The sequence below is a fragment of the Rana temporaria genome, chromosome 1, assembly GCF_905171775.1.
Source record: "Rana temporaria chromosome 1, aRanTem1.1, whole genome shotgun sequence".
In the NCBI taxonomy this organism is placed as follows: Eukaryota; Metazoa; Chordata; class Amphibia; order Anura; family Ranidae; genus Rana; species Rana temporaria.
This window is the reverse complement of record NC_053489.1, coordinates 351,281,041-351,353,129: the sequence shown is the minus strand read 5'-3', so window position 1 is coordinate 351,353,129 and position 72,089 is coordinate 351,281,041. Positions and strand designations below refer to the sequence as shown.

Genomic DNA, 72,089 nt, shown 5'->3' with positions numbered 1-72,089 from the left:
GGTTATCTTAGGTCTCTGTGCTGCCTCTCCGATTAATGCCCTTTTTGCCTGGTCCATGAGTTTTGATGTGCGGCCGGTTTGGCAGGTTTGCTGTTGTGCCATATTCTTTCCATTTGGTTATGATAGATTTGATGGTGCTCCCAGGGATCATCAAAGATTTGGATATTTTTTTTTATAACTTAACCCTGACTTTTACTTCTCAACATTGAAAAATGCCTTGGCCTTCATGGCAGTGTTTGGTTAGTGGTGCCTCTTGCTTAGATGTTGCAGCCTCTGGGGCCTTTCAAAAAGGAGTATATATGCAATGACAGATCATGTGACACTAAGATTGCACATTGGACATTGGACATCATTTTACAAATTATGTGACTTCTGAAAGGTAATTGGTTGCACCAGATCTTTTCATGGGCTTCATAACAAAGGGGATGAATACATAAGCACATTCCAATTATCAGTTTATTCCTGAAAAATAGTTTTATGTATATATTTTTCAAATATTACTTCACCAACTTAGACTATTGTGTTCTGATCCATCACATATAATTGAGATAAAAAAAAAACATTGAACTAAAGGCTTTAATTTAACAAAATGGGTAAATAGCCACGGGGGTTAATATTTTTGCAAGGCACTGTATCCTGTGGAACCTAGAAATAAAGGAGACCTATAAAAAAGACCCATGGTTTGGGGTCGTCGTCCTGTTTAAAAACATTTTGTTTCTTTGGGTGCTCAATAGGGAGTATATCATAAAACAGGTGTTTCTCATTTTTTTGGTGATTTTTATGACAGCAGATTAATATAAAATCTGCATAATCATCAAAAGGACTTCATACATTGATCAAATAAATTAGAAGACAATTGGCCTGTCAATCAACATAAATTAACAGATTATTTAACCTGAAACCCTAACCTTTTTCTTGTATTTTAAAATCTAAATTAATTAAAATGCTAACCTATCAATTTACTTGCAATCCATAACCTTAACACTGTCTTGCCTTTTTAACATTTGAAAGATTGATCGACATGTGAGATTTTAAAATTGTTACCGAGATATTAACCACAGTCATCTTATTAGCGGCAATTCAGTGTACCTGTTGCTATAGGCAAGATTTCGGTCTAGCTAGGCCTAGCCTTGGCAGTACACGATACAAATAAAAAAAAAAATGAAACAATCTTACTTTTGTTTAACCACTTGACCACTGGGCACTTAAACCCCCTTCCTGACCAGACCAATTTTCAGCTTTCGGTGCTCTCACAATTTGAATGACAATTACTCAGTCATACAACATTGTACCCATTTGAAATTTTTGTCCTTTTTTTTCACACACATAGAGCTTTCTTTTGGTGGTATTTGATCACCTCTGGGTTTTTTATTTTTTGCACTATAAAAGAAAAACGACTGAAAATTCTGTAAAAAAAAATAAAAATAAACTTGTTTCTGTCATATTAGCAGGTTATTTCTCACACACAGCATATGCATACCACAAATTACACCCCAAAACACATTCTGCTATTCCTCCCGAGTATGGCGATACCCCATGTGTGCGACTTTTACACAGCGCGGCCACATACAGAGGCCCAACATGCAGGGAGCACCATCAGGCGTTCTGGAGCACCCAGACCAATTCTGACATTTCTCTCCTACATGTAAAAATCATCATTTATTTGCTAGAAAATTACATAGAACCCCAAAACATTATATATGCTTCTTTAGCAAAGACCCTAGAGAATACAATGGCGGCCGTTACAACTTTTTATCTCGCATGGTATTTTCGCAGAAATTTTTTGAACGCGTGTTTTTAAAAAAAAAACTGTTTTGTGCTTAAAAAAAAAACAAAACAGTAAAGTTAGCCCAATTTTTTTTCATAATGTGAAAGATGAAGTTACGCCAAGTAAATAGATACCTAACATGTCACCCTTCAAAATTGCGCACACTCATGGAATGGCGCCAAACTTCGCTACTTAAAAATCCCCATAGGCGACGCTTTAATTACTTTTATTGGTTACATGTTTTTAGTTACAGAGGAGGTCTAGGGCCAAAATGATTGCTCTCGCGCTAACGTTCGCAGAGATACCTCACATGTGTAGCTTGAACACCGTTTTCATATGTGGGCGGGACTTACGTATGCGTTCGCTTCTGCATGCGAGCACACGGGGACAGGGGCGCTTTAAAAAAATAAATAAAAATTATTGTTCATTTTACTTGATTTTGACACTTTTTTCCCCAAAAACATTTTTTATCACTTTTATTCCTATTATAAGGAATGTAAACATCCCTTGTAATAGGAATATAGCATGACAGGTCCTCTTTACAGTGAGATACGGGGTCAATAAGACCCCACATCTCACCTCTAGGCTGGGAAGACTGCAGAGTATCGCGCAAGGTATTGGGGTATTGCAGAGTATCGCACAGGGTATTGGGGTATTGCAGAGTATCGCGCAGGGTATTGCAGAGTATTGGGGTATTGCAGAGTATGGGGGTATTGCAGAGTATTGCGCAGGGTATTGGGGTATTGCAGAGTATCGCGCAGGGTATTGGGGTATTGCAGAGTATCACGCAGAGTATTGGGGTATTGCAGTGTATTGCGCAGGGTATTGCAGAGTATTGGGGTATTGCAGAGTATTGCGCAGGGTATTGCAGATTATTGGGGTATTGCAGAGTATTGCGCAGGGTATTGCAGAGTATTGGGGTATTGCAGAGTATTGGGGTATTGCAGAGTATCGCGCAGAGTATTGGGGTATTGCAGAGTATTGCGCAGGGTATTGCAGAGTATTGCGCAGGGTATTGCAGAGTATTGCGCAGGGTATTGCAGAATATTGGGGTATTGCAGAGTATTGCGCAGGGTATTGCAGATTATAGGGGTATTGCAGAGTATTGCGCAGGGTATTGCAGAATATTGGGGTATTGCGCAGGGTATTACAGATTATAAGGGTATTGCAGAGTATTGCGCAGGGTATTGCAGATTATAGGGGTATTGCAGAGTATTGCGCAGGGTATTGCAGATTATAGGGGTATTGCAGATTATAGGGGTATTGCAGAGTATTGCACAGGGATAGCTGAGCTGGGATGGATGGATGGAAGGCTGGATCTGTGACTGCAATAGTCACAGATCCAGCCACAGCGCTGCTGCTGACACCCGCCCCCTCCCCCCTCCTCTCACACTGTACCGAACGGTACAGAGAGGAGAGGGAGGAACCGGCGTCATCAAATGACGCCGGTTTGTTTACAAGTGATCGCTCCGTCATTTGACGGAGCGATCACGTGGTAAACGGCCGCTATCAGCGGCAATTTACCGCGATCCGTGATGCGCCGGGTCTTCTAGACCCGGCGCTCACGGATGATTCCAGGAGCGCGCCAGCATTCTGGGAGGACGTCCGAGGGACGTCCTGTCAGAACAACTCGACCGCGCCGTAGCAGTAAAATGCCTATGGCGCGGTCGGCAAGTGGTTAAAGTGGTTGTAAACCCTTATTTTTCACTTTTACCTACAGGTAAGCCTATAATAAGGCTTACCTGTAGGTATAAAGAATATCTCCTAAACTTGTACGGTTTAGGAGATATTCCCCTCGCAATGGGCCGCTGATTGCAGCGGCGCATGTGCAGGGGGAATCCACGGCGAAAGGACCGGCAGCCGCTGGACCTTGCCGATTTTAAATCGCGCGCGGGAGTGACGTCATCGCCGCTCCAGCCAATCACAGCGCTGGAGCGGCGATACCCGGAAGACACGCCGGAGCAAGATGACATCTCGCTCGGCGTGGACCAGGTAAGTGTTCTTCACCTCGTTCCGAGGTAAGTATTTCATAATCAGCTATTATGCGGTGCATACTAGCTGATTATGCCTTTTGCCTTGCAGGTTTAAAAAAAAAAAAAAAAAAATTATATATGCGGTTTACAACCGCTTTAAGTAACCACTATTATCAGTAAGACACCTGCCAATCTATGGGACACTAATTTGCTTACATTTGATTTTCCCATTATTTTCTGCTTAGACTGATCTATTGAAGTACTTGTTCGTAAAAGGAGACAGGAGTCACATGCAAATATGAAGGCTGCTACAGTAAGACCCCTTTCACACTGAGGAGTTTTTCAAGCGGTGCAGCGCTAAAAATAGCGCTGCTATACCGCCTGAAAAACTCCTGCCCAGCAACCTCAATGTGAAAGCGGGAGGGCTTTCACACTGAGGCGATGCGCTGGCAGCAGAGAAAAAAGATCTCCTGCAAGCAGCATCTTTGGAGCGGTGATGTATACCGCTCCTTCCCATTTAATACAATGGGAAACCGCGGCAATACCACCCGCAATGCGCCTCTGCAGAGGCGCATTGCGGGCAGCATTAACCCTTTATCGGCCGCTAGCGGGGGTGAATACCGCACTGCTAGCGGCCGAATCCCGCAGCAAATCCGACGGTATAGCGCTGCTATTTTTAGCAGCGCTATACCGCGGCTCCCGCCCCAGTGTGAAAGGGGCCTAATACAAGTTTTACCCTTGAACACCAATACAATTAGGAAGAATAGACTGGGTTGTTTCTTCTCTCCAGGACCTGTAGCTGAAGCTTCAAATCTAGAGATTAGGAATGAACTATGGCACAAAGCATAAATGAAAACAATAAACATCCCTGGTTATCTTTGAGGCCACTCATGATAGGCTGGCAGAGGTGAAGTGAGGAATAATAAGTACTAGGGCTGCCACTTTTCCTGCTTTGGGGACCCCACAAGATTTTATTTTAATTATTTTACCGAAATACAGTCGTGTTAGACGTTTTTCTATTTTGTAGACACATGCAGGTGGCATCTATAGTTCATTAGCTTCATGGTTGTCTGTGTCAACTGAGGAATATTTGATGCTAGGACTGTCATATTTTGCCTGTAGCTTGTGACCACCTTTTTCATAAATTTAATTTTGTTTTTGCATGTACAGTTGTGCTCATAAGTTAACATTCCCTGGCAGAATTTATGATTTCTTGCCCATTTTTCTGAGAATATGAATGATAACACGAAAACTTTTTTCACTCATGGTTAGTGTTTGGCTGAAGCCATTTGTTATCAATCAACTGTATTTACTCTTTTTAAATCATAATCACAACAGAAACTACCTAAATGACACTGATCAAAAGTTTACATACCCTGATGATTTTGGCACACAAGTTGACACAAAGGGGTTTGCATGGCTATTAAAAAAGCCAACCATCCTCACCTGGGATCTGTTTTCTTGTAATTAGTGTGTATAAAATGTCAACGAGTTGCTGGACTCCTGACAGACCCTTGCATCTTTCATCCAGTGCTGCACGGACGTTTCTGGATTTTAAGTCATGGGGAAAGCAAAAGAATTGTCAAAGGATCTGCGGGAAAAGGTAGTTGAACTGTATAAAACAGGAAAGTGATATAAAAAGATATCCAAGGAATTGAGAATGCCAATCAGCAGTGTTCAAACTAATCAAGAAGTGGAAAATGTGGGGATCTGTTGAAAGCAAACCACGGTGAGGTAGATTAACTAAAATTTCAGCCACAACTGCCAGGAAAATTGTTTGGGATGCAAAGAAAAACCCACAAATAACTTCAGGTGAAATACAGGACTCTCTGAAAACATGTGGTGTGGCTGTTTCAAGATGCACAATAAGGAGGCACTTGAAGAAATATGGGCTGCATGGCCGAGTCACCATTACTAAGCAAATGCCTCAAAGTATCCCACTTACAAAAAAAAAAAAAAAAAGCCGCGCCAAAAATTTAAAAAAAAAAAAACCTTAGAGTGTGGAAAAAATATTAAACTGGAATAAACCTGGAAGTCCACATAAACCATATATTAGCAATAGGTGGTATGCAAAGCTGAAATAAAAGTTCTTTAAACAGCAAGGTGTAGCTCCATAGAAGTTGGTAAACTTAGATGACAGATCTGACTCTCCAAATCACCAGGTGACATGTATGCATTTAGTGTGAACCCTCCACCTTAATAGTAAGCCACTTACAAGATGGCAAGCAATGCGGGGATGATGGATGGAGCAATAGCGTCCCAAATAGCCGATAAGGTCACTCCTAGGATCAGATAGCGAGCAATGCAAGCAGTTAGCTATAGCCCAGCCATGGACTATGGCTCCACAGGGATGGTGAATTGAGCACTAGCGTCTCAAATAACCGATAAGCCACTCCGGGGATCGGAAATCGATCGGTATGGCTAACGTGGGATAGAACTCAGCAGACATGCGCTTGCTTCCAAGGAGAAAATGGAAAGCTACAATACGCCAAACAGCACAGCGACAAGCCTTAAACATTCTGGCACAAAGTCATTTGGAGTGATGAGACCAAAATTTAGCTTTTTGTCCGCAACCATAAAAGCTTCATTTGGAGAGGAGTCAACAAGGCCTATGATGAAAGGTACACCATTCCTACTGTGAAACACGGAGGTGGATCGCTGATGTTTTGGGGATGTGCAAGATACAAAAAAAGGGCACAGGACATTTGGTCAAAATTGATGGCAAGATGAATACAGTATGTTATCAAAAAATACTGGAGGAACATTTGCATTGATCAGCCAGGAAGCTGCGCATGGGACGTACTTGGACATTCCAACATGACAATGATCCAAAACACGAGGCCAATTTGATCCGTCATTGGCTACAGCAAAATAAAGTGACCATCTCCTGACCTCAATATCATTCAGCTACTGGGGAGATCTCAAAATGTGCAGTTCATGCAAGACAGCCCAAGAATTTCCAGGAACTGGAGGCATTTTGCCAAGAGGAATGGGCAGCTTTACCATCTGAGAAGATAAGGAGCATCATCCACAAAATACTTCAAGCTGTCATTGATGTTAAAAAGGGGGCAATACACAGTATTAAGTATTAAGAACTGGGGTATGTAAACTTTTGATCAGGGACATTTGGGTAGTTTCTGTTGTCATTATGATTTAAAAAGAGTTGATTGTTATCATAAATATTCTCAGAAAAATGGCCACAAAATCATAAATTGACAGGTTGAACTTATGAGCACAACTGTACATCCTAACAATGGACTATAAAAAGGTATGTGTTGCATGTTTTTACATTACCATCTTGACACGTTCCCTTCAACTTTAAATCTGGACTTAAAAAATTATATATATATATATATATATATATATATATATATATATATATATATATATATATATATATATATATAAATAATATTATATGTTTTAGCAAAAAAAGTTTTATATGCCTTAGATCAGGGGTCTTCAAACTACGGCCCTCCAGGTGTTCAGGAACTACAATTCCCATAATGTTTAGTCATGTCTGTGAATGTCAGAATTTTGCAATGCCTCGTGGGATTTGTAGTTCAGCAAAAGCTGGAGGGCCGTAGTTTGAGGATCCCTGCCTTAGATTGTAGCATCACTTTCAGAAATCCCTGGTTTTGACAGCCGATACCACTGTTAGCACTATACCAAAACCCACCATCCCCCTATGCAGCCTCTGCCTGTCTGTTCGTGAATCGTTGCGGGACTCAGATCTAGCCTTTACACTGGGGCAGCGACTATTTTTTTTTAGCAACTATAAAAGTTGGTTATTAGATTTTCTATATTTTCCCAGTCTAAACATTCAATACAGTGGGGATCGAAAGTTTAGGCACCCCAGGTAAAAACTTGTATTAATGTGCATAACGAAGCCAAGGAAAGATGGAAACATCTCCAAAAGGCATCAAATTACAGATTAGACATTCTTATAATATGCGAAAAAAGTTAGATTTTATTTCCATCATTTACACTTTCAAAATTACAGAAAACAAAAAAATGGCGTCTGCAAAAGTTTGGGCACCCTGCAGAGTTAATATCTTGTACTGTCCCCTTTGGCAAGTATCACAGCTTGTAAACGCTTTTTGTAGCCAGCCAAGAGTCTTTCAATTCTTGTTTGAGGTATATTTGCCCATTCTTCCTTACAACAGTCTTCCAGTTCTTTGAGATTTCTGGGCCGTCTGTCACGCACTGCTCTTTTAAGGTCTATCCATAGATTTTCAATTATGTTGAGGTCAGGAGATTGTGAAGGCCATGGCAAAACCTTCAGTGAACGCCTCTTGATGTAATCCCCCGTGGATTTTGAGGTGTGTTTAGGATCATTATTCATTTGTAGAAGCCATCCTCTCTTTAACTTCAGCTTTTTCACAGATGGCATCAAGTTACCATCCAAAATGTGCTGAAATTTTATTGAATCCATTTTTCCTTCTACTCGTGAAATGTTCCCTGTGCCACTGGCTGCAATACAACCCCAAAGCATTAATTGATCCACCCCCATGCTTAACAGTTGGACAGAGGTTCTTTTCATTAAATTCTGTGCCCTTTCTTCTCCAAATGTACCTTTGCTCATTCCAGCCAAAAAGTTCTATTTTAACCTCATCGGTCCACAGAACTTGTTTCCAAAATGCATCAGGCTTGTCTATATGTTCATTTGCAAAGTTCAAACGCTGATTTTTGTGGTAAGGACGTAGAAGAGGTTTTCTTCTGATGATTCTTCCATGAAGACCATATTTGTACAAGTATCTCTTTATAGTGGAATAGTGTACCACAACTCCAGTGTCTGCCAGATCTTTCTGGAGGGATCGTGCAGTGAAACGTGAATTGCTTTTCTCACAATCCTGCGAGCTGTTCTGTCTGATATTTTTCTTGGTCTTCCAGATCTTGTTTTTAACTTCCACTGTTCCTGATGACTGCCATTTCTGAATTACATTCCGAACAGAGGATATTGACATCTGAAACCGCTTTGTTATCTTCTTTATAGCCTTCTCCAGCTTTGTGAGCGTCAATTATTTTCAGTTTCAGTTTTCTAGACAACTTCTTAGAAGAACCCATGGTGCTGATTGTTGGGGCAAGGTCAGATGAGTCTGGGCATTTAAAACCTTTGAGATTGACATCACCTGGTCTTCCCAGACGATGATTGAGAACAATCCATGACACTGGCAGGTCTCAGCTTTGCAAAGGGGGCAGTGCATGCTATAAATTCTGCAGGGTGCCCAAACTTTTGCAGACGCCATTTTTCGTTTTCTGTAATTTTGAAAGTGTAAATAAAATCTTTTTTTGACATATTATAAGAATGTCTAATCTGCAATTTGATGCCTTGCAGATTTTTCCATCTTTCCTTGGCTTTGTTATGCACATTAATACACATTTTTACCTGGGGTGCCTAAACTTTTGATCCCCACTGTGTGTGTGTGTGTGTGTGTGTGTGTGTGTGATGTGATATATATATATATATATATATATATATATATATCTCAAAATTAAAAATAAAAAGGCTAAAAAGTCCTATGCCTGTGCCAAATGGACAAAGAAATTGTGAATATAATATACATATACATACATACATACACACACACACACCTTAATTGCAGGAAGTGCGAGTGAATATTTAGGAATTAGTAGCACTCAAACACAGCAGACTTTGTTTTATAAAAACAAAAAAAAAAACTTTATTTCAGTATATTCAATCCATTTATTACATACGTAGCATGTTCAAACACAGGGGCCTTTTTAAACATAGTTTAAAGGCAAATGAAGTGCTACAACCTGTAGCAACCAATCAGCCTTTAGTAGCAAATTATGCAGAGTAAAACCCATGTGTAATTGGCTGGAAATTGCTACTACACAGCACTGCTGTTTGCACCACATTACTAAAAAATGAAAATATACTGTATTTTAGTTTACCCATGTGTAAACACTTACTAGTAAGGCTAAATGGGTTAAGAGAAACTTATCAGGACTGAAATATGGTATATGCCATTGCTGACTTTGCTAAGAAGAGCATGTACTGGGGCAAACATACTTTTCAGTTTTTCGTACTCTGCAAGTCATGCAACTGAAAGAAGTACTGTATGTGCATCTGGTATTAAGACGCTCAATAGCTTGCTAAGGGTCAAAGTCTCAGTAAGTAGAGAAGCCAGGATTAGGAGGACAGCCTTGAAGCATGCACCTTCATACATAAATCAGCAATAGTAGCTCCCATATTCCTATTCTGATATTTCCTTAGGAAGTGTTTTGTCCAAAATCTGCATTTATTTATACAGTAGAATAGTAGGATTGTAGCAGTATTCACACATTACCTAATATAATTAGACTAAACTGGTCGTGAGTCTGCCTGTTATGGCAATCACAACTTTTATTTCAAGTCATCTTACTGTGAACTTGTCCATTAAGTACCGTGGAGAATTTTTATAGAAGAAAACAATTGTGTACAATCTAATGGTAAATAAAATTTAGATGTTTAAAGCGGAAGTAAACCCAATCATTTAACAGTTTCAAAAAACAGTTACATTTCCGGCACTTGCCGGGAATGTAACACTCCCATTGGTTGCGCTCTCAACCAAACTGTTAAATCATCCAATGGCTGGTGTCAGAACTGATCACATGTGCAGCATGATGGCAGTTGTAGATCAAACCGAGGCCAAGATGGCCGCTTCCTTGGCAGTAAATGATGGGAGGGTTTACTTCCACTTTAAGAAAGATTAGCTGAAAATTATTTTTGTTCAGCAGAAATGCTAATAAATAGTGTTCTGACCCTGAATTCATCTGCGGTGATGACCTAAATAAATCTGGAAGATATGGCTATATATTTTACACACACACTGTATATATAGAAAAACACCTCATATTACAGTAAGGAAGAGGAGTAGCATAGATATGCTGGACAAAACCGTATTAAAATCCCCACAAGAATCGATTGTCCAAAGCATCGTTCTAATAAATTACCATTTTGCAGCTGGATCTGAAGCCTGCCAGACAACCATTTGCTGCAACAAAAATGCTAGCTCATTAAACAAACCATAAGCTAGGTGCAAAATATAATAATCAATGGCATGCAGTCAGAAATATAAAGGAGTCAAGATCTTTTGATTAAGGAGACTTTTATTATTGCATTTAACATGTGTGTCAAAAATATAAGATACATTTAATATCCCATTTCCCTTACATGGCTTCCTATACACTTGGCATGATGGGACAGGGGACAGAGTTTCTATTTAAATAAAAGCTCCAGGAAATAACTTTGGAAAAGACAGCAGGAGGTAAGTGTAATGTGTTACTTACCTTCATACTATCCTTTGCAGCTTTTCAAAAACCTACCATTACCTTACAGATCAGGCACCTCCTGGATTTCAGTGGAATTACTTTACACAAAGGCATCCCCACTGAGCTCCTCTGCAGCAGCTAATATCTTAAATAACAGCAGGAACTATAAGCTGAATGCACAGGGACCAGAAGCAATGAGTCAAAAGGTACTGTTGCGCCTCCATCAGGGTGTTCAGAGATCAAATCTTGGGAAGGTCAGCACACTATATTAAGAAAGCTTACCTTCTGCAGTCCTTTCCAAAAAAATATTCCTGGAATTTTTCTTTAAAGCTTTTCTAAACCCGAAAAACAATAATTTAGGTTTATACCAGCCCTTAGATGTGGTGGCTGCTTTATTTATTTTTTGCAGGCCAAGAACATTTTCAGCAAGTACAGAAAATACTGGTCCCCATAGACAGAATGGGAAAATGTGTGTAACCACAAAGGGACAAGAAATGTATTCTTCACAGCCTAGTATAAACAGTGAACTAACAAAAACAGCTGGAGGGCCACAGGTTGAGCACCCATGCCCTATGGGAAACACTGCGGTGGAGCAAACACATGGCCGGAATTCCCAGCCAAAGCTATTACCACCAATCATGTGTATGGGGCATAATAGTATATAAAAGTAAATGGTGAAACAATCCTCTACAAATTTTTTTTATTGGATTGTTAAATGTCAGTTTTTTGTAGAGGATTGTTTCACCGTTTACTTTTTTATACCATTAGGCACCTTGCTAGCGCGGTTTTGTTTGTAAAAAGGTAACAAAGCCTGAAATAACAACAACAACATCTAGGGTCTGGTAAGCTGCAACATATTAAAATTTTGGTTTTGGGATTAAATAAGCTTTAACTGCAAGGTTGCATGAACTCCTAGCTCAGCTGTGAAATCAGCACTGCCAACACTACGGTTGCTTTCTCACGGAGGCACTTTACAGGCACTATTTTTAGCGCTATAGCGCCTGTAAAGAGCCTCTCCTCTCACTCCAGTGTGACAGCCCGAATGCTGTCACACTGGAGCAATGCGCTGCAATCCACATCTGTGAGGCGCTGTAGGAGCGGTGTATACACCGCTCCTACAGCGCCCCTGCCCATTGAAATTAATATGCAGCGCTGCCCAAGTGCCAGCAAAGCGCAGCCGCAGCGGCACTTTTGACCCTTTTTCGTCTGTTAGTGGGGGTTAAAAACTATGGTAAAGCACCGCTAAAAATAGCAGAATTTTACCACAAACGCCCCAGTGTGAAAGTAGCCTACATGTTAGGGAACAGAACAGATGTCACAGAGTCCTCTGTCCTCCTATGGAAGGTAATGGGCTGAAAGATTTAGGGCCGGTTCACACCAGATATTTTCTAGTGTTTTTTTTTACTGCATCCAAGTCTTTGACATGTATTCCAATGGCCCTACTTTGCACCAATGCAGTCCATTCCAGTGACTTCAACAAAAGTACAACCTGTAGCATTTTTTCCCCACATGTGGAATGCATCAAAATGCTCGAAATCACACCAGACTGCACATTGTCCTAATGAAAATTAAAGATTTTAAGTGCCAATAAAAAAAACACAAAAAACACACAAACACAGGGGTAAAAATGCACTGGGATGCAAAAAAAAAAAAAAAAAAGCGTGCAAATGCATATGTAAAAACGCATCTGAAATAAAAAAATGTGTGTGTGTGTGAGAGAAACTTAAACTGGACAGTCCTTTGTGAGTAATGCCACGTACACACGATCGGTTCATCCGATGAAAACGGGCCGATGGATTTTTTCATCAGATATCCGATGAAGCTGACTCATCAGTCTTGCCTACACACCATCAGTTAAAAATCAGTTTGTGTCAGAACGCGGTGACGTAAAACACTACGACGTGCTGAGAAAAATGAAGTTCAATGCTTCCGAGCATGCGTCGACTTGATTCTGAGAATGCGTGGATTTTTAACCGATGGACTTGCCCACAGACGATCGTTTTTTTCTATCGTTTTTTTTAACCATCAGGTCATTTTAAAACAGGTTCTAAGTTTTTTCACCGATAGGAAAAAAAACGATGGGGCCCACACACGATCGGTTCGTCGGATGAAAATGGTCCATCGGACCGTTTTCATCCGACGAACCGATCGTGTGTACAGGGCATAAAAGGGAAAGAATTTAGATCTTCCTGGAGTACTCCTTCAATCAAATAAAAGTTGAAATATGATTATAATTTGTATTATTTATTAAGAAAAAAGGTTAGCATGCTTTGAAATGTTCCCTGATAGAAATGTACCTTTCCAATTAGCATACATCAGTAGAAGGAGATTTATAATCCAATTCAGCAAAAAAAAGGTTTATTACATTTATTGTTTTACCATCAAGAAACTCATCACCACTCGTGTCATTAAAATATCCATTGCAATTCTTGTCTTCTTCGTTACGTTTCCTTTTAAAATTAATTAAAATAATTTCCATTGAAGAGTACTAGTACCCCACATCGAAGTATCTCCATTGGTGAAGGAAGATCCCAAGTTTGTTTCTCACTACAAAAGTCTGTCTTATCAGTAATTTTATTTAGGAAGAAGCCCCCAGGTACTGGTGAAAATACAGACCAAACAGGCTGGTGACAATTTGGCAAACAGAGACCCACCAGGCCAAAAAACTGAAGAGGCCACGAAAGAAAATGGAAGAGAAGATATCTCGAAAAGCACTGAGCGCTCCTATTATGTGCTCCACAGCAATCTGAACTTCCTCTGTGTCGTCTTCTTCTTCTTCAGAGGATACCGTGGAAGGTGGAGGAGAGGAATCTACAACAGGTGTAAACCCAGCATCCTCTGGGTATAGTCCCCAGGAATAGCCACCTGAAAAATTGATATTTTAACTTATTAGATAAGACTCAGTTTGACAAGTCAACATGTTGGAGAACAAAATGGTATTGAAACACAGTATTCGGTTTGAGCCCAAAAGTTGTGTATCCAAAATGGTCTTTCACTACAATCCAGAAACCAAGACCAACACCCCAAGAAAACATAATTCTCTCATTTATGCTGGCAAGCAGGTAAATAAAGCAAGACTTGCACAGGGCTTCCCCTTTGTCTTGGCCTTTGAGAAAAGAAAAAAAAGTAACTGCCTCTTTCAGGAATTGCGCATTATGACACTCTATTGAGGCAGGAAGCCCTTCACAGTACTTTCTAAGTCCAGATTAAGATAGATAGAGATATCTCCATCTATCAAAAAAAAAATAATAATAAAATCGTATAGTAATAAATTATAGAGGAAAATGTACACTGCAAATGGTTACAGATAATAGCAAAAGGATAGATACACACATTTTGTTCTACTCAAAAATGAGCTAGGTCAATAGGTTGACCACCCAGAACAGTGGCAGGAAATCAAACTTTCTCTTTCAGGTTTAAAGGGTCAAGTTTTTGGAAAGAAGAGAATGAAAAAATTAAAGATAACTGTGCGCATATTCTAAGGCCTCGTACACACGACCGAACATGTCTGCTGAAACTGGTCCGCGGACCAGTTTCCGCGGACATGTCCGACCGGATTCCTGGCCCAGTGGACAGATTTCCAGGGGACAAAAGTTTCTTAGCATGCTAAGAAACTTGTCCGCTGGAAAGCTGTCCGTCGGACATGTCCAATGGTTAGTATGACTCATCGGACGTGTCCACTGGTTATGAGGTATAACCAGCGGCCCGAAATCCCACGCATGCGTCAAATTCATTTGACGCATGCGTGGAAGCATTGAACTTCCGTGTCAGAGAACGTCGGTGTCGTATACGTCACCGCGTTCTCTGTCCGCGGGGATTTCGGTCTGATGGTGTGTACAGACATCAGACCAAAACCTCCCAGCAGACATGTCCGATGAAAACGGTCCACGGACCGTTTTCATCGGACATGTCTGGTCGTGTGTACAAGGCCTAAGGCCCTTCACACATGGGGCAGACTCCATTGAAGTCTGCTTGCTCAGCATGCAATCTGTCCGCTCTCCTCTGGCCAGTTGGATGTAAATGGACTGCCCGTCTGTTTGCACCCGACTGCCATTCGATCCACATCTGTTTTTAGTAGACAGGATTGGATTGGAATGGATGTTGTCGTGTGCCAACAGACACATGTTGTGTAACATCTGCCGCTCCATAGGGTCCTTCGGAAAACTGAAAAGCAGACCCGATCGGTCCACCAGTGTAAAAAGACCAATACTGTTTAGTGATACTTACCCATTGTTTTCATTAAGAGAATGCAGTGAAGGGTAAGAATAATAGGAGCCAAATACTGAAGTGCTACAACAGTAAGGTAGCAGAAGATACGAGAAATCTGCGTAAGAAAAAAAAAAATGTTGGTGTAAATCAATAGACTGGAAAGAACATGACACATTTTCATGGGCTATTGTGTCGTTTTTTTTATAAAAGCTAGTGCAGAGAATGTGTATGCAAAACTGTTCATAAACAAGTTTGGTGGTTGGGCATGCATTTGCTAACCAAATTCGGTCACCTATGTAAACCAATAAGAATGTGGAGACACATGTAGCCCTCTCTATTAACTGGAAAACACAGCTAAAAGCCCCCAAAAAAATTATACAAAAAAAAAACACAACACAGCCACAGAAATAATGGAACACTGACATGTTTGGCACAATCTAACAGCTACCAGGTATCTATCTGATCTTTTTGGAGCAAATCCCTCCACAAGCATGGACACATCAGGTAAACCATTTGTGTTTAGTCTGTGGAGAGAGGTCAGGAATATACACTTTCCTGACAGAACACAAAAGGCACAGCAGGGAAGATTGCTGCTGCTGCTGCAAAAAAAAAAAGGTGTCCCCATTGGAGGATTTCCGTTCTATTACGGGTCTGGGAACAAACCATAATTTTGTATTTTCCTTTAATTTTCACTGATAACAAGAAACAGGACAAGTTAATCCTCCTGATGGGGGGGGGGGGGGGGGGGGGGGGGGCACGGACAGCAATAAAGATCTGACAAGCGGTCTAATCTCTCTACTCCATCCAAAATAAATAAAAAATAAAACAGTTTTGACCTTAGTTATACTTTAAATCTACTTCAGCTCTAATAACCAATTTCTCTACTCACCCAAAAAAAAAAAAAAAAATCTAAAGCGCCCAGAGGCGATTAAGTTCGCATGTGCTGCGCTATATAAGTTTTCATTCATTCATTCATAAATTGATTTCCTTAATTTGTTTTTTTTTTTTTTCAGTATAAAAAAAATAAGAATATTCCAAATGAATAACCAATTTAAAAAATTGGACAAATTATAGAAAAAAATTAAAGGTTTTTATTTACAGTAAAACCACGTAAATACACACACAAAAAAAGAAAACTGAGGAAAAAAAACAAAAAAAAAAAAAACAAATTAATGAAATCAATTTTTTTTTTTTTTTTCAGTATAAAAAAAATAAGAATATTCCAAATGAATAACCAATTTAAAAAATTGGACAAATTATAGAAAAAAATTAAAGGTTTTTATTTACAGTAAAACCACGTAAATACACACACAAAAAAAGAAAACTGAGGAAAAAAAACAAAAAAAAAAAAAAACAAATAGGAATTGCAGGCACGGTATATTTTTACATAGTTACACTGGTCATACCTGGCCTATGTGCCTGTAAACTGGACTGAAGTAGACACCGCTTCTTCAGTAATCTCCACTTGCTTCCAGGTCCCATGCTGAGCAGCCGGCCTGATGCATTGTGAACACAGGAGGTTGGCCACTCAGCATGAGTGCCATTCAGAGAATGCTTTGCATTTTTTTGAATGAATGCAAAGCATTCTCTGATTGGATAAGGTGGGGAGGCAGCGTTTTATACATTCATTCAAAACATATTAGAAAAAATAAATAAAAAATAAATTTTGTGTTATCTAAAAAGACTATTAAATGCACATATCTTCAAAGTAACCATCAAATTATTTAGTGCTTCCTACTTACTTTACGCTGGATCTCCAACATAGATATACGACCCGCTTCCCTCTTCATTTGCTCCACCCAACAATCAGCCAGTCCCAGGTAGGCCTGCAAATGGTAGCGGGTCAAGGAGAGACGGAGGACGCAAAAAAACACGATGATCCACAGGCGGAAAGTGTTGTACATGGAGTCAGACATACTGGGAATAAGGCATAACAATCAGACTCTGCAATAATGCAAACATGCATTACCCTATCAGGACTAGGATAATGAATCAATAACCAACTATACAAGAAAATATGATAAACTATATTACAATATGCATCTGTTAATAGGGAGATTTTTTCAGGCAACAGAAGAGAGACCACATAAGTAAATAAACATGATATGCATGTTTATTGTATACAGAAGTAAAAAAAAAAATTATATTATAATATATATATATATATATATATATATATATATATATATATATATATATATATATATATATATATATATATATATATATATATATATATATATATATATATTATACACACACACAGGTGGTTCTCAAAAAATTAGCATATTGTGATAAAGTTCACTATTTTCTGTAATGTACTGATAAACATTAGACGTTCATATATTTTAGATTCATTACACACAACTGAAGTAGTTCAAGCCTTTTTATTGTTTTAATATTGATGATTTTGGCATACAGCTCATGAAAACCCAAAATTCCTATCTCAAAAAATTTGCATATCATGAAAAGGTTCTCTAAACGAGCTCTTAACCTAATCATCTGAATCAACTAATTAACTCTAAACACCTGCAAAAGATTCCTGAGGCTTTTAAAAACTCCCAGCCTGGTTCATTACTCCAAACCGCAATCATGGGTAAGACTGCCGACCTGACTGCTGTCCAGAAGGCCATCATTGACACCCTCAAGCAAGAGGGTAAGACACAGAAAGAAATTTCTGAACGAATAGGCTGTTCCCAGAGTGCTGTATCAAGGCACCTCAGTGGGAAGTCTGTGGGAAGGAAAAAGTGTGGCAGAAAACGCTGCACAACTAAAAGAGGTGACCGGACCCTGAGGAAGATTGAGAAGGACCGATTCCAGACCTTGGGGGACCGGTGGAAGCAGTGGACGGAGTCTGGAGTAGAAACATCCAGAGCCACCGTGTACAGGCGTGTGCAGGAAATGGGCTACAGGTGCCGCATTCCCCAGGTCAAGCCACTTTTGAACCAGAAACAGCGGCAGAAGCGCCTGACCTGGGCTACAGAGAAGCAACACTGGACTGTTGCTCAGTGGTCCAAAGTACTTTTTTCGGATGAAAGCAAATTTTGCATATCATTCGGTAATCAAGGTGCCAGAGTCTGGAGGAAGACTGGGGAGAGGGAAATGCCAAAATGCCTGAAGTCCAGTGTCAAGTACCCACAGTCAGTGATGGTCTGGGGTGCCATGTCAGCTGCTGGTGTTGGTCCACTGTGTTTTATCAAGGGCAGGGTGAATGCAGCTAGCTATCAGGAGATTTTGGAGCACTTCATGCTTCCATCTGCTGAAAAGCTTTATGGAGATGAAGATTTCATTTTTCAGCATGACCTGGAACCTGCTCACAGTGCCAAAACCACTGGTAAATGGTTTACTGACCATGGTATTACTGTGCTCAATTGGCCTGCCAACTCTTCTGACCTGAACCCCATAGAGAATCTGTGGGATATTGGGAAGAGAAAGTTGAGAGACGCAAGACCCAACACAAAACACTCTGGATGAGCTTAAGGCCGCTACCGAAGCATCCTGGGCCTCCATAACACCTCAGCAGTGCCACAGGCTGATTGCCTCAATGCCACGCCGCATTGAAGCAGTCATTTCTGCAAAAGGACTCCCGACCAAGTATTGAGTGCATAACTGAACATAATTATTTGAAGGTTGACTTTTCTTTTATTAAAAACACTTTTCTTTTATTGGTCAGATGAAATATGCTAATTTTTTGAGATAGGAATTTTGGGTTTTCATGAGCTGTATGCCAAAATCATCAATATTAAAACAATAAAAAGGCTTGAACTACTTCAGTTGTGTGTAATGAATCTAACATATATGAAAGTCTAATGTTTATCAGTACATTACAGAAAATAATTAACTTTATCACAATATGCTAATTTTTTGAGAACCACATATATATATATATATATATATATATATATATATATAATTGGTACATATGATTACATACATACAGTATGTGCATTACATTAACTACAATATTAATGACATCTTATAACACTATGCTATTTAAAAAAGATCTACTTGTCACATTTCATGGTATACCAGCTTCATAAGCCTAGGGTAGGTATTTAAGGTCATAGACAGGCATTCAGTTACTGGTCTAACCCTGTGAAAATGAATGTGGTTCTAAAGGCTCAAGTTTTTTTTAACTCCATGCATTCTACGCATTGAGGTAAAAAACCTACAGTATGCAGCTCCCCTTCCACTTACTTGAGTACCATATTAATCTAGAAATGTGCAAGAGAGCAGTCTCTCTCTCTCTCTCAAAGAATTACCGGTATGTATCACAGTATTTTAATAACCTTCAAAACGTATTAAAACACCCAATAAACATATGCATAAAATACACTTCTAAGTAAATGTTCTTGTTGCAACTCACAGCTGAACAGACTCTTTTCCCATTGGTGCATTTAAGAGGAAGTCTCTGGTGATTGGTCGAATCCACAAAACCACAACAAAGACGGGAGGCAAAAAACTGGCATGAAGTAAAATCCTGAATGGAATACAAAATGGTGATCAATTATGCAATCAGAACACAAGAAAATAGAACACCGCCATTGATTATATATATATATATATATATATATATATATATATATATATATATATATATATATATATATATATATATATATATATATATATATATATATATATATATATATATATTTTTCAAAGTCTGCTGCTTCAGTTTTTATGATGGCAATTTGCATATACTCCAGAATGTTATGAAGAATGATCAGATGAATTGCAATTGATTGCAAAGGCCTTCTTTGCCATGAAAATGAACCTAATCTCATAAAGAATTTTTTTTTTACTGCATTTGTGAAGGCTTCAGGGCACACAGGAAAGTCCAGCAAGCGACAGGACCGTCTCCTAGAGTTGATTCAGTTGTGGGATTGGGGCACCACCAGTATAGAGCTTGCTGAGGAATGGCAGCAGGCAGGTGTGAGTGCATCTGCAGTGAGGTGAAGACTTTTGGAGGATGGCCTGGTGTCAAGAAGAGCAACAAAGAAGCCACTGCTCTCCAGGAAAAACATCAGGGACAGACTGATATTTTGCAAAAGGTACAGGAATCAGAGGCGGGGGTAAAGTCATATTCTCTGATGATGCCTCCGATTGTTCACAGAATCCAGGAAAAACCTTGTCTGGAGATAAAAAATACTGCTACCTCCAGTCCTGTGTCATGCCAACAATAAAGTATCCTGAGACCATTCATCTGTGGGGTTGCTTCTCAGCCAAGGGAGTGGGCTCACTCACAGTTTTGCCTAAGAACACAGTCATAAATAATGGTGCAAAAACATCCTCAAAGAGCAACTTCTCCTAACCATTCAAGAACAGTTTGGTGACGAACAATGCCTTTTCCAGCATGGAGCACCTTACCATAAGGCAAAAGTGATAACTAGATGGCTTGGGGAACAAAACATGGACATTTTGGGGGTTCATGGCCAGGAAACTCCCTAGACCTTAATGCCATTGAGAACTTGTGGTTAATCCTCAAGAGGGGGGTGAATACCCCCCCCCCCCCCACACACACACACACACACACAAGTTCTGCCAAACTCCAAGCAGTGATTATGCAAGAATGGGCTGCCAGCAGAGGTCTTGAAAAAGAAGGATCAATGCTGCAAATATTGACTCTTTGCATAAACCTAATGTAATTGTCAATAAAAGCCTTGACACTTATGAAATGCTTGCAATTATACTTCAGTACCTGTGTATTGTATTGTTGAGTACCTGTGTATTGTTGAGTGTTGAGTATTAGTGTCAGGATGCTAGTTGTTAATTTGGATAGGGTATAATCACCAATCCTCATTAAATTAGTAGGTACGATGCCCGGCGGGTGTGGAGATGCGACTCGGTGTACATCTTGCGGCATGTATGCGTTCCTTGATTATCTGATCGAGGGCGAATACGGCTGTGCAAAAATAGGATTTTTATAACAGCTTACCTGTAAAATCCTTTTCTTGGAGTACATCACGGGGACACAGAGAAGCATAGTAATTACTATGTGGGTTATAGAGTCTACCTTCAGGTGATGGACACTGTTACGCCCTTAAGGCAGAAGTTCCCTCCCCTATATAACCCCTCCCATACCGGGAGTACCTCAGTTTTGTAGCAAAGCAAAAGGTATCCCAATATCCCCATCAAGAGGGGTGGGAGCTCTGTGTCCGTGATTTACTCCAAGAAAAGGATTTTACAGGTAAGCGGTTATAAAAATCCTATTTTCTTTCTCTTACATCACGGGACACAGAGAGGCATAGTAATTACTATGTGGGATGGCCTAAAGCATCGCTAATGAGGGGAGGGAGACAAAAATAAGCCGGGCGCCATCAGACGTGAGGAATCAAACTGCAGCCTGCAGCACACTGCGCCCAAAGGCGACTTCGTTTTTCCTTATATCCAATTGGTAAAACTTAGTGAAAGTATGGACTGACGACCAAGTCGCAGCCTTGCAGACCTGAGCCATGGAGGCTCGATGATGCACTGCCCAGGAAGTACCCACCCCTCTAGTGGAATGTGCTTTTACCTTAAATGGAGGAAACTTTCCCTTCAAGCCATAGGCTTGAGTAATGACTTGTCGAATCCATTTGGAGATAGTGGACTTAGACGCTGCCTGTCCACATCTGGGACCTTCTGGCAGAATAAATAATATCCGAATCTAAGCAGTAGCCCTAAGATAGATCTTAACTGCTCTTAGTACAACCAGAGTATGCAATGACTTCTTTTTTGCAGAACTAGGCTCTGGGAAAAAAGAAGGGAGAACCAGATTCTGGTTCAAATGAAAGTTTGAAAACAACCTTAGGAAGAAAGGCTGGATAAGGCCGTAGGACTACTCTGTCCTTGTGAATAATTAGGTATGGCTCCTTACATAAGGCCGCCAACTCCGATACCCTCCTAGCAGAGGTTATGGCCATCAAAAAAAAAAAAAAAACACCTTCCTGGTCAGGAGGACCAAGGGAATGTGAGCCAGAGTCTCAAAGGGTTGCTTCTGCAAAGCAGAAAGGACCAGATTCAGATCCCACGGACGCAAGGGGGTCTTGATTGGAGGATTAACACGGATCACCCCTTGTAAGAAGGTCTTAACCAGAGAATGTGTAGCCAGTGGCCTTTGAAAAAATATTGATAAGGCCGAGATCTGGCCTTTGATGGTGCTTAAGGCTAACTTCATGTCTGCCCCCAACTGCAGAAAATCCAGAATTCTGCCAATGACATACATTCAGGGATGCCACCCTTTGGCTTTGCACCAGGCCACATAAGACTTCCAAACTCTGTAATAACTAAGCCTGGATGCTGGCTTTCTGGCATTAAAGTAGACACTACTGAATTAGAAAGTCCCCTCCTCTTTAGGATATGGGATTCAACAGCCAGACCGTTAAATTTAGAGACCGTAAGGAAGGGTGGAATATTGGCCCCTGAGAAAGCAGGTCTGGACGAAGCGGAAGGGTCCATGGATGTCCCACTGACATCCTTAAAATCTCTGCGTACCAGGCCCTTCTGGGCCAAGCTGGAGCGAACAGAATCACTGGTTTCTCTTCCGACTTTATCCTGCGAAGGAGGCGGGGTAATAATTGCAGCGGAGGAAACGCATAGATTAGGAAAAATTTATCCCACGGAAACACCAGCGCATCCGTTCCGCAAGCGAGTGGATCCCTCGTCCGGGACAGAAAGTTGCCCACCTTTGCATTGAATCTCGATGCCAAGAGATCCACATCTGGTGTTCCCCACCTCTGACAAATGCCCTGGAAGATGTCAGGGTGAAGAGTCCACTCTCCTGGGAGCAACTGTTGGCGACTTAGAAAGTCTGCCTGCCAATTGTCTATCCCGGAATGAAAATCGCAGATATGCACAGGACATGCTTTTCCGCCCAGATCAGGATCTGATCCACTTCTATTTGGGCTGAACGACTCCTTGTGCCCCCCTGGTGATTTATGTATGCCACAGCTGTGGCATTGTCGGACTGAATCCTGACTGGGTGACCCTGCATTCTGTCCATCCATAGTGATAGGGCTAGACGAGCTGCCCGAATCTCTAGCAGGTTGATGGGTAGAGATTTCTCGGTGACCGACCACTTTCCCTGGGAGGGACAGCCCCTCCAGAACTGCACCCCATCCCAGAAGACTGGCATCTGTGGTCACAACCCACCAAGATATGGGAACAAAAAACTTCCCTCTTAGTAAATTCTGGGGAACTAGCCACCAGCAAAGGCTCTGCCGGACTGTTCGGGAGAGGGACATAGGGAGGTCTAAGGCTTGGGTTTTCTTGTTCCAAGTGTATAGAATGGCATGTTGTAGTCTCCTTGAGTGGAACTGAGCAAATGGAACGGCCTCGAAAGAGGCCACCATTTTCCCCAACAGCCGCATACAAAGGCGAATGGAGGGCTGATGCTTTGAATTGACCAACTGGACTAGCTCCCTTAAAGAATCGATCTTTATCTGGGGCAGAAAGATCTTTCTCTGATCTGTGTCTATGAGTAGACCTAAATACTCAAGACTTTTCACAGGAACCAAGGCAGACTTGTCCAGGTTGAGAAACCAACCCATGGACTCCAGGTATCTTACGGTTCTGTGTACCGCTGAGTTTAGATCGGCAACTGAACGATCTACCAACAGATCGTCCAGATAGGCTACTATAGATATGCCCTGAGATCTTAGATTGACCAACAGGGGGGCCAGTACCTTTGTGAATTCACGAGGTGCGGTGGCTAGACCGAAAGGCAATGGCGTTGATTTATTGCAAAGCGTAACAGCTTCTGATGGTTGAGGAAGATAGGTATGTGTCCTTTATATCGATGGACGCTAATAGTTCCCCTCCTTGTAAGGAGGCGACCACCGACCGGATCGACTCCATCCAGGAAAGAACGGACCTTTAGGAACTGGTTTAAGGCCTTGAGATCCAGAATGGGTCTTACGTCTCCGTTTGGCTTGGGAACGGTGAAAAGATTTAAATAAAAACCCAAACCTTGTTCTTCCAGCGGCAGTTCCCTGAAGACCCCTTGGGATAACAGATGATCCAAGGCCAATGCTAGAGCTTTTCTTTTTCCCAGGTCTTTTGGGACGCTTGAGGCCAGGAGGCGGGGTGGAGGAAATTCGCGCAACTCCAGCCTGTAGCCCTTGGAGACTGTAGAGAGGACCCAATTGTCTTGGATCCTCCCTTGCCAAGCCCCTGCAAACAGCTGAAGTTATCCCCCCACCCGGCCGAGTGGGGGTGAACCTTCATAATGCCGACTTAGATGCAGGCTTGGCCGGCTTACAGTTCCAAGGTTTTTTGGAGGCCTGAGGCTGGCCCTGCAGTTTTCCTGCCGCATTAAACCGTCCGGGAGGCCGTCGGATCTGCCTGGCAGTGGAAGTGCTAGGAACAGGAGAGGAAGATTTTTTAAAGGAGGGGGTACCCCTAAACCTTTTCTTCACTGGTAACAGTGTGCTTTTGCCACTGGAAATTTTCTGGATATATCTATCCAGATCTTCCCCAAATAAATGCTCCCCGTGGAAAGGAAACCCTGCCAGAAGTTTCTTGCAAGGGGTTTCAGCTGACCAGTTCTTCAACCGGAGTAGTCTGCGCATATGAACTAAAAGGAGCGTGAGACGGGAGGACTGTTGTATGGAGCCCTTGATAGCATCTACCGCAAAGCATAATGCCTTGGGAAAGTCAGCCAATTCCCGAGCCTGTTGAGCCGGAATATCCTTCAAGACCACCTTTAACTGGTCTTTTAAGGCTTGGCAAATACCAATAGCCGCTACTGCAGGTTGGGCTACCCCTCTGGCTGTAGCGAACAAGGTTTTCAACAGCGTCTCTAGTCTGTCGGGTCTTTGAACATTTGAACGTTGTCCACCGGACAGGTCAAAGTCTTGTTTAGATCAAGATATAGCTGCGTCCACCGTGGGGACACCCCACTTTTTTGTGAACTTCTCCTCCATGGGGTATAAGACCGAAAACTTTTTAGGAGGAAGAAATAGTCTATCTGGATGTTCCCAATTCTTATAGATAAGACCTTCCAGTAGAGGATGAACTGGGAAGGAATAGTTAGCTTGAGGGGCTTTTAACCACTTAAGCCCCGGACCATATTGCTGCCTAAAGACCCAAGGGGTTTTTACAGTTCGGGACTGCGTCGCTTTAACAGACAATTGCGTGGTCGTGCAACGTGGCTCCCAAACAAAATTGGCGTCCTTTTTTCCCCACAAATAGAGCTTTCTTTTGGTGGTATTTGATCACCTCTGCGGTTTTAATTTTTTGCGCTATAAACAAAAATAGAGCGACAATTTTGAAAAAAATGCAATATTTTTTACCTTTTGCTGTAATAAATATCCCCCAAAAACATATATAATTTTTTTTTTTCCTCAGTTTAGGCCGATACGTATTCTTCTACCTATTTTTGTAAAAAAAAAAAACGCAATAATCGTTTATCGGTTGGTTTGCGCAAAATTTATAGCGTTTACAAAATAGGGGATAGTTTTTTTTCATTTTTATTTTTTTTTATTTTTCTTTACTACTAATGGCGGCGATCAGCGATTTTTTCCGTGACTGCGACATTATGGCGGACACTTCGGACAATTTTGACACATTTTTGGGACCATTGTCATTTTCACAGCAAAAAATGCATTTAAATTGCATTCTTTATTGTGAAAATGACAGTTGCAGTTTGGGAGTTAAACACAGGGGGCGCTGTAACATTTAGGGATCACTGTGTGTGTGTGTTTACTAGTGTAGGGGGGTGTGGCTGTAGGAATGACATCATCGATCGGATCTCCCCTATAAAGGGGATCACCCGATCGATGCGCCACCACAGTGAAGCACGGGGAAGCCGTGTTTACACACGGCTCTCCCCGTTCTTCAGCTCCGGGGAGCGATCGCGACGGAGCGGCTAAAAACAAATAGCCGCGCCGTCGTCCCGGATCGCTCCCCGAGCGGACCCGACCTCCGCATGTACCAGGGGGGGTCCCGATCGGACCCCCCACCCACGTCTAGCAGAGGACGTACAGGTATGTACATGTGCCTGTCCGTGCCATTCTGCTGACGTATATGTACATGAGGAGGTCGGGAAGTGGTTAAAGAGCCCAAGGAAGAGACTGAACTCGATGCTGGCTCTAAAAGCCATCTCAGTAAGGGACTGCACCAACAATCTTTCGGACTGAGAAGCCGAAAATGGTTCCCCCAGAGTAGAATCCTCAGAGTCTGAGACCTCTGACTGACCCTCTGCCTGGTCCCCTGAGGGTAAATCAACTTCTTCTGAGGATAGTTGTTCCGCCATGAGGAACTCTCCAGAGGGAGAGGGGATGCAATCAAGGTCACCAGTCTTTGCTCCAGTCCACCCATAGCTGAGGCCAGAGCCTCCTCTGTTACAAAAACTGGAGCAGGCGGGACAAGGGCAGATGAGGCACCTGGCAGCCCTGATGGTTCACCCTGGGCCTCCTCCAATTTATCAGGAGAGGAAATAGCCACAGGAGCATGCCCGAGATCCTCCGAGCCTGATGGCGATCCCTTAGATTTTTTTGCACTTCTAGTCCCTGAGCCTTTAGCCATAGTAAAGCCCAGGTACTCACAAAAATTGCATCCACTTGCAGACCTATAGAGCAGCACTGACGCTGCTATTTGATGGTCAGCAAATTGCGGAGCCCACTATGCGCCTTAAGCAAATGTCACTGTCCACTATCCAGTAGAAATACTGAAAACTTGTGCACAAATACTCTCTGTGTCCACCATCAGCCAGGATGGGTGAGGTGGACTGAGCTTTGGTGGACTAGGTGCAAGTCACCTGACCTGCTCTGTCCTGCAATCTCTAGCCTCATAGAGGCTGAGATAGACCTCTTGCGTGCGCCGCTGCTGCGCGCCCATCATCTGAAGCCCCGTGCATGCCATGCATATGCGTGTGCACTAGACGAGGCGCCTATGACATGTACTATGCATGCACACAAGACGCTGACACGCCCGTGCACGGGGTCTGGAGCCACCGCAGCTACCAGGTAAAACACCTTGTAGCCAAAACAGTTTGTTCAGCGCCAGTTGACATTCCTTTTTGCCTATTTTTGTTTATGTACAAAGTATTCAAACGCTTTGCACATTAAACTTTGTTTTTAACGGATTTACACTATGGGCATCCTTTCTTCTCCCGTATAAAACACCTAGGAGGATCGCAAGCAGCGCCCGGAGCCAGCCCCAGTTATCCCCAGGCTGCTACACAGTGGCACTTATACTGTGACTGCGTCATACCCCAGGAGAGGGAGAAGTATCTGGCGAGTGCAACTTTGTACAGAGCACGGTGTGTCACTTTAAGCACAAAGTCACCATCACTTCTTTTGTTTTCACAAATCTTATTTGATTCACTGGACTGATTTTTTCTGGACTCTATTTATGCATTCTAAAAGGATTTATTTTTGCATTTTTTCACTCAATTTTTAATTCAAATACTCGGCCGAGGGTTAAACACCCGGCAGGGGGTATATCCATTTATTGTATTTGATGTTATACTTTGCTCCCATTCACAAGCAGCATCAGTCTAGCACCTACTAACACCCGGCCGAGGGTACATTGCATCAGTAAACACCCGGCCGAGGGTCTAACACACATATATACACATTTATTTTTAATTTGTGTGTCATATTTTTTCCACGCTTTATTATTATTACACATTTCTCATAGCCAGCTGGGGGTAACACCACATTTATTTTGAATCCATTTGGATTCCCCTGTCTTTCATCAAAACAGCGCAATACCTACACCCCCCCCCCCCCTTTTTCTCTTGTGTCTTTTTTCAACCTTACCTACTATGTAACAAAGTAACATCCGACAAAAAGATTTAAAAACACTGAAGCAGAAGACTTTGTGAAAAATATGTGTGTCATTCTCAAAACTTTTGGCCACGGCTGTACATGCTGTATGGGAATTTTAGATTTTCAATTTTTTTTAACTTGGAAATCATAACTTACTTTAGTATTGGTCTATCTGCAGCCATTTTAAGAGCATCAATGTGAGTCTGAGCCAACCGAAGGCCAGGAAATGTCAGACAGGCACCAAGGAAAGAGCAAAGTGCCACCAAGGCAATTTTGAAGCCAAGTCTAATGAAAGGAGTCCTGAGGAAAAAAAAAAAAAAACAACAGATTATAATCATTTTTTTTACTACCGGTAGTTTACAATCACTGAAGCAGTGCAACCATTGTGGATGAAAGGTGCTCAAAGTGGATGTATACCCTTAACCTGGATGACTTGCTAGAGAGCACCGTGCATCATAAAGAAATGCCATGTTTTATTCCATAAAATACTTATTTTCATCTCGTATTTGCCTCTTAGGCCTCATGCACACTGGGGGCCACATCCACAAAGAAGTTACGTTGGCGTATCTATTGATACGCCGTGTAACTTCTAGGATGCTCCGGCGTATCTTTGTTTTGTATCCACAAAACAAGATACGCCTGAATGGGGGCTAGATCCGACTGGCGTACGTCTTAGTATGCCGTCGGATCTAAGGTGCATATTTACGCTGGCCGCTAGGTGGCGCTTCTGTTGATTTCCCCGTAGAGTATGCAAATTAGCTAGATACGCCAATCCTCAAACGTACGTCCGCCCGGCGCATTTTTTTACGTAGTTTCCGTAAGGCTTTTTTCGGCGTAACGTTACCCCTGCTATATGAGGCGTAGCCAGCGTCAAATTTTCCGTTGTTTGCGTAAAACGTTTGCGAATAGGGCTTTGCGTAAATTACGTTCACGTCGCAAGCATTGACTATTTGCGACGTGATTTCGAGCATGCGCACTGGGATACCCCCACGGACGGCGCATGCGCCGTCAAAAAAAAAAAAAAAAAAACGTCATTTACGTGGGGTCAAGTTGAATTAACATAAAACACGCCCACATCTTTGTCATTTGAATTCCGCGCCTTTACGCTACGCCGCCGTAACTTTAGACGCAAGTGCTTTGAGAATACAGCACTTGCCTCTCAAAGTAGCGGCGGCGTAGTGTAACTACGATACGCTACGCCTGCTTAAAAATACACCGATCTACGTGGATCTGGCCCTGGATGTTTGACGTTTTTACAGCAGCTGTTTTTGGCTGTAGATGTTTTTTCCGACAGTCATTAAACTCTCCATCATGTTATCCTATGTGTCCATACACACATAGGCTGTTATCAGCAGTTTTGAGAAGTGGCGTATTTGAGCAGTAAAAGAAAAACAAAACTAGTGGGTTCTGAGGTGTTTTTCAGCTGTAAAAACGCTCCAACGCTGATAAACACTCAAAAACATCACTCACCAGGGTTTTTAATCCATTTAAAAAAAAAAAAAATTATTATATATATATATATTTTTTCCTTCCATAAAAATACGCCAAAAAAAAACACCATTGCAAAAATGTTGAAAAAAAAAAGCTGAAAAACTCACTGCCGTTTTTATAACGTTATTTTAAAGTCCAGTGTGCATGAGGCCTTAGGCTCCGACGGACCAGTTTCAGCGGATAGATCCGGTCGTGTGTAGGCCCGACCAGACAATTGTCCGGCGGATCGGCCAGTTTCCAGCGGATCAAAATTTCTTAGCATGCTAAGTAATCTGTCCGCTGGAAACCTGTCCGTCGGACGTGTTCGGTCGTCTGTACAGACTCACCTGACACGTCCGACCGACCGCCATCCCTCGCATGCGTCGTACTGATTCGACGCATGCGTGGAAGCTTTGAACTTCAAGGCCGCCCACGTCGCTGCGGCGACGCCCCGCGTATTGTTTACGCGCGGATTTCTGTCTGATGGTGTGTACAACCAGACAGAAATCTCCGGGCGAACATGTCTGCTGAAAACGGTCCGGCGGACCGTTTTCAGCGGATTATCCGTCCGTGTGTACGGGGCCTTAGTGTTGTTCATCTCCTCCAGTCTCTTTCAGTAACTTTTTTTTTTTAAACACACAGATTTACGAAAACTGGTGTATACACACACACACACACACACACACACACACACACACACACACACAATCTGGTTAGTATGGACAGCTGCACCAATCAGCCCAACTTCAGCTTGTTTGACAATAAAACCTAGAAAACCTAGAAGCCGATTGGTTACTGTGCACAGCTGCACCATATTCTGCCTGCACCCGGCGAAAGAGCGAGAAGACCCGGAGAGGGCTAGAAGATCCGCCAAAGGCAGAAGATGTCGCCAGAAGAGGGAGAAGAGCCGGAGAGGGGAGAGGAGGTTAGAAGAGATGCCTGAGCGGTTTTAATAAATGACTTTAAAAACTTGTGTACTGCGTTTTATTTTTGACACTTTTATTTTTAGGTGCATGGGTAGGGGTACCCCAGACTCATTCACATAGGGTAGTGGGCCGATAGCTGGGGCCTCCAGATTCTGATAAGCCCACAGACCATAACAACCAACAGCCAGGGTTTCGGGAAGAGGCCCTTGTCCTCATCAACATGGTGCCACAAAGCACCCCCCCCCCCATGTTGAGCGCATGTGGCCTGATACGGTTCAGGAGGGGGCACCCGCTCGTCTTCTCCCTTTCCTGACCTTCCGGGGGCTGTGTGCTTGGACAAGGGTCTGGTATGGATTGGGGGGGGGAATCCCCTTAAAATCCATACCAGACCGAAGGGCCTGGTATGCTCTTGGGGATTAATCCACGCCGTATTTTTATTTTATGTGGCATGGAGTTCCCCCTCAAGATCATCAGAGCACAAGTTGCATGCCAATGTCCGATCAGTCAAGACGGCGATCCGACTTTAGGGATATTCAACGGGCTGAAGTAGGATCAAAGTCGGACCAAAGTAGTACAGGGAGCGTTTTCAAAGTCGGACTGACTTGTGTCAGACCAGTTAAGACAGCTCTCATAGGGAAACATTGATTTTCACATGTCATGCCACATGAGCTCCCAATGTCAGAGTGTTTGTCATAGAAGTGTGAACCTGGCCTAATAAGGATAGTGTTACAAGTCTACAGAAAGTGTGTTGGCTCAGCTGCTTGTTGGTCTCCAACTTGTGCATGTTTGACAGGGTGCTGATGCAGGAACACATTTTGTATACAGTTGTCATTCTATAACAGAATGTGCTTTCAAGGCAAGATAAGCAGGTATTCTTCAAAAAAAGCTGCCATTTTAAAGGTTTGAAAATAAATCATTTGAGGTGAGATCTTATTTAAGACTTTAATGATTTGGTTTAGATCTACATTAAAAGCAACTGCACTTCAGATATAGACCTAGTGGTGCTTTAATAAATAACACTGAACTGTATATAGTTTTAGCTAAAGCTTTGCAAACAGAACAGACACTTACGACACCTGCCAGCCCTGCTGCTTCATTAAAAGTTCCAGATTGTGACAGACGCTGTTCAGACCTGTAAAGAAAGTACATCGTTTATGAAGTAGATGACCTATAAAAACACCTAAAACTAAACAAGTAGGCTATTTGGGGAACTTTACATTATAGGTTAAAAGGAGAGCAAAAGTGGTCAGTGCTAGAATATTTATTTAATATACGTGTGATTGATGGACGGGCTATAGCATAGGTGTCAAAACACAAGGCCCGTGGGCTGAAACCGGCCCTCCAGGCCATTTTATGTGGCCCTCGCACCTCTCCGGCAGCTGCAGGAGATCTCCAGCCCTCCTCTGGTCCTCCTCCAGACCCTTACTTTCTGCTTTTAAGCATCCAGATTCTTCCCAGCAGCAGTATAAGGAAAGGTGGGTGCACTGTGATTTAAGGGAGAGTGGGGGACTCAACTTCTTATGGTGGGGTGGCTCTTGATATCTAATGTAAGGGGAGGGGGGATGCGCTTGACATCTAATCTTACAGATTCAAACAGACCTTTTAAAGGGCAATCATAATGCTGATGCGGCCCACGATAAAATTTAGTTTTGACACCCCTGTGCTATAGGATGCAGTTCTTTTGACCACAATATCTTTTTAGGAAAACAGTCACATTATATATATATATATATATATATATATATATATATATATATATATATATATATATATATATATATATATATAAAAAATTACGCTCACAAATACGCAATGCTTGCTTCTATATTTAAGAGCAGAAGATTAAGCTTGGCTAGACTTCAGCTTGTTCCCAAAGATTCTTTGCTGTTGCATGGACAAAGCTTTAAGTCTGCATCTTATGGGCCGTACAGACAACCGAACATGTCTGCTGAAACTGGTCCGCGGACCAGTTTCAGCAGACATGTTCGATTGTGTGTAGGCCCGAGCGTGCAGGATTCCAGCAAACATTTGCCCGCCGGGCCTTTTCCCAGCGGGCAAATATTCCTGGACTTGTTTTAAAACAGTCCGCTGGAATCCTGCCCGCTCGGACATGTTCGGTTGTCTGTACAGACCTACCGTACATGTCCGAGCGCCCGCCATCCCTCGCATGCGTCGAATGACTTAGACGCATGCGTGGAAGCATTTAACTGGCAGGGCCGCCCACGTCATCGCCGCGGACACGCCCCGCGTATTGTTTACGCGCGGATTTCTGTACGATGGTTAGTACAGCCATCGTACAGAAATCCCCGGGCAGACATGTACGGTGAAAACGGTCCGGCGGACCGGTTTCATCGTACAAGTTTGCCCGTGTGTACGCAGCCTTAGTCTTCGGTCACACTGAATCAGAGTTTGAAATTGTACGACTTCACCTGAAGCTGCGTGATTTCAAAGTCCCATGTCAGTGCAACTTGGAAGACATCTGTGCGACTTCATGCACAGATATCTATGCAAGTCGCACCTGAATTTGCAAAAATTAGTGCAGGAACTACTTTCAAAATTAGTGGATCGGAGTCGCACCGATTTGACCGATTCCGTTGCACACAATAGGGTGCGACTTGAAACTATTTACTTGCATGACAAGTCGCACCGGTGTGACCAAGGATTTAAATTTGCTTTTGTTTTGGTAACACTGCACAAGTAATGTTGAGTTGTTGCCCATAGTGTGTGGAAAATTAAATGAGCTGATGTTTCATAGCACATTAGAAACACTAAGTGAGGAACTGGACCATAAAAAAAATAACAGGCTAAAAAGATCTTAAGCAAGTGACCAATCATGCTTCAGAGATACCGGTAATAATGATGCATTTTTGTGCAAGACAAAAGATGATGAATAGGTACTTAAGCTCACCTGATTCCAGTCCAAACTCTAGATACTCTTCCCTCACAATCATTACCATCATGGCAATGATAAGAAATAAGAAAGAAAATGTCAAACAGACAGAACGCTCTCCTCCTTCTTCAGAGCGGAAGTAATGCTTCATCATGGTCATAAGGACTTTACTGAATGACTCAAGATAAGGACAACATGACTTGAGAGATACAAACATCATCCTTAAAAATAAACTTACTTTTAAATCTTTAGGGCTCATGCCCACTGCAGCTCTAAGAAGCTTCTCCTACAGGCTTTTGAGCTCTTATTTTTTCTGCCTGGAAACTCCCCTTCATGTTAGCCAATGGGGTTTATTTACTAGGGACGAGCTCTGACGTGTTCGCAAGTCCATGTGCAGAGCCCGCCAGGAAGTCTGCACGGCGCTGCGCCAACCACAGGCAGGGAGACATTTCCCAATCTCTGCAGCCGCGCATCGGGACAATGTCTCCCTGCCTGTGATTAGCGCAGCGCTGTGCAGACTTCCTGGCGGGCTCTGCACATGGACCGTACGAACACGCCGGCGCTCATCCCCATTTACTAAAGCTGGAGAGCGCAAAAATCAGGCTCACTTCTGCATAGAAACCAATCAGCTTCCAGGTTTTATTGACAAACCCTAAGGCCTCGTACACACGACAGAACATGTCTGCTGAAACTGGTCCGCGGACATGTTCGGTCGTGTGTAGGGCCGACCGGACCGGATTCCCGGCCTAGCGGACAGGTTTCCAGCGGACCAATGTCAGACATGTCTGATGGTCAGTACGACTCATCGGACATGTCCGTTCGGCCGAAATCCCTCGCATGTGTCAAAGTGATTCGACGCATGCGTGGAAGCATTGAACTTCCGGGGTCGCGTACTTTGCCGCGTATCCTGTCCGCGGGGGAATTTGGTCTGATGGTGTGTACAGCCATCAGACCAAATGATCCCAGCGGACATGTCTGATGAAAACGGTCCGCGGACCGTTTTCATCGGACATGTTGGGTCGTCTGTACGAGGCCTAACTGAAACAGCTGAGGTTAGAAGCCAATTGGCTACCATGCACAGCTGCTTTTACATCAAATTTTTTAAATGGTGCACCGAGTTATTTCAAAAGGGACATTATGAGGCATTGGACTGTATCAGAAGGTTAATTTCTTGCAATATTCTTTGCATTTTTACTTAAAGGGGTTGCAAAGGTTCGCTTTTATTTTCTAAATAGGTTCCTTTAACCACTTAAGGACCCCGTCACGCCGATATACATCGGCAGAAAGGCACGAGCGTTGCCTGAGCTCCATGACCGCGGGACCCGATCGCCGCCGGTGTCCCGCGATCGGGTCACAGAGCTGAAGAACGGGGAGAGGCAAGTGTAAACAAACCTTTCCCCGTTCTTCCTAGTGCGAGTGTCACTGATCGTCTGTTACCTGTCATAGGGAACGACGATCAGTGACGTTACACACCAAGCCCCCACACAGTAGTAATCACTCCCTAGGAAACACTTAACCCCTTCACTGCTAGTGTCATTTTCATCAGTGCATTTTTATAGCACTGATCACTGTAAAAATGAAAATGGCCCCAAAATAGTGTCAAAAGTGTCTGCCATAATGTCGCAGTCATGATAAAAAAAAAAAAAAAAAAAAAAAAAAAAAAAAAAATCGCTGATCGCTGCTATTACTAGTAAAAACAAATTAATAAAAATGCCATAAACCTATTTTGTAGACGCTATAAATTTTGCGCAAACCAAACGCTTATTGCGATTTTTTTTGGGGGATATTTATTATAGCAAAAAAGTAAAAAATATAGATTTTTTTTCAAAATTGTCGCTCTATTTTTGTTTGTAGCGCAAAAAATTAAAACCGCAGAGGTGATCAAATACCACCAAAAGAAAGTTCTATTTGTGGGTAAAAAAAGGATGTCAATTTTGTTTGGGAGCCACATCGCACGACCGCGCAATTGTCAGTTAAAGCGACGAAGTGCCGAATCGCATAAAGGGGCCTGGTTCTTTAGCTGCATAATGGTCCGGGGCATTAAGCTAGTGCATTGTTGGTTCACTTACCTTTTCCTTCAATTGTCTGAATTTCTCACATCCTGTTCCTCCTCAGTAAGCTGTTCTGGCTTACTATCCACCGCTCATATGATGGTGGAAAGTTTACCGAGGAGAAACAGGAAGTGAGAAATTCAGACAAAGAAAAAAAAAACATTTAGAAGGGAAATCGAAGGAAAAAAGGTAAGTGAACCAACAATGCACTAGCTTAAAAGAACCTATTTATAAAATAAAAAACAAACCTTTACAACCCCTTTAAAGTTTAATTCCACTCTCAAGACGGAAATTACTTAGTTATGTAGTGCACTAAACAGGTTTTTTTTTTTAAATTAATTAAAAATACAGTGTTCCCCTTACTTTATTAATGTTTACTTGTCCTGTGCTATATACATCCTGTAGACCTTTGCGTAAACTTCCTGTGGACATCCAGCAGTGGCTGAAGGTCACAGTCTTACTATGTAGTAATGTTACAGTGCATTTTGCACTGGCACAGCTGCAGTAGCCAACTCAGAAGCAAGAGGAAAGGTGTGGCAACACTGTAGATAAACTTAGTGAGCACGGTCACCTTAAGAAAGGACGTACCTTAGAATACACCTTGGTAGGATAACTGAGAATAACTAAAAAAAAAAAAAAAAAACCACTGGTTGAACTTGGCAATAAATAAAACATTGAATTTGGGCGTTTGGTTAAAGCTGAAGCCTTACTTAGGCACAGGACCTTCTCCTAAACTGAAATAGCTTACTCCAATTGCACTGCACTTGCAAGTGCTCATAGTGTGCATTGGAAGCTGCAGCAATTCAGATAGTGCCTGGCTGCAGGACAGACAGAATCAAGCTTTTTTCTCCCCAGCCTGACGGTCCCTGGCCTCCTCTTTTCATTCACTGTATTTCAGTCATGGAAATTAAGCATCAAATGTGAGCGTTACCTAAGGTGGTCTGCATGCAAATGGGAGTGCCCACTCACCCATCAAAGAGACATTTCTACTGAGGGTTCTTTTGAAAAGTACTAAGGCAGGGTGCTTTTTCCAGGAAGCTATACACAACACTCAGCTGGCCAATCCACCACAAAATCTGCCTGAATTGCATAGAGGAGCACAAAGAAAATAAAAAAGTAAAAAAAAATCTAATTTCTAAATTTTCATGAGCATGGGGAAATGAGGGGAGAGAGGAACCAGAGAAGGCTTATTTTAAGCAGGATAAGCTTCAACATTACATATAAGGTCTTCGAAGCACTTTACAATGATTTTTTTTTTAAATCCAGTTTGCTTTTTGATAATTCCACGATTGGATGACTGACAGATTTTAACTTCTCCCTTTAGTAGCACTATCATTATTGCATATATTGCAAACAGCATCCTTGTTAAGCGTTTGTTGTAAAAAAACAAAAAAAAAACCAGTAGCACAAAAGGCTACCCAGAAAGTTTTTTTTAAATATCACAGCTCTGCAATAAGGATGAGCTCTGGCGTGTTCGCATAGAACACGTGTAGAGCTCGCCAGGAAGTGAGCAGGGCGCTGCGCTAATAACAGCCAGGGAGACATTTCCCGATCCCTGCAGCCGAGCATCGGGACAACGTCTCCCTGGCTGTGATTAGCACAGCGCCGTGCTCACTTCCTGGCGGGCTCTGCACGTGTTCTATGCGAACACGCCGGAGCTCATTCTTACTCTGCAATGACAAGTAACCAGGGAAGCACAGTCACCATGCTGAACCGCAAAGCATATTTTATATCACACACACACACACACACACACACACACCATTATACAATGAGTGAATATAGTTACATAGTTAGGCCCCTTTCACACTGAGGAGTTTTTCAGGCGGTTTAGCGCCAAAAATAACGCCTGAAAAACTCCTTACCTGCAGTCTCGATGTGAAAGCCCGAGGGCTTTCACACTGAGGCGATGCGCTGGCGGGACGGCTCTAAAAGTCCTGCCAGCAGCATCTTTGGAGCGGTGAGAGGAGCGGTGTTTACTGCTCCTCCACCGCTCCTTCCCATTGAAAGCAATGGGCACTGAGGTAATACCGCCGGCAATGCGCCTCTGCAGAGGCGCATTGCCAGCGGTATTTACCCTTTTTAGGCCGTTAGTGAGGATTAATACCACCTAAATATGTTAGGAGTATTAATATTTTCCGTTCGCATATGTGTCTAAAACTTAAGGAAACAAACTCTCACTGTACTCGTTTTCCCCAATCCCTATATTTATGTCTCAGAAGGATACATGGAGAAAAAGACAGTTATCAGACACCAGAGAACCCCAATGTTCACTTCATTTTGGGCATCTACGAGACAGTAGTATCCCTCAGTAAACAGGTAGATGATTGTTGAATACAAAGAAAAGTCGATAAACCACTGATACTCCAGGAAATAGCGAAGCACTGCAAATAAAACAGAGAACCAATTAAAATAATGGAAATTATACAGTAAACACAATGCTTTTGTTTAAACATACTGCAAGGAAGCAATTTTATTATTCATCCTGAAGACAGACTGTCACCTTAACCATGCAGGACAAGGCAACTGGGACCCTTTCAAGGGTATCCCCCCCAATTCCCATATACTCACAGCTTCTCGTATTCTCTGAAAAGAATTCCTGGCACTCCCAGGTATATGGGAGCATGCAACATGCGCCCCTGTGTTATTGCAGCCAACTGCACATGGTCACAACCAATTTTTCCCACAGGCTGTGAAGCAGCAACAAGCTGTAAGGGAGAGCAGGCAAGGTGAGAATATGGGGCGTGCCCTTTGTAGAGACACTGGCACTTTGCCCCACTCGCTCACTCCCTCCCTTTCCTGACCTGCCGGGCTTCATGCTCAGATAAGGGTCTGGTATGAATTTTAGGAGGGAACCCGCACTTTTTTCGGCATGATTAATGCCAACAGCTGATGACTCATCGGTTGTTAAAGATGCAGGCGTGGCCCGCTCCTTAGCAACACCTATTTATTCATGTAGCACCAGGCGTTTAATTACTGCAGGTTTTCACTATTTAAGGGAAGGGTTAGAGCAGGGGTGCCCAACCAGTGGCCCGCGACCTCCTGCTCTGGGATGGAATAGAATACTGTTATTAAAAGTCAGTTTATTACTAAAATCACATTGCATATATGGGCATATCTGTTCTGCAGTGGTTACTAGGCTGCTTTCACACTAATCCGCAGGTGCAGAACCATTTACCTGCACTTAGCCATAGACTTCTGTTATTACCTGTGAGTTTGGTTAGCTTTCTGAAAGTGCACCAAACCTGCAGAATATAATAGAAGTCTATTGCAAAGTGCAGGAAAGCTATAGGTACACTGCGTTGCACCCGTGGTGTGGGTAAACCGCAGCGCATCAGTGTGAAAGCAGCCTTCCACACAAAAAAACAATATGGAACTTCCACTTTTTGGAATCCCCCCCCCCCTCCGGTGTCACATTTGGCATTTCAGGGGGGGGGGGGGGGAGGGAGCAGATACCTGTGTAATACAGGCATTTGTTCCCACTTCCGGGCATAGATCACCTCGGTGATCGAGGCGACCTACGCCACATCCGGCGCCTATTCCGCTGTTTTCTGGGAGACACACAGGTCCCAGAAGACATCATGGAACTGTGGGATAGCATAGCGCGACTCAAGGCTTCACTTCCTGATTCCCTTACCAAACATGGTGGCGGCAGCACCCGAGAACTGAGTGACAGATCGGCTTCGGATGCCAACATCGCGGGCGCCATGGACAGGCAAGTGTCCTAATATTAAAAGTCAGCAGCTGCAGTATTTGTAGCTGCTGACTTTAAATTATTATTATTATTTTTTTCGGTGGACCTTTCGCTTCAAGAAACTTTGACCCTCTTTTTGATGGGGTCTTTATCATCAAGTTCCAGACACATCCATCCCCTTTCTTAAAACTGAAGAGAGAAAGTGATATTCTATGAACTTGTGCTCAAAAACTATTGCAGCATAAACAAGATAAATAAATAAAGTAGTTGGGCATCAGACATTAAAGAGTTTGATTTGCTCTAGTTAAAGAGGTTGTAAATCTCCATTTTCAAGTTGTACAGATATCATCTCCTAAACGTGCGCCGTTTAGGAGAAATTTACTTTGTACTGCGCCGAAGATGTCAATCGGCACATTCGCTTTGAAGAAACGGTCCTCCGTGCCATTTCTTCACTAGCGAGTGTCATTACTGGCGGCTCCCACGCATGCGGGAGTAACGACACGCGGCTCGTGCCAGTCACAGAGTTGGAGACAGCGGCCCTGTAGGGAAGAGGCGTGAACATGGATGCGGCCTCCAGCTGAGACAGCGCAGGCTTTGTTTGCAGGCAAGTGGCACATAATGTGCTAGTATGCTTTGCAGTGAACAAAACCCATCAGCGTTTACTTCCTCTTTAGGGCAATTTTTAATTGCTGGGAAACATCAATTTTATCTTTCTCAGAGTTGCATTTTAAAACACACTTGTCACCCATTGCTTATTTTGTTACAGCTTTACATTTTAGGCAAAAAAAACAAACACAACACCACATTACCGAGAGAATCAATAGCAGTGATTGCCTTAACATCCAACTGCAAGTCTATGTCTCTTGGCACTGTCAGGGGTTTCTCTTCTGTTATCCCATTAACTCTCCTAGGGGGAAAAAAAAAAGTAACATTATTGTCCTCTTTGCCAGCTCTTCCTTTTACAAACTTTCACAGGAAAAGGCACAAAGTATAACTTTTTTTTACTGCAATAATTGAATTAACCCCTTGCAACCCTTCAATAGTCCAGTTACACATTCTAAAAGTTATAGGATGTCTCTACACGTGGTACTTTAAGTTAATGCCAACAATAAAAATCAATGGAGCCACCAACCTGTGACCACAGCAGGTAATTAGCAGCATTGATTTTTAGTTAGGATGTGCCAAACATTCAAGAAGATCCTCTTTCTGACTATCAAGGTACACAAATGCAGTGACATGTTTGGACATCTACGGATCTCCTGGACCTGGCAAAAGCGTTTGTTCCAATGTTTAGCAACTGTTGGTACATCAGCAAAAAGTAATTGAAAAGTTGAACGTTGGTCTTTATGACTCTAAAAAAAAAAAAAAAAAAATGGAGAGGTTGATCCTGGAAAAGAGTTCCTCAGGTTTTGCGCCCCTAAATGCGGTCTTGCAGCTGACACCATTTCTGGTTGTCTTCCAAAGTAGATAATCTCCTCATCTGGACAAACCTGACCTGGCATTTGGCAGCAAATCATGAAGGGGATTAAAAAAAAAAAAAAAAAGGATATAATAATCGCACACACCGGTAGTTTAAGCCAGTGTTTCTCAACTCCAGTCCTCAAGGCGCCCCAACAGGTCATGTTTTCAGGCTTTCCATTATTTTGCACAGGTGATTTGATCAGTTTCACTGCCTTAGAAATTCCCACAGCCGTTTCATCTGAGGGAAATCCTGAAAACATGACCTGTTGGGGCGCCTTGAGGACTGGAGTTGAGAAACACTGGTTTAAGCACTGTAAAACGACATCTACTATGCAGGTATTTCAGTACCAAATAGAATTTTCTTGGTACATCATAGTCTACAGGGGGGTTGAAACTGCACCTTCTAGCCTATAGGATTTCTTATCTATAAATGTATAACTCCCAGGCAAGCTGCCATTCTTTTTTCTGTCCTTGCCAAAAAAAAATAGTTATTTAGATAAGAGAACCTCTCTTTAGGGTACATTTTTCCAGCAATTCATGAATAATGAGGGTTGTTATTACCATCTATTACAAATACCATGATTACTTCAAGGACCCTTGCCCAACCATAGCATGAAGCTGAGAGAAAAAAAAAAAAAAACCTGGGACTAGCTCTCTCTACTTTAGAATTTGTACTAAATGTGCAGAATTTGCTGCTCAGAATTTGAAATAAATACACAGACTTGGCAGCTCACAACAAGTTCATGCTCTGCTTTAGAAGGCCCTTAAATATCTTGAGTTTTGTGCAATCGGTTTTGGAAGTAGACCTAGTCAGTTCTTTGAGATTAGTGATAAAAGTATCAGCAATCTCCCCTCATCAGATACACAGTTGGCAGCTTATTCTTTTATTCTCCTTACTTTTTTGCTGAATAGAGCAGTCCTTTAGACAAAGCTGGACCATATGCTCAAAGTTGCAGGCTACTAGTACATCAGGGTTTTAGAAAGCTCATTTACAACCATGCTGTAAAAAGCCAGAATAGTCTATATCAGGGGTCTCCAAACTTTTTAAAAACAGGGCCACTTTATTGTTCTTCAGACTTTAGGAGGGCCGGATTGTGGCCAGCGGGGGCAGAAAATGTCCCGGGTCTAGCACCGGTGAGAATAAATGTGGCCACAGGATTGGTGGTCAGTAGGAGGACGAGTAGGGCTCCTATCAGTAGGAGGAATAGTATCCCATCATTGACATCAGTAGAAGAAATAGTGCCCCCCTGTTGGTGTCAGTGGAAGGAATAGTGCCTCATATTAGTTGGAGGAATAGTGCCCCAAGGGCCGCATAAAGGCTAGCAAAGGGCCACATCTGGCCCTTGGGCCGCAGTTTGGAGACCCCTGGTCTATATGGTAGAAAGACCTAACAGCAGTATATTGGATTACATACATAGCTGAATAACTCAGAGGAGGTACACACCGTCCCTCTCTGCTAGTAGAGATAAACTCATCCAAATTTTTAACCTGCAGAGCAGTAAACATGTGCAGATGCAGTTCTTTATTTTCCTTTTAGCAAGGCCCATCAGGTCATGGAAATGTCCGGTACTGCATGTTTATTTGTAAATTTATATACAGAAAATCTAAATAGATTATACATTTGCATACATAGATCTGACCAAAAACTAATGCCGCGTACACTTAGAATGGCCCAGTCAAAGTCCAGACCTAAATCCAATTGAGAATCTGTAGCAAGACTTGAAAATTGCTGTTCACAGATGCTCTCCATCCAATCTGACAGAGTTTGCGCTATTTTGCAAAGAACAATGGGGAAAATGTCACTCTTTAGATGTGCAAAGCTGGTAGAGACATCCCAAAAATACTTGCAGCTGTAATTGCAGAGAAAGTTGGTTCTACAAAGTATTGACACAGGGGGCTGAGTACAAATGCACCCCACACTTTTCAGATATTGGCTACTTCTCTGAATAATGCTCTCATTGCCTGGCCTGTCAATTTAGGTGGATAGCCATTTCTTGGTAGGTTTGAAGTTGTGCCATTCTTTTTCCATTTTTGGATGATGGATTGAACAATGAGATGTTCAAAGCTTAGGATATTTTTTTTATAACTTAACCCTGCTGTAAACTTCTCTGCATCTTTATTACTGACCTGTCTGGTGTGTTCCTTGGCTTTTATGATGCGGTTTGTTCACTAAGGTTCTCTAACAAACCTCTGAGGGATTCACAGAACAGGTGTATTCATACTGAGATTAAATTACATACAGCTGGACTCTAATTAGATGACTTCTGAAGGCAATTGGTTCCCGTAAATTTTAGTTAGGGGTATCAGAGTAAAGAGGGCTGAATATAAATGCACGCCACACTTTTCAGATATTTATTTGTAAAAAAAAAAAATATATATAATAATAATAATAATAATACATTTTTTTTATCATTTTCCTTCCACTTTACAATTATGTGCCACTTTGTGTTTGTCTATCAATAAAATCCTAAAAAATACATTTGCGTTTTTAGTTGCAACATGACAAAATGTGGAAAATTTAAAAGGGTTCTGGGGGGCGTGGTCTGGACCGGCATGGTGTGAGGAGTGCTGAACGGGAGCTCCGCTTGCCACAAATCCATTTCTATCTATCTTGGGGCTAATTCTTCTTAATAGCCAACTTCCAACTACCCCAGCAGGGAACATGTCACCGCCAAAAACGAAGTTGGACGCCTCTGCAAAGCTGGCGAAATATCGGCTTCTGGAGAAGGAGGCCGAGGAAGAAAATGGCGCCGACTCCTCTTCCCCTGCAGACCGGGATGCCAGGGTGCTGGAGGCAATATCCGACTGCAAGAGCACCCTGATGGGCAAAATTGAGGAGGTGAAGATCGACGTCTCCCTGCTCCATCAGGATTTGTAGAAACTCAGGGAGCGGGTCATGGAGCGGGTCATGGAGACGGAGACCCGCATCAGCCGCGTGGAGGATGAGGTGCCGCCATTACAAGTCTCCACTGAGCGCCTTCAGCATCAACTCACCATGGTCCTGGCCAAGCAGGACGATATGGAGAATCACCTCAGGAGATGTAACCAACGCTTTGTTGGCCTGCCTGAGGGTGAGAAGGATCTGACCCCCCTTCGTTCCTGGAGAATTTACTTATCACCTCCTTTGGCCGGGCAGAATTCTCCACATCCTGTGTGGTTGAAAGGGATCACAGTCTGGCAGCCAAACCTCCCCCCCAGGGCATTCATTGCCAAGATGTTAAACTTCCGCGACCGAGATGCAGTCCTCCGCCTTACCAGACTGAAAGGCAATATCCCCTACAAGAACGGCAAAATCAGGGTCTTTCCGGATTTCTCGGCGGATGTCCAGAAGAAGAGAGCCCTTTTCACTGAAGCCAAGCTCCAGCTGAGGATACGCCACTACTCCTATGCCATGCTTTTCCCGGCCAGGCTGCGTGTGGTCGGGGAGGACAGGGCACACTTCTTTGATACGCCGGAGGCAGTTTTCACATGGATGGAGAATAGGGTGGCCCCTGCTCGCGAGCCTGCCTGAGGCTCTGGTTTGAAATCGCCAGGCCGTACTTGACTGGTGTTATGAGGATTACCCTGGTTAACTTTCCCTATTTGTTCCCTCCTTGGAGCTCCAGACTGAGTCCTCTGCAGGTACTGTGCCTTTTGCCCCTTTTCCTTGGGTTATCCCAAACTTTGCCAGAGAGCCCCTGCCCCCTGTGGAGGCTACCTAACCATCATATGCCCCCCTGCCCGCTGCTTTAATCCTTGGATGTTGTTTACATTGTTCTCCCCTTCTTGCCCATTTGCTTCTACCCCCCTGCTTCCCTGATGCTTCCCGTATGCACAGCCCCACTATAGCCCTACATTGATGTCTCCTTTGGCAAGTTTAAACCTGTTATGACACCTGGCACGTGGACTCAAGTTTTGGTATCCTGTTATGTCCCCCGTACTGATTATCCTGGAGGCCTCTGCCCGTGAGTCTCACTCCTTGTGCTGCTGCTCGCTCTGCAGCGATTAATCGTCCCACTAGACATGAGAGTCCTCATGGATCTCGGTGTATTTAAATGCACTGTTCGCTTTTTTTTGCGCAAGTATGGTTTCCCTGGTCTGGCAGACTTGAATGACACCCTCTATGATATGTTCTTTTATTTCAGGTTAGACCCTGCATTCAGTGTTTTGTTCCTTGTACTCACCTACTTAACTCTGTATGGTAGTGATATGTATGGAACACCGATATTTTTATGTCTCATGTATGACCCATTAATGTATGTTTGTATATCATGTTAAAGCGGAGGTTCACCCAAAAAACATCTATATAAGATCATATTCTTTATACTTTCAACATGTACAGTAGGCCCTTTTTTTTTTGTTTTACCAAAACTGGACTTCGCCGAGATGATTGACTTATTTGAGAAAAAGTTCCCCCCGGCCGGATAAGGCCCCTCCCCCCTATTGCGTAGGCGCGTCACGAGTGTCACGGAGTTTCCAAAAGACCCCGAACATGCAGAGCTGCGAGTCAGCTCTACATGGCGCCTGCGCACCGACTAGGAGCCGTGTAGAGCTGACTCGCAGCTCTGCATGTTCGGGTTCTTTCAGAAACTCCGTGACACGCCTACGCAATAGGGGGGGCCTTATCCGGCCGGGGGGAAGTTTTTCTCAAGGACGTCAATCATCTGGGCGAAGTCGCAGATGACATTGCACCGGAGCATAGAAACGCCTACTCCCGCAGGAGTGACTACCCGGAAGCAGGATTGAAAATAGCCATAAGGTATGTACAGCCAAAAAAAAAAGGGCCTACTGTACATGTTGGAAGTATAAAGAATATGATCTTATATAGATGTTTTTTGGGTGAACCTCAGCTCTTTAAGACTATGCCAATGCATATACTGTACATTGCCTTTATTCTTCTCAATAAAGCACCACGTTGTTTGTAAAAAAGAAGGAAGAAGGGGCCTGAATTCTTTTTCAAGGCACTGTAAATGATTAAAGTAGTGATAAACATCAAGATCCAGACATAGACTTTACTCATGAAGGTTGTTCTCTTCTAAAACATGTTAGATGACCTCACCTTTCTCTCTTGGCTTTGGGTTTCTGCTTCCCAGCAAGTGCTCGCAGTTCATCCTCAGTTGGGTGTTTGAAACGAAATAAGCTATTTAAAATAAAACAAAAGAATATCATTAGGCAGACAGTATTAAAGAATTATACTCTATGTTAACACAATTTCTGTGCCAAAATTAGTAAAACAAAGCTACTATTGTCCTCGAGGGAAGCTTTAGCAGCCATTGGAGATACTGAAGTATTTTAGGGGATTTGGACAATATTACAACTAAAGCTTAAAGGGGTTGTAAAGGTTTGTTTTTTATTTTATAAATGTTTTTTTTCCTTTGTCTGAATTTCTCACTTCCTGTAAGCTTGCCCCCATCATCCGAGCTGTTCTGGCTGGGGGTTAGTCAGTGTGCTCGCCCCCTCCCTTGGGACTACATCCCTGTGGGGAGACGCTGTGAATGTTCACAGTGTCTCCCTGCAGGGATGTAGTCCCAAGAGAGGGGGCGAGCACGTTGACTAACCCCTAGCCAGAACAGCTCGGATGATGGGGGCAAGCTTACAGGAAGTAAGAAATTCAGACAAAGAAAAAAAAACATTTAGAAGGGAAATCGAAGGAAAAAGGTAAGTGAACCAACAATGCATAAGCTTAAAAGGAACCTATTTAGAAAATAAAAAACAAACCTTTACAGCCCCTTTAATATATCAGTCTAACATGACATTCCTAAAGGAAAAACATTAGGTGAGATCCCCCAAAAAAAAAAAAATTATATATAGGGTATATAATAACAATACTACTACTACTACTACTGGAAACCAAGTTTTGGGGATTTTTTAAACGCAAATTTTGCATTCTTTTGGTAAAACAAAAATCAAAGTGTTCCCAGCATCATTATTACAAACCTATTACAATACATAGTACCTCTTTTAAGTTACATAAACTTGAAAAGAATGCGCTAATAAAAAATAAAGAAAACACTCCCTATCAAAAAACCTTTGCATCTGCAAGAGAAAATTTTAGAATCTGCAGAAAAAGTAAACTCACCTTCCATTACAGAGGATCCATCGTGCAAAGGAGTAGTGGGGGGACACTCTCTGCATGATAGTGGCCACCAATAAAGTGACCACCAACTGTATTCCCATCACAGCCTACAGAGAAAGATGAAATTAAACAGCAGAATAAATGAAAAGCCTCTGGTTATACAAAGAAGAAAGTACTATTTAGCACAGCACATATATGACATAACAATAACTAAATACAGCTGTGTGTATTTTACACACCCAAAATTATAAAAATGTTTAACCTCTCAAGCAGCCTTTGCCTATTGCATTACAACTGCATTTTACGCCATTTCTCGTTCACACCAGGTGCACTGTCATCATTTTGCTACATTATTTAGAAGTGTTAATAGCATCTCCATCCATGCATCTGCCAACGTGGGTCTTTTCACACGTGGCAAAAATAAAATTATATATATATATATATATATATATATATATATATATATATATATATAGGCTCTTACTGATTAAAAATGTTGTGTTCGATTAAAAAAAAAAAATCGATTCATTATAAACGCACATACAGATCCAACTACTTTTAGCTGATCTCCTTGCAGGCTGATTCCAAGTGCAGCTACCAACCACTGGAAAAATGGATAGCAGGATACAGAAAACACACAAAGGCAGCGCTCGATGGGAATAGCATTAAAACTTTTATAGTCTTCAAGTAGGTAACAAAATAAATATTGCACTGGAGATAAAATCGATGTAGCTACATAAACTGTAAAAATGGTGCGAGTAATACCAAACGGTACCAAAAGCAGTCATAAAAACATGTAGCCAAGTATGATACTGGTATAAAAATGGGTACAACGATGCCACTGCTGAATCCAGATGAGGAGAGGTTAACGTCGGCATGTAGATGTCCCGTGAAGGGAACTATCACAACTCCCAGTGAATGGCTGTAGAATCCCAGGTTGATAGAGGGAAGTGATAGAGGGAAGTGTAACAGCCCTTGCGTGTGGCAGATAGTAAGGTCCCGGCGGCATGCAGATATGAAGGCACAGCAAAGGAGCCCTTCAGATGGACACGGCAAGCCCCGACGGTGTCCGTGACGTCACCGGAACTCCGACATAACTCCCTGAAGCCGGCGGAGAGGTGAGTACCAATCAAAAGAATTTTGATCGATCAAAAAAATTAAAGATTAATCGATGAATTATTAGTTCATTTCCACAGCCCTACTATATATATATATATATATATATATATATATATATATATATATATATATATATATATATATATATATATATATATATATATATATATATATAAAAATAATGTGTAAACATTTATTTATTATATATAATAATAAAAAAATGGTGCTGCACGATTTTAGAAGTTGGTTATTTTCCACATTTCTTATGCATAGGGCAACCCACTGACATGAATGGGCTGCCCTACAAGTGTCGTATGGGAATGCGCTGAAAAGGTGCGCATGTTTTGGCACTTGTACAAGCGTGAACCAAGCCTACAGTATGTCAAAGCAATACATGTTAGAAAGGGACTGTTTTTTTTTAGAAACTGAACTATCGGAGCTGTGCCCAAAAGAAGGTAGACAAAAGATAAGGCCAGAGGTGGACTGACAACTCATGGGGCCCCTGGGCGATAGAAGATTATGTGGCCCCCGGGCTTACAGATGGCCACCACGCCAGGAGGCATTGCATAGGCAGGGCAGCTAAAATCTCAGGATTTTCACATCAAAAGCATGTTGGTTTTGGACATATCAGGGACAGATGTAAAAAAAAAAAAAAAAAAAAAAAAAAAAGTTTTTTTCCATACGGTCCCTGGTTTTATTGAGCCTGGCAACCCTGATGGGGCGCCCTAGTGGCATGGGGCCCTCTGGCAGTGCCCGAGAGTGCCAATGGTCAGTCTGCCCCTGGATAAGGTGCTTCCTGTTGTCTCCCTGCAGTTTGCCTTACTGTGTTACTGACTTATCAAGCATGGTTTTGTGTCTGAATGGAGGCGGCCATTTTGATAGAGAAGCAGAACTTTGCTTACTCTTGTCAAAGGAAAACATTGGGAAGCACAATCGTGGTATAACCAAAATCTAGCTCCAAACCTCCTGAGACTAGCAGTCAGATGCAGTGGTGCCTTACATATCTCAATGCAAGATATGGTTAGGTCCATATATATTTGTACACCGGTACAATTGTCATACTTACGGCTCTTTATGCCACCCGAATTAAAATTAGAATGAAAACAATCCAAATAAATTTGAAGTGTAGACTTTCAGCTTTAATTCAAGGGATTGGACATAAACATTAATTCCAAATTTAGTAACCGCAACCGGTTTTATACACGGGTTGCTTTTGCAGTGTGTTTTGGATCATTGTCCATCTGTACTGTGAAGTGCCGTCCAATCAAATTTGCTGCATTTGTCTTAATCTTGGCTGACAGTACATCTCTAAAACACTGCAGAATTCATTCGGCTGCTTCTGTCACATCATCAATAAACACCAATGGCCCAGTGCCACTGGAAGCCATGCATGCCCATGCCAATCACACTGCCTCCACCATGTTTTACAGATGATGTTGTGCGTTTTGGATCATGAGCTGTTCCAAGCCTTCTCCATACTTTTTTCTTCCCGTCATTCTGGTACAGATTAATCTTAGTTTGATCCATCCAAAGAATACTTTTCCAGAACTAGTCTGGCTTTTTTTTAATGTTTTTTGGCAGTCAAATCTGGCTTTTCTATTCTTCACGCTTTTGAATGGTTTGCACCTAGTGGTGAACCCTCTGCATTTGCACTTGTGAAGTCATCTCTTGATTGTAGACTGACAATAATAAGCTCACCTTCTGAAAAGAGTGTTCTCCACTGGTCTTGATGTTGTGAATGGGTTTTTCTTTACAATAGAGAGTATCCTGCAATCATCCACCACTGTTGTCTTCCAGGCCCTTTTATGTTGTTGAGCTCACCAGAGCGTTCTTATTTGCTCAGAATGTAGCAACCCGCTGATTTGGCCACTCCTAATATTGCTGCTATCTCTCTGATGGATTGGTTTCATTTTTGGTTTAAAGATTTTATTGGAATTTTGAAATAAGTTGTACAATAAAGCAATAAGCATCTATTGATACATCAAGATAAATAACAGAACGAATGAAGTGAATTAAAAATATCCACGGAACAACAAAAGCTTTTGTTGTTCCGTGGTTTCATTTTTGAAGCCTTACAACGACCCGTTTCACTTGCATGGACAGCTCCTTTGAACGCATGATACAGTATAGGTTCACAGCAATAGATTCTAAATGCAAATACCACACTTAGAATCAACTCCAGACCTTTTGCCTGCTTAATTTATAAAGAAATAACAAAGAAGTAACCCACATCTGGCCACAAAACAGCTTTTGATTCAATTGTTCAATTACTTTTGGTCCCTTGAAAAAAAAGGGAGGGATGGCTATTCTGAAGAGCTAAATAAAAATAAAAGTGTAGCGCTTGTGAAAGTAAAATGTATGAAATTAACCTTCAAATAACACAAAAATAAAGTGTAGTGATCACGATATGCTCATGAAATCATTAATTAATTTCTTCACATAAAATGTGTAAACATCCAATTAGAAAGGGATATAATTAAAGTGCAAAACCACGTGCAACATGAACTCTATGAAAAAAGTGAATTCACATAGGAATGCTATATAAAACAATAAGGTTCATATCAACCAAAATCAATCGATGTAACTGCCCTAGACCACTATAGAGAGTGGAATAGGCAATCTTCATGAACCAAAATGTTCGAAGCTGGTATCAACAAAGCCAAATGAAGGAGGTCTTGTCCCCACTGTATACAGTGCTCATATACGATCTCTGTGGATATGGTGTGCTGTAATAGATGTCACCCGTGAGTGCCTTCACCAATGGGCAGGGGGAGAAATAAATACTCTTACCCTTTAGAGTGGACCCAGCTCACCGTACGGCGGTGGATCACCAACGCTTTAGTCACACCAAAAGTGGATCCGTAGGACACCTCCTTCCTCCGCTGCACAAGCGAATCGATGTAACAGAACAACACCTGCTGTATCGAAATCAGATGTATAGCCACCGAGATGTATCAAGCTAGGATTCCGCCAAGCTTAAGGGGCATATCAAAAAAGAAAAAAAGCCTCCACATAGTGTGCATCCAAAAAACTGGCAAGCTTTATTTTAAAATTGGCCCAACACAGAACTCCAAAGAAAAAGCAATCATTTAAAAATCATGAAAGTAAAAAATATATATAAAAATATCCCAAAAATATACAACGAGCAGAGAGGGTAAGTATTGCGTGGTATAGGCAGCTGAAGAGCTGTAATTCCTAAACCCTTTCTGCAATTTGGATGTACATACCCTCAAATTAAACCTGAGAGTGTGCACGTTCAGCCCATATCCATTAAATAACTATAGCTTGAATATGTTTTGGTAAATACCTGAAAAAAAAATAAGAAAATTGTGCCTCTGTCCAAATATATATGGACTGAACTGTATTTGGCTATGAGGCTGTAAGCCCAGTAGTGCCTAGGCACCCATACATACGCACTGCAATTTTTCAGGAGGAATGCCAGAAAAAAGGTAATTTTTTTCAGGGTTCTGATTAGACACGATTAACACTTCTGGGTGTTCTCTAGAACACAGTAAATCTTCACTTTGAGTCAAGAAAGAAGTAGAGATCAAATTTGCATTTATCCAAAAGTACAGTACATTTAAGGCCTTGTACTCACGAGCAGACATGTCCGATGAAACCGGTCCGCGGACCGTTTTCATCGGACATGTCTGCCCGGGGACTTCTGTTCGATGGCTGTACACACCATCGAACAGAACTCCGCGCGTAAACAATACGCGGGGCGTGTCCGCGATGACGCGGTGTCGCCGCGACAATGACGCGGCGATGTGGGCGGGCCTGCCTTTTAAATGCTTCCACGCATGCGTCAAAGTCATTCGACGCATGCGAGGGATGGCGGGCGGCCGGACATGTACGGTAGGTCTGTACAGACGACCGTACATGTCGGGGGGACAGGTTTCCAGCGGACTGTTTTAAAGCAAGTCCAGGAAACAGTTGTCCGCTGGAAACCTGTCCGATCCGCCCGAAAATGGTCCGCTCGTGCCTACACACGGCCAAACATGTCTGCTGAAACTGGTCCGCGGGCCAGTTTCAGCAGACATGTTTGGTCGTGAGTACGGGGCCTAAGAGGTAAAATAAAAAAAAATAGCCAATCATAAGTGGCTGAGGCATTCCTTGCAACCCTGCTGCATGTATGTGTGGCTGTGGGGTGGGGAATGTCCTGGTTGCAGATGACCCATTACAGTGACAGCTTCCTGATGGGCATGATCAGGTGGGTTTGGACTAGGATCTTAATACACCTGACCTCATCAATAGTTACAGCACTTAACAATAAGAACTTTTCATTGGAAATTGACCGATACTCATGTTTTCACTCTATATTGTTTAAAACTGAATACAACAGATTCAACATAAAAATACAAACTTTTTTTTGGCATGTCCCTCTTAGTGATGAGGTGACATTTGTGTTGCAATTTTTGTTCCTGTAAGGCTGTAAACAGGCAGCAGTACTTTGCAAACTCTGAATATCATTTTCGTGCCCCCATGCAAAGCACTAAGAACATAACCTACAAGAATAACTAGAATAACCTACAAAATCGACTACATTAGTGGTTAACATTGTTGATATGGGGGCGAACTTTAAGATCACCAAAGGGCTGCACAGAAAATTCAGTACATATTCAGTCACAGAGAAAACCGACAGACACACAGGATATACAGGATATAGTGGGAGACTGCGGGCATGATACAAGCGACGGTCGGAGACTGCGGGCATGATACAAGCGATGGTCGGAGACTGCGGGCATGATACAAGCGACGGTCGGAGACTGCAAGCATGATACAAGCGACGGTCGGAGACTGCAAGCATGATACAAGCGACGGTCGGAGACTGCGGACATGATACAAGCGACGGTCGGAGACTGCGGACATGATACAAGCGACGGTCGGAGACTGCGGACATGATACAAGCGACGGTCGGAGACTGCGGACATGATACAAGCGACGGTCGGAGACTGCGGACATGATACATGCGACGGTCGGAGACTGCGGACATGATACAAGCGACGGTCGGAGACTGCGGAAATGATACAGGAGACGGTCGGAGACTGCGGACATGATACAGGAGACGGTCGGAGACTGCGGACATGATACAGGAGATGGTCGGAGACTGCGGACATGATACAGGAGACGGTCGGAGACTGCGGACATGATACAGGAGACGGTCGGAGACTGCGGACATGATACAGGAGACGGTCGGAGACTGCGGACATGATACAGGAGACGGTCGGAGACTGCGGACATGATACAGGAGACGGTCGGAGACTGCGGACATGATACAGGAGACGGTCGGAGACTGCGGACATGATACATGCGACGGTCGGAGACTGCGGGCATGATACAAGCGACGGTCGGAGACTGCGGAAATGATACAGGAGACGGTCGGAGACTGCAGACATGATACAGGAGACGGTCGGAGACTGCGGACATGATACAGGAGACGGTCGGAGACTGCGGACATGATACAGGAGACGGTCGGAGACTGCGGACATGATACAGGAGACGGTCGGAGACTGCGGACATGATACAGGAGACGGTCGGAGACTGCGGACATGATACAGGAGACGGTCGGAGACTGCGGACATGATACAGGAGACGGTCGGAGACTGCGGACATGATACAGGAGACTGCGGACATGATACAGGAGACGGTCGGAGACTGCGGACATGATACAGGAGACGGTCGGAGACTTGCGGCATGATACAGGAGACTGCGGAAATGATACAGGAGATGGTCGGAGACTGCCGACATGATACAGGAGACGGTCGGAGACTGCGGACATGGTACAGTAGATGATCTGAGACTGCGGACATGATACAGTAGATGATCTGAGACTGCGGACATGATCTGGGACTGGTCAGACTGTAGACATGCTATAGGAGTTATTGGTGACTGGGGACATATTTCAGGAGACATAATACGTGTGACTGCTACAATCGCTACTATAACAGGGCAATTGGGAACACAAATTAGTGTCACACAAACAGTGCTCAAGGGCTGCATGGGCCCCACGGATCACAGGTTGTGCAGCAGAGATCTACTATTAGTATTAGAGTCTCACACTGCAAATAATTCTCCACTGATTTCAACCTACATCTTTATATGTATAACCTTACCTAAGCAACCCCATCCCATACAAAGATTCGCCATGTAATGTTTTGCATGCACTTGCACAAGTTAACTCATTGTAAAGTCCCCAGCAAGTAAACCCCACAATACACATCATATAAAGACAAAGTCTGCATGAAGCGATTGCTCACCATGTTGATGTGTATTCCCAGACCCTGCTTAGAAGTATAATTCACGTTTGCTAAGCCATGTGATGACAGAACAGCTGCAGGAAGGGCAGTGTGCTGTCCCTTTAAGGAAGTTGGAACCACTTTTATCGCCTCAGCCACTCAGGAGACGAAATAGGTTTGTGTGACAATTCTATCACCAATGGTAGGTCGGGATGGACTAGAGAAGGCGGTACCTTTGTTATTTATATTCACCCAGTGATTCCGGGTAGAGTGAGGTCATGAGTGAAGCATGCTGGGATTTGTAGGCGGTTTAGTGATAAGTATGAGTTCTGAGGTGGTAACGCGGCTTGTGCTTATAGTTCGCTCTCTCACTGGGCTATAATCACGCTGGTCTTCATAGTTCATTGAGATTTATGTGTTTGAGATATTGCATAGTTTTAGCACTTCGGGAGGGAAAGTGATATATTATGGTGCATAGTGAGTTCCTCACTTGTCCCACCTGAAGCATGAAGAGTTAAAGGTGACCTTCACTCAAGAGCTCAAGTTTGCTACAATCGAATCCCTCGATCCACTTTAAAAAAAAAAGCTAACCTCTCTATATTGTATTTGTGTTTTCATTTATTTATTTTATTTTTTTGTAAATATTTTACCTTTTTATTTACCTTTTTTGATTTTTCTCTGTCCCCAACTCTGACACTAATCTTAAAAGACGGAGAAAATTGGGAGAAATTAACCACTTGACCTCCATAAGATTTACCCCCACCCCTTTCCTGACCAGGCCATTTTTTGTGATCCAGCACTACGTTACTTATTTAACTGACAATTGCACGGTCATGCGGCAGTGTACACAAATAATTTTTTTTGCGCTATAAACAAAAAAAGACCAACAATTTTGAAAACAAAAAAACAATATTTTTTTTACTTTGTGCTATAAAACATATCCAATTAAAAAATGTAGAATCAGTTTAGGCCAATATTTATTATGCTAAATATTTTTGGTAAAACAAATCCTAATAAGTGTATATTGGTTTGCGCACAAGTTATCGCCTCTACAAACTTTGGAATATTTTTATTTATTTATATATATATTTTTACTAGTAATGGCAATCAGCGACTTATAGCGGGACTGGGATTTTTCCCCCAGACAAATCAGATACTAAGTGACACTTTTTGGGGACCAGTGATACTAATAAAGTGATCAGTGCTAAAAAAAATATGCACTATCACTGTACTAATGACTAGGGATGAGCCCGATGTTCGACTCGAACATAAGTTTGAGTCTAACATCAGGTTTTCGCCTGATCGCCGAATAGCGAACAATTTGGGGGGGTTTGCGCCAAATTCGAAAGCCGCAGAACACCCTTTATAAGTCTGTGGGGAAAAAAGTGCTAATTTTAAAGGCTTATATGCATGGTATTATCATCAAAAGTGTTTGGGGACCTGGGTCCTGCCCCAGGGGAAATGTATCAATGCAAAAAACGTTTTAAAAACGGCTGTTTTTTCAGGAGCAGTGATTTTAATAATGCTTAAAGTGAAACAATAAAAGTGAAATATTCCTTTAAATTTCGTACCTGAGAGGGTGTATATAGTATGCCTGTAAAGTGGCGCATTTCCCCCCCTGTGTTTAGAACAGTCCCTGCGCAAAATGACATTTCTGAAGAAAAAAAAGTCATTCAAAACTGCTCGCGGCTATAATGAATTGACGGGTCCCGCAATACAGATAAAAGTCATTACCAGGCCCTTTGGGTCTGGTATGAATATTAAGGGGAACCCCAAACCAAATTTTTTAAATAAATTGTGTGGGGGTCCCCCCAAATTCCATACCAGGCCCTTCAGGTCTCGAATGGATATTAAGGGGAACCCTGTGCCAAAAAAAAAAAAAATTGCGCAGGGTTTCCCTCAAAATCCATACCAGACCTGATTTTAAGGGGAACCCCGCGCCAAAATAAATAAAAAAAGGCAGGGGGTTCCCCCAAAAATCCATACCAGGCCCTTATCCGAGCATGCAACCTGGCAGGCCACAGGAAAAGAGGGGGGACGAGAGCGCCCTCCTGAACCGTACCAGGCCACATGCCCTCAACATGGGGAGGAAAAACAGTAAATTTAGCCCAATGTTTTTGGTATAATGTGAAAGATGAAGTTACGCTCGAGTAAACAGATACCTAACATGTCACGCTTCAAAATTGCACACGTTCGTGGAATCATGCCAAACTTCGGTACTTAAATATCCCCATAGGCGACGCTTTAAAATGTATTACTGAATACATGTCTTGAGTTACAGAGAAGGTCTAGGGCCAAAATATTGCTCTCGCTCTAACGTTCGTGACGATACCTCACATGTGTGGTTTGAACACCGTTTTCATATGTGGGTGGGACTTAAGTATGCGTTCTCTTCTGTGTGTGAGCACACAGAAACAGGGCGCTTTAAAAAATATTTTTATTGTTGTTTATTGTTTGACACTTTAAAAAAAATAAAAATAAATGTGATCACTTTTATTCCTATTACAAGAAATGTAAACATCCCTTGTAATAGGAATATGACATGACAGGTCCTCTTTACAGTGAGATATGGGGTCAATAAGACCCCACATCTCACCTCTAGGCTGGGAAGCCTGAAGTAAAAAAACGATCTTGGCTTCCCAGCCGAGGCGGAGCTGATTGTTTGAATGCAGAGGCCGAACGTGACGTCATAACATTGCGCCTGGCCTCCGATGATCATAGAGAGTCCGGCGACCATCTGGTCTGCCGGAAATCTCTATGGTAAACATTTAGGGTCGGCGGATCCGCTCTCAGACTCACCGATCGCAGCGGGATGATATTGCACACATAGACCTGTTTAAACATATCTGGATTATTGATGGAGACAGGGATTGGTGTTACCCACTTATTTGGAGCCTCATTGAAGGCTCTGGCTAGCTACCTTCCTGATCTTCTACATAACGAACACTGTTTGACTACTACACTGCTGGAATTCAATCGCTGTTACTTATTTGTTTAACCACACCTGTGAACCAGTGGTCCCAAGCCCATATTGACACTGGGCTGGTGTTCATCTGCACCCCCATCCTGACAGTTGCCTCACCTACTCTTTTTACGAAATCACTCTATTTCAGTAAAAAAAAAAAAAATGAATATATACCTCCTATCCTATAACCCTGACGAAGGTGTTCAACCAGAAACACGTCGGGTACCAGGGATTAATATCTACTGGAGAGTATCATTGTCATTTATTAGGCACATTTTTGTTTTTTGTTGTTCTTGTCACATGTATACTTTGTAAGACGCTTGACGTTTCTAAACATTGATCAATTTGTTTGATCTTAAAACTTTTATGTATAACCAATAAATATTCTTTCATAATACATCAGTGTATGTGGCCTTTAAAGTCCCATTGAAGGGGGATCTTTTCCTTTTTTTCTCTGAATGATGCCTGTAGCTGCAGGCATCATTCAGATATCCCCACACAAAATCAAGGCCGTCATATGACGGCTGGTGGGCGGGAAGTGGTTAAACCTCATTTACAATGTAGTTTCCCACCCCATCTTCTTGCAAGGTTTCCACATCCTGCGGAGAAGTTATTGCCCTGCTTAGCTTAGTATCGTTCACAAATACAGAGATTGAACTGTTTACCCCATCCTCCAGGTCGTTTAAGAACAAATTACATTGGTATTGGTCCCAGCACAGAACCCTGGGGGTTCTTTGGCTCTTTAAATGTATTACCCAATGGGATGCACTGGATAATGCCCTTATTTAATATGCTCTTAAAGGGGTTGTAAAGGTAAAAAATTATTTCCCTAAATAGCTTCCTTTACCTTAGTGCAGTCCTCCTTCATAAATGTCCTTATTTCTTCTGAGAAATCCTCACTTCCTGTTCTTCTGTCTGTAACTACACACCATAATGCAATGCTTTCTCCCTGGTGTGGAGAAAGCCTCTTGAGGGGGGAGGGGGCGAGCAGGAGTGTCAGGACACACTCTACTTTGCAGATAGAGAAAGGAGCTGTGTGTTAGTGGGCGTCCTGACACTCCTGCTCGCCCCCTCCCCCCTCAAGAGGCTTTCTCCACACCAGGGAGAAAGCCTTGCATTACGGTGTGAAGTTACAGACAGAAGAATAGGAAGTGAGGATTTCTCAGAAGAAATAAGGACATTTAAATGCAAAATCGAAGGGTGAGGTAAGTGAAGGAGGACTGCACTAAGGTAAAGGAAGCTATTTAGGGAATTTTCTTTTTACCTTTACAACCCCTTTAAAGTGAAGCTATCCTCCCAGTTCTTTGTTCCTAAGATTGTATACCTTCTAGCAAGGTTCGTAGTTTAGGGAAGTTGGCTCTTTTGAAATTCATTGTCTTTTTATTTCCCTTATGTCTCCTATTTATGTGATATATACTGAAGCCAATTGACCTGTGATCACTGGGGTAAATTCAAAGAGCAATTGCGTCTGCGTAACCATAGTTACGCAGCGCAATTGCTTACCTGCGCCGGCGTTACGAATGCTCCTGATTCAGGAACCTCGTTACGCCGACTGCAGCCTAAGGCCCCATACACACCATAGAATCTATCCGCAGATAAATCCCATCAAATGGGTTTCTGCGGATAGATCCTATGGTGTGTACACGCCAACGGATATTTATCCGCAGAGAAATCTCCCCTGGGATGGATTTCCAGCAGATGGATATTTGCTGACATGCACAACAAATCCATCTGCTGGAATCCATTCCAACGGATGGATCCGCTCGTCTGTACAGACTTACCGGATCCATCCGTCTAAAGGGATTCCCCGCACGCGTCGTAATGATTTGACGCATGCGTGGAATTCCTTATATGACAGCGTCGCGCCCGTCGCCGCGTCATAATAGCGGCGACGGCGCGACACGTCATCGGCAGAGGATTTCAGCGCGGATTTCAATGCGATGGTGTGTACACGCCATCGCATAGAAATCCTCTGAAATCCTCGAGAGGATTTATCCGCGGATACGGTCCGCTGGACCGTATCTGCGGATAAATCCTCTCGTGTGTATGGGGCCTCAGAAATGACTGGCATAAGGCTCCTTATGCCGTCATATCTTAGGCTGCATTCTTACGCAGGCCGCTAGGTGGCGTTCCCGTTGTGGTCAGCATATAGTATGCAAATTGCATACTAACGCCGATTCACAACCCTACGCGAGCCCTGCGTACGCCATTCACGTTCACTTTGAAGCAAATGACGTCATTGCGACGTCATTTACCGCAATGCACGTTGGAAAATTTTCCCGACGGAGCATGCGCACTACGCTCGGCGCGGGAACGCGCCTAATTTAAATGATCCACGCCCCCTACGGGATCATTTAAATTGTGCGCGCTTACGCCGGGCATTTTGCCGGAGCGCCCACACAATTTACGGAGCTACTGCTCCGTGAATCAAGGGTAGCGCAGATAATTTGCGGGGGCACAGGGCAAAAACGGTGCCCTGCGCCTATGTAAAAACTGAGCAAATCTACCTGAATCTACCCCACTGTTTCCTAAATTGCCTTGTATTTCCACACCCGTGATCAGGTCTATATTGTTGGTAATCAGTAGATCTAGTAACGCTGACCCATGAAATTGTCCTGCAAGACATTAAGGAACTGGTGAGCCTTAGACGATGCGTGGTCCGCCCACTCTATGTCTGGATAATTAAAATCCCCCATTATGATAACACTTCCCATCCTTGCTGCTAAATCAAATTGTGATAGGAGGTCCGTCTCCCCCTTCCTCCCTCAGGTTAGGGGGCCTGTAGCATACTGCCAATATTATTTTCCCCTTAGCCTCATCCCTTTGGAGCTCTACCCATAAGGATTCTACCTCCTCCCTAGCTCCCTTAGTGATGTCATCTCTAACATTGACTTGTACATTATTCTTGATATATAGATACCTCCTCCCCCTTTTTTACAATCTCTATCCCTGCAATAAAGGGTATACCCTCAAATGGTTGCCAGCAAATCATGAGAGCTGTTGAACCAGGTCTCTGAAATTCCCAAAAAATCCAAATCCTCCTCGTACAACAGTATCTCTAGTTCACACATCTTGTTCAGCAGGCTCCTGGCATTGGTGAACATGCCACGTAGTTTAGACCAGTCGCATACTATCCTCTTATTAGGTCAGGGGTGTCCAAACTTTTTTCAAAGAGTACCAGATTTGATGAAGTGAACATGCTTGAGGGCCGACCATTTTGTAGGAAGTGTATTCCTCCGAGCACTAATACACAGCCCAACAAGAATTCTCTTGCCTTTGTGGCTGTGTGTGGTGAAGAGATGAGCTTGGGCATGTTGTTTGGATATACCGTATTTATCGCCTTATAACACGCATCTTCACTTTAAAGAAGATAGAAACACAAGCAAGCCCAAAGGCAAGGGGAGGTCTGAGGTGCGGCATGCAACCCCCAAAGAAGATGACACCAATAGGGGGGGGCCCCGCTACCATAACCTGGAGGGACATACAAGGAGGAATTAAAAAATCCCTCTAAATCAGGGGTCTCAAACTGGCGGCCCTCCAGATGTTGCGAAACTACAAGTCCCATGAGGCATTGCAAGGCTGACAGTTACAAGCATGACTCCCACAGGCAGAGGCATGATGGGACTTGTAGTTTCGCAACAGCTGGGGGGCCGCCAGTTTGAGACCCCTGCTCTAAATCTAACATAATGCTCCATGATGAAAAAAAAAATAACAGAGCAAAAATAAAGTAAGGAAACAAAAACCACCGCTGCCATGGGGTTGCCCTGACGGATGTGGTATACATCCCAATAGGCATGGAGAAAAACAGGCGAAGCCTGTGTCTCTCCCCTTGGCAGTGGATGGGGGAGGGATTGGAGGAGCTAGAAACATGCAAGGCCCCAAAGTGAAAAAAGGAGAATGGCAACACTCCGAGACACTTGTTGAGCATAATTTACAAATAACAATTGCTTAGTAAAGTATATTCTGGCAATACATACATAAAAAAGTCTGTATTTTGACAAAAAATTGTCTAAACAAAATATATAATATGTAATAATATATAAAAAAACAAACAAAACAAGAAACCCTATGTATCTCCAATAATTAGTTAGGTCAAAAAAGCCCTCCTATATGGCTTGTCCATAGGGTATATCGGAGAGAGTAAGATTATAAAGAAATTGGCCCACCACAATTGCCCGCAGGTGTCCAATGTCCAATTGCTGAGAATGTGTCCCATTGCTGAGAAAAGTAGGTGAGTTTATAAAAAAAAACATGTATCCACATTGGAGGGGAAGGAGGAATCCGGATAGTAAATAGATTCCCAGTCCACCAAGTAGGGATGAGCTTCGTGTTCGAGTCGAACTCACGTTCGACTCAAACATCGTATGTTCGACCGTTTGTCGAAATACGAACGTTACGGGCCGGTCGTGCCAAATTCGAGTGGCGTGTCACGGCCCATAATTCACTGCGGCATCGCAGTGCATTGCTGGCTGATGATTGGCCAAGCATGCACTATGACCCGCATGCTTGGCCAATCACAGCTTGCAAAAAACGGAGAGCCATAATTGGATAAAGCCAGGGTGGCTTTGGCCAATTATGGCTCAGGGGGTTTAGTACACGCCCCACACTATAAAAGGCTGCCTGGAAGTCGGCCTTGTGTAGTGTGTTGCGCTGGTTAAGAGAGGACAGAGAGAGAGAGTGTCATTTTTTGCAGGTAGATAGAGCAGGCAGCCAGGCTAGTCAGTTAGAGTAATGCCGCGTACACACGATCGTTATTCGGCATGAAAAAAAACGACGTTTTTCAGCATGTCCAAAAAACGACGTTTTTCCAATTTCATCATTAAAAACGATGTTGCCCACACACCATCGTTTTTGAAAAATTATGAACAAAGCGCGGTGACGTACAACACGTATGACGGCACTCTAAAGGGGAAGTTCTATTCGCCTTTGGGCTGCTTTTAGCTGATTCCTTGTTAGTAAGCCCAGGTTCACACTGGGTATGTTTTGCTTCGATTTGAGATGCGATTTCACATGTGAAATCGCGTCTCAAATCGGCGGCACTTGCCGGCAATTGTCGGCAATGACACCATCCTAATCGGTGCGACGCCGCATCTGCGGCGCTGCACCGATTTCAAAAAGTAGTTCCTGTACTACTTTTTGCGATTTCTGGCCGCGATTTACATTGACATCTGTGCAGAAACCTGCACAGATGTCTCTTAAATCGCGGCCAAAATCGGGACTGCCGGCAGTCCCGATTTCACTCCCGCAGCCCAGTGTGAACCAGGGCTAAAAGACGATTCACGCTTTTTTGTTTGTTACAGCGTGATGAATGTGCTTACACCATTATGAATGGTAGTTTTACCAGAACGAGCGCTCCCGTCTCATAACTTGCTTCTGGGCATGCAGGGGTTTAAAACGTCGTTTTAGCCCACACACGATCATTTTTTACAACCCGAAAAACGACATTTTAAGAAGCCGAAAAACGATATGAAGCCCACACACGATCATTTTAAATGACGTTTTTTAAATTGTCGGGTTTTTTTCATGCCGAAAAATGATCGTGTGTACGCGGCATTACAGTGTGTAGAGGATATATATGCATCTCAGGTGTATACACTGTATTGAGTTTAGCTAGATCCGCGCTTCCTAATATACTGACAGGCAGGCATGTGATTGTGCTAGCTGCAGTATTCTCACGTGGTGTACTGTATGTCACCTCTGCACATTGTGCACCTAAAGCTACGTAAAGCTGGTGTTTCTCATATTTATTCATAGAGTCAGGGATCTGCTCATATTAATACCACAGGCAGGGGATATTTATGCAAGTACTTTCATGTGGTGTACTGTCTGTGTCCTCTGCAGTGTGCACCTAAAGCTACGTGGTGTGTGTACTGTATGTATCCTCTGCACATTGTGCACCTAAAGCTACGTAAAGCTGGTGTTTCTCATATTTATTCCTAGAGGCAGGGATCTGCTCATATTAATACCACAGGTAGGGTATATTTCTGCAAGTACTTTCACGTGATGTACTGTCTGTGTCCTCTGCAGTGTGCACCTAAAGCTATGTGGTGTGTGTACTGTCTGTGTCCTCTGCACATTATGGGCCAGATTCTCTAAGAGATACGACAGTGTATCTCCAGATATGCCGTCGTATCTCTGGCCCTGGGTATCTATGCGACGTGATTCTTAGAATCAGTTACGCATAGATATGGCGTAGATCCGACTGGCGTAAGTCACTTACACCGTCAGATCTTAAATGCAATACTACGCTGGCCGCTAGGTGGCGTATATGCAAATGAGCATGATACGCCGATTCCCGAACGTATTTACGCCGCGTCGCCGTAGTTTACGTCGTTTCCGTAAGCGTAAGGTTACCCCTGCTATAAGGTGGTTTAACTTTACGCACGCCATGTTAAGTATGGACGTCGGGACAGCGTCGGGTTTTTACGTTGTTTAAGTAACTCGTCGCGAATAGGCCTTTACGTTAATTACGTTGCCGTCGAAAACAATGTATTTGCGCCATACTATGGAGCATGTGCACTGGGCTACTTTTATGGCTGGCGCATGCGCAGTTCGTACAGGGTGGGGGCGCGCTTAATTTAAATAGAAACCGCCCCCTTTGAATTACGCGGGAATACGCCGGGCCATTTACACTACACCGCTGCAAATTACGGAGCAAGTGCTTGGAGAATACGGCACTTGCTCCTGTAAGTTGCGGCGGCGTAGTGTAAATAGCTTACGCGACGCCGCCGCAGGATGTACGGGAATCTGGCCCTATGCACCTAAAGCTATGTAAAGCTGGTGTTTCTCATATTTATTCCTAGAGTCAGGGATCTGCTCATATTAATACCACAGGCAGGGGATATTTCTGCAAGCAAAAAGGGGGGGATGTTATCCCGCGGGAAACCAAGAGTTGTGTCCCTGGGGATAACCAAGGGGCTACCAAGGCAGTGGCGGACAATGATATAGATATAAAAAAGTTTTTCCCCCCCCCTTTTTGTATGCTTAGTTATTGGCTACGGCGGTGATCCTTAATTCACGGAAGTGACTATTTATAGATTTACGCGTACCTCAAAGACCCACACCAAAGAAAAAAATGGACCTCTCCTTGCTCCTCATCAGCTGGGATCTCCAAACCCACTATACCCTCAGTCCTCTCTGAAGCCTGCACTGATAGGAATGAAGGTGTAGAATTAGGTGTGTCACAACCAAGTACTTGCGAGCAATCTACTATCGGTACACGGACGGCAGCTTGTACCAGGCAAATTTCCCTGCCCCAGCTGCTGCAGCGCCAAAAGAAGTTCTCTCCCAGTCATCCACATGCCCAGTGGTTGAATGCTAGCTTAGCTAAATTGCTAGCACTTCAACTGCTGCCTTTTCAGTTGGTAGATTCTGCCCCTTCCGTGAGTTTGTGGAATGTGCGGTACCTCAGTGGCAAGTTCCCAAATGCCACTTTTTCTCACGGAAGGCGATTCCGGCTCTCTACCGGCATGTGGAAGGCAATGTCCATGCCTCGCTGGACAGGGCGGTCAGTGGTAAGGTGCATATTACCGCTGACTCATGGTCCAGCAGGCATGGACAGGGACGTTACCTATCTTTAACGGCGCATTGGGTGACTCTGCTGGCAGCTGGGAAGGATGCAGGACAAGGTACAGTAGTGTTGGAGGTTGTTCCGCCACCATGCCTCCAAAATGCTACTACTGGTTGTGACACACCTCTCTCCTCCACCCCCTCCTCTTCTTCTTCCTCTGTGGCCTCTTCCTGTGCTGATGTGTCCTCAGAACCAGCGGTGCTCCGTAGGCGTTCAAGGGGATACGCAGGTACGCAGGCAAAGAGATGCCATGCGGTGCTTGAGCTGGTGTGCTTGGGGGACAGGAGACAGGAGCCACACTGGGCCAGAGGTTCTGTCAGCTCTGCAGGGGCAGGCTCAGAGGTGGTTGACGCCACGCCAGCTTAAGCCAGAAATGGTGGTTTGCGACAATGGCACCAACCTCCTCTCTGCCCTGCGACAGGGACAACTGACCCATGTGCCCTGTTTTGCTCATGTCCTTAACTTGGTGGTGCAGCGGTTCTTGGGGAGGTACCCGGGCTTACAGCATGTCCTGAAGCAGGCCAGGAAACTCTGTGTGCATTTCCGACAGTCATATAATGCCAGTGCTCGGCTGGCAGACCTCCAAAAGGAATATAACCTGCCCAAGAACCGCCTAATCTATGACATGCCCACCAGGTGGAACTCTACGTTGGCCATGCTGCATCGGCTGCACACGCAGCAGAGGGCCATCAATGATATCTGTGCCAATATGGCAGCAGGACAGGGTCAGGGGAGCTTGGTTTTTTTCCATGATGTGGGCCATGATCAGGGATGCATGCACTGTCCTGTCACCATTTGAGGAGGCCACAAGGATGGTGAGCAGTGACAGTGCATGCACGTGACAGTCCACGTTACAAGAGTAAGGTTGCGGACCTTATCTTGCCGGTGCAGAGGGAGCAGAAGATGAAACATCTTCAGGAGGCCTTGCAGAAAGGTCTGTGCAACGCGTTCCCAGAGACTGGGAGGTTACAAAATCCTGGTCCTGGACAACGTGTTGCTGAGGCTTCGGTCAGTCACAGAAGGAGCAGTGGAGAAGGTGGGCGTCTGACCGATGCATTCAGACAATTTTTTAGTCTGCAGGCCCAAGGTATGACCGGTTCCAGCAACCATCGCCAGCGTCTGTTTTACATGGTGCGGGAATACCTAGGGGCAAGATCAGACTTGGACACCTTTCCCGCCGAAAATCCTCTGGCTTACTGGGTCTTGAGGATGGATCACTGGCCAGAGCTTGCACAGTACGCAATTGAGCTACTGGCCGGTCCTGCATCCAGCGTTCTTTCAGAACGCACATTCAGTGCTACTGGAGGCTTTGTAACTGATCACAGGGTGCGCCTCTCCACCAACTCGGTCAATCGACTGACCTTCATAAAAATGAATCAGGCTTGGATCACCACCAGCTACCAAGCACCTGATGCTGAGTATCTGTGAGGGGTTGCAGTGTTGTGGCACCAGCACCAATGCAATTTTTCTGCCCCTGTTAAACAGGGGCGTGTAATTAAAATTTTTGATGCAATACTTTGCAGCGGGCTCATTCCTGCGCTCCAACTAGAGTATCTGTGAGGGGTTGCAGTGTTGTGGCACCAGTGCCTATAGGGCCCAATTTTTCTGCCCCTGGGGCGTGTAATTACAATTCTTGATCTAATATTTCACAGCAGGGCCCATTCCTGCGCCCACCAAGAGTAACTGTGAGGGCTTACAGAGTTGTGGCACCAGCACCACCACCACCAAAGGCCCAATTTTTCTGTCCCTGTTCAACAGGGGCATGTAATTACAATTCTTGATCTAATATTTCACAGCAGGGCCCATTCCTGCGCCCACCAAGAGTAACTGTGAGGACTTAGGCCTCGTACACACGACCGAACATGTCTGCTGAAACTGGTCCGCGGACCAGTTTCCGCAGACATGTCCGATCGTGTGTAGGGCCTACCGGACCGTATTTCTGGGCTAGCGGACAGGTTTCCAGCGGACAAAAGTTTCTTAGCATGCTAAGACACTTGTCCGCTGGAACCATGTCCGTCGGACATGTCCGATGATCAGTATGACTCATCGGACATGTCCGCTGGTTATGACGTATAACCAGCGGCCCGAAATCCCGCGCATGCGTCGAATTGATTCGACGCATGCGTGGAAGCATTGAACCTCCGCGTCAGAGAACGTCGGTGTAGTATACGTCACCACGTTCTCTGTCCGCGGGGATTTTGGTCTGATGGTGTGTACACACATCAGACCAAAACCTCCCAGCAGACATGTCCGATGAAAACGGTCCGCGGACCGTTTTCATCAGACATGTCTGGCCGTGTGTACAAGGCATTACAGTGTTGTGGCACCAGCGCCAGCACCAATTTTTCTACCACTGTACAACAATGGCATGTAATTACAATTCTTGATATAATAGTTCACACAGCAGGGCATTCCAGCGCCCACCAAGACTAACTGTGAAGGCTTACAGTGTAGTGGCAACACCAACACCTAGGGCCCAAATTTCTGCAGAGTATATACTGCAGGCCCCTACTTTCAAACATCCAACTTACAAAGGAATCCTACTTGCAAACGGAAGAAGACAACAGGAAGTGAGAGGAAATCTACCCCTAGGAAGGGAAATTCTCTTCTGTAAGAGGTGTCTCCTGTCCACTGATGCTTTATCACCAATCCTTGTTTCACACAAATTTTTTTTTTTTTTTTTCAAAAAATCATTAGTCATTGGGACAGAAAGTGAATTGCAATCTTCTAAACAGATGCACACAGACAGCAAAACAAATGTTACAGGAGTGATGATAACCCTTCTCTATGTTTTCAGAAAAGCCTAAAAATAGATTTTTTGGCTGGAGCTACGCTTTAAAAAAGTACCAGTTTAAAATTACAAACAGATTCTACTTAAAGGGTTTGTAAAGGAATTTTTTTTTATCTTAATAGCTTCCTTTACCTTAATGCAGTGCTGTTTTCGTGTCCTCATTGTTCGTTTTTGCTCTCAAGTTGCTGTAATTCTTCTCTGATCTCCACACTTCCTGGTTGTCTGTTTCCTGATGACCACAGTACTGGGAGCTTTCTCTCTGTGGTCACTAACTTCAATGAGGTGTGATTACTGTGTGTCTAGTTTCTAGTTTTGTTTTCCAAACCATCACTGCTCTATGGCTCTGTATGCTCAGTATAGCACAGAGGCAGGAAATAACATGCAAAAACGAAACTAGATGCAAAAACGAAACTAGAAACCACAGGTACATTATATGATTGATTTTTATCTATTTTTAATCGTTTTTAAAAGGAATCAGTTAACTATTATGTCTCTATACCCTGTAAACAGTCATTTCAGCAAAAAAATTTTTTTCCTTTACAACTCCTTTAACAACAAACCTACAGTCCCTGTCTTGTTTGCACCGTCTGTATACTGCTGTTCAAAGTATATAGGGCCAACGGGGCTGGTAATGACCTGGGGGGAGGGGGGCGGGGAAACCCACGCTATTTTTCTCAATGATTTTTATCCATATTGCAGAGACCAGACATTCCTTTAAGTCGCAAGCAGTTTTAAATTACTTTTTTCTTATAGTAATCTCATTTTGTGCAGGGACAGTTCTAAACACGTGCCACTTCACAGGCATACTATAGATACCCAGCAGGTATGATATTTAAAGGAATTTTTCAAAATTTTTTTCACTGTAAGCATCATTAAAATCACTGCTCCAGAAAAAACAACCGTTTTTAAAACTTTATTTTCCATTGATACATGTTCCCTGGGGCAAGACCCCAGTTCTCAAACCCGTTTTACGACAATAACTTTAAAATGAGCACTTTTGAATTCGAAACGTTCGAGTCCCATAGACTTCAATGGGGTTCTAAAAGTTTGCGCCAACGTTCGGTCCGTTCGAAGGTTCTGGTGCGAACGGAACGGGGGGTGTTCGGCTCATCCCTACTACCAAGCAAGAAAAAAAGGGGCGCAAGCAGTCAATCCGTCTTCCCCGAGCTAATTCCCTCCAAGAAGGATTTATAACTTTCCATCTCGTTTAGACCGGGGGTGTCGTGGCCTTCAGGTACCTGATCCAGCACATTTTGCGCTGGACAAGGACCTTATTCCAGTCTCCCCCCCTGGGTGGAATGTGAACTCTGTCTAGCACGATAAAGTTGACTGTAGGCATATGGTAGTTATGGTCTCTGGCTACGTGTCTACCCAAGGGAAGATATAGATTACAAATCCTCATAGAATCTATATGTTTTTCCACCCGTTTGTAGAATTCCTGTTTGGTTTTCCCCACATAGAAAGAACCACACTGGCACTGCATGAGATACACAACTCCCCGAGTTCTGCAATTTGCAAAGTGTCTCAGGGAGAAGGTCTCTCCATTGGGCAGTGCCAGTGTGGTTCTCCTACCTATTACCGTGCATTGGGCACAGGACCCACACGAGAATGTGCCATAAGTCTTGCATGGATCCTTTTTAACCACTTAAGGACCGCCTCCTGCACATATACGTCGGCAGAATGGCACGGCTGGGCACATGTACGTACAGGTACGTCCTGTACTAGTACCCAGCCGTGGGTCACGGGCGCGTGCCCGCGGCTCGCTCCCGCGACCCGAAGCTCCGTGACTGGGACCGCAGGACCCGTGGACCCGATTGCCGCTGGAGTCCTGCGATCGGCCCCCGGAGCTGAAGAACGGGGAGAGCCGTGTGTAAACACGGCTTCCTCGTTCTTCACTAAATGAATGAATGAATGAATGAATGAATGAAAACTTATATAGCGCAACACATGCGAACTTAATCGCCTCTGGGCTCACTGTGGCACTGTGGCAGCTGCATCGATCGTGTTATCCCTTTAATTGATGACGTCACACCTACAGCCCCACCCCCCTACAGTTGTAAACACACTTCAGGGGTCACATAACCCCATCAGCGCCCCCTTGTGGTTAACTCCCAAACTGCAACTGTCATTTTCACAATAAACAATGCATTTTAAATGCATTTTTTGCTGTGAAAATGTCATTGGTCCCAAAAATGTGTCAAAATTGGCCGAAGTGTCCGCCATAATGTCGCAGTCACGAAAAAAATCGCTGATCGCCGCCATTAGTAGTAAAAATTTTTTTTTTTATAAAACTGCAATAAAACTATCCCCTATTTTGTAAACGCTATAAATTTTGCGCAAACCAACCGATAAACGCTTATTGCGATTTTTGTCACCAAAAATAGGTAGAAGAATACGTATCGGCCTAAACTGAGTAAAACATTTTTTTTATATATATTTTTGGGGGATATTTATTATAGCAAAAAGTAAAAAATATAATTTTTTTTTCAAAATTGGCGCTCTATTTTTGTTTATAGCGCAAAAAATAAAAACCGCAGAGGTGATCAAATATCACCAAAAGAAAGCTCTATTTGTGGGAAAAAAAGGACGCCAATTTTGTTTGGGAGCCACGTCGCACGACCGCACAATTGTCAGTTAAAGCGACGCAGTGCCGAATCGCAAAAAGGGGCAAGGTCCTTTAGCTGCATTTTGGTCCGGGTCTTAAGTGGTTAAGCTTACCTTTATATTCGCTCTGGACCAACATGGTACCAATAGAGCCTGCTCTTCTGAAGGTTATTTGTGGTCTGTCACCAAATTTTTAAGAATAGGATCATCAGTAAAAATGGGCCAAAACTTTGAAATAATTTTCTGTATTTTTTGATGTTCATTTGAACATCCACATCCACCGTATTGCTATGAATGCAGCACCCTCTACATTGCCATAAATGCAGCACCCACTGTATTTCAATGAATGCAGCACTCTCCGTATTGTCATGAATGCAGCACCCTCCGTATTGCCATGAATGCAGTACCCACTGTATTGCTATGAATGCAGCACCCTCTACATTGCCATAAATGCAGCACCCACCGTATTGCCATGAATGCAGCACCCTCTACATTGTCATAAATGCAGCACCCTCTACATTGCCATGTATGCAACACCTATTGTATTGCCATGAATGCAGCACCCATTGTATTGCCATGAATGCAGCACCCATTGTATTGCCATGAATGCAGACTCACCATTATCGTCAGTGCAGCCTGAGGAGACAGGGAGGGGGCGGGACGAGCGCCAACAGACAAACAGGAGAAACCCCCGTTTTCTCGACGGGCCTCTTTAATTGAAAGTCCCGCCTCCTGTGATGGACTGAACAGTTGTCCAATGGCAGCGCAGGAGACGGGACTTCCTTTTTCACAGGATGCCGTGTAAACAGGAAATACTCTCCTGTATGCACGGCACTCGTCCCATCCCCTCCAAGGCAGCCAGCATACTATCTTTTGTGGCCCCCGGCGCTAGGGGATTCGTTGGGGGCCACAAAAGATATATATGTCAAGATCACCAGGCGGGCCATCCAAAACCAGAACGCGATTGGCCCGCGGGCCGGACATTGGACATGCCTGTATTAGGTGTTCCGAGATTGAAACTAGGACTTGTTACTATACTTACCTTGGGTTTATGTGCTTTAGTCAACCTACCACTAATGCTCCCACTACTACCCTCTGGACTATGTTCCTCATATTTATGAATAAGGAATAATAATAAGGAAGAACCTGCAACAACCTGTTTGCTAAGATCTTAATAAAAATCTTAAGATTCGAGTTTAACAACGCTATAGGTTAAAAATGTGCACAATGAGATTTGCCTTTTTTCTTTTTTAGGGACAAAAGTAATGTATGAATGCATCATGGGTTTCATCATGTGCTGTCCTCCAAGGAAGTCGATGAAAAGGATGCATACCAGGGGTCAAGTCCTGGGGAAAAAAGTGTGGGAACTCCCACCCAAGATCCACTCCCCCACCAAAAAAAAAAAATGATACACTCATATGCATAATTACTAAACCGCAAGTTCTTTCTAAATCCCGCGATAACTCGCGGCAGACCTCCGCAATGTCTCCTGGGAATAATGACAAAAGCTCCCAGGAGACATTGCGGCATCGAGGAATACCCGCACACTACCCGATGAATCCATATACAGGAAGCGGCCAGTAACATAAAAGATTACTAAGGTTCGCCTGCCCCTGACAGTGACTCGAGCTGGGCATCGCCGCTTAGTGAAGTATTGGCTCGGGCGGCACAGCTGCTCTCAGCTGCTCTAGTCCTGCAAAGGGAACTGCGTTCCTGCTGTGAAAAAAGTGCAGGAACTCCGTTCCCACGTGTTCCCGCAGGACTTGAGCCCTGATGCATACAGTATGTGATATGTATGGATGGGCTGAAATGTTTTAAAGTAGAGGTAAGTGAGACTATTAAAGCCAGAGGATTTACTGTGCAGTAGGGCCTTGATCATTTTCTGGATTTCTTCTAGAGTAATTGGAATGTTTAAGAACGTGACATTCTGCCGTTTCAGTTTTAGGATGTGTCTAGCAGCAAGGTAGTCAATAATTTTAGGGAGAAGAGTATCAGTTGAATCGCTATATGCAGGACCAGTGAGGTAATAACAACCTGACAAAAAAAAAGGGGGGTTAAAGGGGTTGTAAAGGTAAAAAAAAATTCTCCTAAATAGCTTCCTTTACCTTAGTGCAGTCCTCCTTCACTTACCTCATTCTTCGATTTTGCTTTTAAATGTCCTTATTTCTTCTGAGAAATCCTCACTTCCCGTTCTTCTGTCTGTAACTCCACACAGTAATGCAAGGCTTTCTCCCTGGTGTGGAGTGTCATGCTCGCTCCCTCCCTTGAGGGGGG

The 72,089-nt window shown here is 43.3% G+C and overlaps 1 protein-coding gene across 1 annotated transcript; it reads right to left on the bottom strand.

Annotated features, from left to right (window-relative positions):
* Window positions 1-13,355: 13,355 nt before the first annotated feature.
* Window positions 13,356-54,043, bottom strand: TMEM161A (transmembrane protein 161A). The gene is made up of 12 exons (XM_040320773.1): window positions 53,907-54,043; window positions 46,534-46,637; window positions 45,514-45,594; window positions 39,824-39,921; window positions 37,548-37,704; window positions 33,288-33,439; window positions 31,451-31,511; window positions 28,140-28,283; window positions 19,595-19,708; window positions 16,971-17,145; window positions 15,247-15,343; window positions 13,356-13,884 (listed from the first exon to the last, which is right to left on the bottom strand). The coding sequence occupies exons 1-12, from the start codon at window positions 53,907-53,909 to the stop codon at window positions 13,598-13,600; spliced, it is 1,473 nt and encodes a 490-aa protein (XP_040176707.1). The 5' UTR covers window positions 53,910-54,043; the 3' UTR covers window positions 13,356-13,597.
* Between the last annotated feature and the right edge of the window lie 18,046 nt (window positions 54,044-72,089).

Coding starts and splice junctions, on each gene's coding strand:
- TMEM161A (XM_040320773.1), bottom strand. Junction 31,512..33,287: donor AGAGTTTGGACTGGAATCAG/GTGAGCTTAAGT, acceptor CTTTCTTTACAG/GTCTGAACAGCGTCTGTCAC. Junction 13,885..15,246: donor TCTCTTAATGAAAACAATGG/GTAAGTATCACT, acceptor TCAATTTTTCAG/GTGGCTATTCCTGGGGACTA.